Here is a 72,089-nt window from a genome sequence, read left to right as displayed (position 1 = left end):
CAGCACACAGGACCATCGCTGCTACCTGAACAGTGGCTCTGAGGTGCTGGGAGAGCAGGAAGTTGAAAACTGCATGCCTAATAGGGATCACATATTTGTATGATGGCAAAGCTGGTCTTCAGCCACTTCTGGAACAACTAAAACATAAAATGCTTGCATTTGCATCTAAGTAGTTATGAATTCATCTTTAGGATCAGAAAAGGAAAGAGTTTGCTTGTCTGAACAGCTATGAGAACTCTGCAGCCTAGTGAGGAGTTCACATCCCTTCTCCTTCACTGGCTTCTATGCATTGACAGCTGGTCTGTCAGCTCCTTTGACCATCTGGTTTGTTTATTCAGTCCTTTGGGATCCATCGTTCATGTCAGGCTATTCCTACCTCAGGGGCATCAGAAACACCAATCCCTCAGCTATGTCCAAGAGGAGTGAGAACACAGAAAGCTAAAGGAAGCATCGTGGTTTTTGTAGTGTAGTACCAGGCAGGCAAATTAACTTAATGCCTAATGACAAAGCCAGATGCCTCCCTGTTTTCAAAATTTCCCCAATATAAGACGGATTAAGCAATGATAAGTAGCAAATAAAGATCTGCCATGGGCCAGGGAGGACCTAAAGACTGAACGTAGAGGGAATGTCAGAGACAGGAGATGTGTACTGTCTGTAAGCCTCCATCGAAGGGCTGTCATGAGTCAGAGAAGTGAACAACCTCAAATCTAGGAGCTAAAACTGCAATATACAATCCAGTTCTTTTGATGGGTTGTGCTTTATGTGCTGCACAAAACTTGCTTCCATTTACCTGTGCTTTGTTTCCAAAGCTTTTACTGAAATGAAACGCTTCAGAATAATGCTTCAGACAGACATACTTTGCAAACAATCTTTCAGTATTCAGTTCTGTACCTGAAAGACAATTCAATCTTCTCGTGTTCTCCTACAATGTGAAAATTATTGGCTCATCATCTTCTTGGTGTTTGCCTTTAATTAAAAAAAAAGAAAACCACCACCATCACCACCACCATGACCGAAACACACAGACAAAAACCCCTACAAGAAGAATACAGCATAAAAGACAGATCATATGTTCTGCCTCAGGTGGCCACTCCTTGAATTCCTCTTGCAGGATGACGTAGTCCATATCCTAAATGAGCTTTCCTTGGAAAAAAGGGGCTGCTTCCCTCGAGAGCCTGCCTCCACATGCCGGGAGCTTTCACTGAAACCTTTCTCAGCAGGACTGCCACCTGCTTCCAGGGCAGGCCCCTCAGGCAAACATTCGTCCTCTTAGAGGACAGCAGGGACCTAATCGCAATTCCTGCAGCAACAAACAGGGAGAGGCTGGTGGTTGGGCTCTTCAGCCTGGAAAAGGAGAGGCTCAGAGGGGGTCTTCTCAGTGTGCGTAACCCTGTGATGGTGGGGAGGAAATAAAACAGAGCCAGACTTCTCAGTAGTGCCCAGTGGAAGGACAAAACACAATGGGCACATGTTGAAATACAGGAAATTCCATTTAAACATCAGAAAAAAAAAATATATATATATATTTAATTTTAAGTGCGAAACACAGGAACAGGTTGCTGATGCGGGCCGTGGAGTCTCTGCCCTTAGAGATAATTCAAAACCCAGCTAGACATGAGCCTGAGCAACCTGCTTCAGCTCTGAGCAGGTAGGGCTGGACTAGACAGTCAGTTCCTTCCAATCTCAGCCCTTCTGTGTGCTTTTCTGTGAACATCCGCAGCTTTGAAAATGCTAACCTCACCGTTCTGCTTTCTTGCAGATTTGCCACAGGACACAAGGGTTTGAATGCAACTCTCGAGCGGGCATGTTTGGGATAGGATGGGTTTACACAGAGACAAGTCAGGAGAAGAAGAGTAATAAACTTGAAAGACACGATTATAATTTATGTTTGGACATCTGGCTCTGTCACGTGCTGTAGGGCTGACTCTCCATCAGGAAGTGAAAGGCAAAATCCACCTGAACCAGAACTATTAAAGAATATGACTCAGAAAAGAATTAGCATCTGTATATGCATACAGATTTTGGTGGAACTTGCTTTAGAACTTTGCTGAATCAGGACTGAAATCCAGTGATACTAACAGGGACTTCATCTTTGTAGGGTGACCTACTTAATTACACTAATACCTTATAAGAGATTTATTCCTCTCCTGAGGTATGCATTTTTTCTCTGGTGTTTTAGGAAAACCTACAACAGCCACTATGATGTGTTAAGTGAACTGCTAAAGATTCAAAATATTCCCAGACAACAAAGAACACTTTTCCTTTAATGTGCCTTAAAGGAGTAAAGTAAATATATCTGGAAATTTAAGAGCACCAGCTGAAGTGTTTATGAAGTTGTACATGAGCTATTCGGTTGTAACAGCATTTAATTGTAATTCAGTGATCTTATTCACAACCTTTTTTTTTTTTTTTTTTTTTTTATGACTTGTTTCTTATGGGACTAAGCAATTTACAGTGCTGTGCCACTACAGGTTAGAGTGCCATGCTACAAAACAAGATTTACCTTTTGCTGTTTCATATGAAGGACCATTTTCTCAGATAGTTTCAGGAATTGTTTTCCACAAGTAGTGACAAATATCAGCTTCATTCACCCATCTTGAAGGAACAAAAAGATTTTAGGCTGAAGGAAGTTCCTCTGAAGAGACTGCAATTGTGAACTATAGCTGTCAGCTACTCACAACCAGAAGAAGGTACAACTATTGCTAATAAACATGCCAGAGCTTCCTCATCCCATCAGATAGCGTTGAAAACAGCTGCCCTTCTAGCATGCCCAAGGTTAGATGTGTTCAGCACCTGTTGCAGCAAAATGTGGTAACTGTTGAGCGTGTTTTTCTAAAGCAGGTGCTGAACAACCCTGACCCTATCTGCATGAGCTGGACAAATGGACAATTGTTTTTCCTCAACAGAAAGTGCTTGTGTGATCTTGACATACAGTCATCTCTGTGATTTTAAGAAAGCCTAAGAGCAATATCTGTTGTTTGCAGCTTAAAGTTTGAGAGGCATTTCAATGAAGTGGGAACCAGCCCTGAACTGAACACCTTCTCCAACTTAAACTTGAACTTTAACAGGGTTGTGATTAATTTAGACGATGCCTCTTGCTAGCTCTTGTGCTCTCTACTGCAGCTCTTTTTTTTTCAGCCATCTGGAAACCTATAGCTGACCTCTCCCTTAAACATCTCCAGATGCACTTGTTTTTCAGCCTCAGCTACTTCTGAAATCTTTGGCACCCTAACCCCTGTAACGCCATTCAGCACAGAGATGTTGCTTTCTCTAAGTTCTTTCCTGGACATTTATATTGGACAGGCTTTCCTTACTTCATACCAGGTCCATCAGGAAGTGCAAGTGAATTTGTCCCATTTTATAATGTGTTGGTAGTGTGATAGATAAAAACATACTGGGTAAGAAGATGTATCAGGGTAGATATTTTTCTTCTGATTTAGGCCTTGGTTCCTCCCAAATTTTAATCATATTGCCCTTTTCCACAGGGAAAATATACCATTCTATATAAAGTCTTTCAACTGAAGTTAATAACAGTGTTGTTCACAAGGCCTGGCCCTTTTATTTTTGTGATTTTCAGCTTCTTGGCTTCAATTGACTGAACAATTTCCACTTCCATTTACAGAGAATCAAATTGTACTGGTGAAAAAAAAACACCTTCCAAAGCCCACAGTTGTACGTAACCATGGAATATTAATACTGTAACACATTTTCAAATCAAGAAAAGACATTAGAATTTATATGCAAGTATGAAATTAGAAGAGCTGCAAAGTGTACAGCAGTGTATAGTAATGTTCATGTACAGATGTAATAGAAATACAGCTAAAGAGAAATGATTCTAAGATATTAAAAGAATAGAAATTCTCTTGCCAAAGCAAACAGTATTTTATGGAGTAAAACTAATTAATGCTCTCTTATTCTTATTCTTGTGTTCTCCATGCCCATAAGTAGCCACTTGAGATACACAAATAAAGTAATTTTAATTTCTTTTATTAATTTCATGCATGTCCTCTGTGAGCCATATCTAAAAATTAGTTCCTTCAGAAAATTGGTTATCACGAGCAGGAAATTACTGTTGGATTTTTCAGTAAGATGGGGTTTGAAGTTTGTTCAATATATGGGTTCTCTGTTCCTAGGATTTATCAAGCTGAACGTCACATGAAAAACTGAAATTATTTCCTACTTTCCTTCTGTTCAGAAGCAAAGAGAGGAAAACAGCCTTATGCTTTGTATACTAACTTGGAATTAGGAATATCTATTTTCAGTTCCAAGTTTTGGGATTGGAAGACTCTTTTCTGACACTGACTGATTTCACTCAAGTATCTCAGTTCTTTTTTCTAAATATAAAATATACATGGATCAGGAAAATAAATAAATACAAGCCTGCATCGACTGTAATGTGTTGAACACAGTCTTTGCAGGCAGTTTCTTCCGTGCTGACTCTAACACTTGTACATCCAATGCTGAATGTCTGCATACTGGTATGTTGTCTGACTTTACCTCAGTGTTAAGCAGCAGAGGTAAAACAAAACAACATTTTCATTTTCTTAGCTCTATGAATGTAATAAAATATTTCAACCTCGTTTTTCCCTTATTGAGCTTTTTTCAGTATTGCTACACTGTTATAACAAGCCAAGGTGCTACGACTGGGTTGACATCACTGATAACTGATTGCACGTTGTGCTAAGAAAAAGATGAAAACTTCTCAAGCAGCCTGCTCTGCTGGGCTGCTCCCACAAAGTGGAGGCTGCTGGTTACATTTACAGCCATGCAGCCCCTGAATGGAGGTTTTTATTTACCGGACAATTCCCCTTGGTCTCTCCCTTTGTACCAGCTGGCACACACAGCTGGCAGACACAGCAACTTGTCTGCCCCAGCCAGTGCTCCCACTTCTGCAAGGGGTGAATTCAATATAGTGTGTGCAAAATAAATACCTGCTTGCTTTCACTCTTAACACTTGTGGACTGGAAAATGTTACTATGCTGCCCCAAGAAAAATATATGTATTGCTCCTGCTTTTGCCTTTTTTTTTTTTTCTTTTTTTTTTGGCATCAAAACTGACTGTTTTGGAAGGCAGCTAATTTCTCTTTCATGACGTAGAACTAATTAAGAGGAACAACATTTCAAGTAGACTTGGAGTAACCTACAAAAGAAAAGCACTGTATCTGTTAGTGTGGTGGATGCTGCTAATTTGAGGCTCTCAGAGCAAGAGGCTGTACTGACCTTTCTTGCTCTGCTACCAATGAATTCACTTATGTGTTAGTGAGGTTCTCTACCAGATATCAGTCCTAGTCCTTCAAGGAACTGAACCTGTTCCTAACTCCCCAATAGGTCAGCACTGAGCTCCCTCCTTCATCGCAGTGAAAATGGCCTTTTTTTTCTGACTAAGGCATACTTAGGCGTCCTCCTGGGCATCTCTCTGAGAGGAGGTCCTAGCAGAAAAAATAATCTATGATTTTTTTCTGCCTAAACTATTCTTGCGTGTTTTTAAAAAATCTTGACAGGATGAAATACACAGGGTTTTTCTCCTGTTTTTTGAAATTTGTAGCTCATAAAGGGTCAGTCACCTCCACACAGATGGTCTTAGTGGTCACAGATGATGTTATAACCTGTTAAGCCCCTGTACGGCAGGGCAGGACAGTACGATCTGAGCCTCCCTCACAGCTCAGATGGTACTAGTGACCTCCCCTGTAGGAGGTTTTCATCTCTGCAATTGCAGAGCTGCCATCTGGACTTCATTCACCCTTTTTAATTGCACTACACAAATATGGATACTTTCAGGCATGAGACTGCTCTGTCCTGAGAAAAAGAGTCCTTCTGTTTTGAAGGATTTAAGGGACAGCAGGGCACTTCTCCAGTTGTGCCGTGGTATGTTGGAGGTACTGTGTGCAGTCACATACTTTGTAAACACGTGCCCAGATAAGCACTCAAAGAAAAAAAAAAGAAGACATTACTGGTACCCGGAATTCTTTCAAGCTCTGTTATCTGTGGGTGTGCTTGCAACTTTCTCCTCAACATCTCTGTCCTGGGTCCCTGAAAACATGCAGGATTTATGAAGGCAGGAGGAGCTTGGGGCCATAGCACTGCTAACAAGCATAGCCTTGCTTCTCGGGAGGGCAGGTGAGGGGGTGGAGGCGCTGAACGCTGCTGCAGGTGCTGTTAGAACAGAAAAATACACATAGCTGTGCCAAGCTGCAGGTACACGGGGTATCCTGATGCACTGCAGCCACTGGTGAGCAGCTCCCTTGTTCTGGAAAAAGAGCCCAGGGCCAGGAAGGTGATGCTGTGGACACCCCAGAAATGCTCCTCGAGGTGCTGCCAGAAGTGCTCCTGGAGTGACTGCAAGCTGTGATGGGGCTCTCTCCAACAGGAGCATTCACTCCACTCCTTGCCAGCCTCTTTACAACTCTGTGGTCTGAAATTACTCTGGTCTAGGTGAAGCTTTGCGTAACCGTCATTTTGCAATATAACATTTTGTTCCATTACAGCATTATTATCGAGCCACAGGTTTTGTGTTTAGCTTGCATGAAGAATTTTGTACAGCAGTACACTTAATGAACATCAGCTACCTTTGAACTGAAGATTTATGTAAATAGCAGGCATAAGAGCTGCTTTGAAAATACAAAGAAAATAATTACCTAGAGGGAGACACGTAGAATTCTGCTCAAAAACAAACTAACCAAGAAATTGAAGTGTTGAAACTAAGGTCTCTCACAAGCATACAGCATCAAGTATTTGCTTTATTACTATTACATAAAGGACTTATAAAGGAAGCCTCAGTCAGAGCCTCAGCCAGTCCAAACTGGACCAGGATCACAAATTTAGGGAAGGCAGCAAGCGTTCTCCATCTACTAACCTACACAATTCCTGCCACCCTAACAATTTAAACTAATATAGCACCTGGCCCCTTCTGAGTCTCCATCTTATTAGAAACACATTGACTCTGACGGCTGCCTGGGAAGCCAAGAACCACATTCATCACTGGGGTATCTCATCTGACATCAGTGAGATCAGACTTTGGCTTTTATCCTCCAAACAGCGCACAATTTTTACACAGGACCTATATGAAAATTAACCTTCAGTGCTGCACGAATTCTGTGGTATTTGGAGAAAGGCACAGAATATCACTCTTTATTCAAAAGTTCTCTTAAAAGAATCCTTGATCAGCTATCTTCATGTGAAAAGCTTTTTGTCCATTGGTACAGAAGGGAAAAGCAGCCTTGGGATGAAGGCAGCGCTCGTGGCACTGAGAGCCCGCAACAGGCACAGAATCGCCAGACCAGGCAGGCAGCAAGCTAGTTAAGAACAAAGATGCAGGAGACATGTGTAAGCCCCTTTTCCCCGAAAATACCTGTGCAGAGGTATGGAAACAGCCAGTATTCCTCAGCGATGGCTGAGCTGTTAGTTTGCAGCAGCTGGTAGGGCCAGACCGTGCTGTCAGGAACGCCGTAGCCTGGAGAACAGAAGCATGGAAACTCACTATATATTACTCGGGTTGTATGCTCTGATTTTGTTTTGGTTTCAGCTGCTGAAAAGAAATAAGAAGACGGGAAGAAGTTCTGTTTAATGGACAGCAAGTGCATGAATCAAGAGGAGGCAATGGAAAAAATAATTGTATGGGTACTGACTGGGTAAAACCACTATCTCCTCTTTTATTTTTTATTTATTTTTTTAATCTAAAGATCTTTCAGAGAACCTTAATTATTATTAAGAACCACTTTAAAATGAGGCAAAGGATTACTTTAGCACTTTTTACAGCTACATTTTCATTTTAGCTGGATTTCAGATGAGAAATTATTTTTGTATTTGTAACATTTTAATGGTATTTTGCTAATTCTCTGTGGCGTCAAAGTACCTACAGTGCGTTATTTGTCTCCTATGTTATGCTAAAATTCCAGAGATTTCAGTTACTGATCCTATTTTTAATACCTGATGCAGATGGATTTTAGGTGTTTGCACTTTGAAAAGGTGCCTGTAACGAAAAAAGAGCTTAATTTTCAAAATGAACTTCCCTCTAAAAATCTTCTTAAGTGCCTTGAATTTGGCTAATCAGCCTCTTTCAAAAATTTAGGCCAGTACTCCCAATAAATTAAATCAGAGATTTGTATCTCAAACACAGGATAAAACCACAAATGCTGGACATCCTTTTCCTTGTGCTTGCATTTGTGGATGTGTGTGCATACGTATATATATTGTACAGACAAAAGTTACTGAGTTTTTCATAGCAAAGTCTCTTTAGTTACTTAATCATTTCTGTTGTTCTGCAGACTGGGGGAGATATTTTCAGGGAGCTCTGTGCAAGTTGACTTTTACATAATTATCACAAATCAGTCTTCTGGAATATTTCTTGTGCGATAAGCGTTGTTTAGAAAGTAGTTTTATGTCCATAAATAATTGGATTTTATTTAACCTTCCTTTTCATTGGATTTTTTTTTTTTTAAAGAAAAAATAAAGAAAACAAGGACACATTGGTAGAACTGATGGTATTTATGACAGATCTTTAAAAAATATTTTCAGAAATGATTGACTAACGATACAAAGATTTAGATCCTCCACTCTAATTTGAGCTTACTGTACTGATCTTATCTATAAATGATTAGCAGGTTTATGGGATAGGAAAAAAATGGATTTTGGGGGGGTTTCAGTACAAATCATGCCCAGAACATGTTCTTTGGCATCTTGAAAACCAAAACAGAGCAGGAATGTGTTTCTTAATATGAAATATTAATCTAAATTGGAGCATGTTCACCCTCTGGGGGTTCTATTCTGATTTTTAGTGATTGCCAAGTATCTTTATAGATGACTGATTTGGTGAGTGCTCTATCCAGCATTCAGCAGTGTAAGCACTAGAAATATGTAGTTGCATAACATCACAGAGATGGGCTTTTGCCAATAAGACATGAGCACAAATTGCAAATAAGAAAACGATGTTTTTGCCTTGTTCTGTGAAGAATGTAACTTATTACGAACCTTTTCCCCCACCACCATGTGCCATCCTAAACACAGGTAAACAGCCTGAAATAAAACGAGAAGCTGTCTTATCTTGTCTAAACGGTGTAAATTTGGAGCAACAACCATTGTTGCCTTCTCTTCTTTCTTTATCATTTTGGAAATGGAAAACTGAGAGACTTACATAGTTGAACAACTGCCTGCAAAGCCTGAGGCACACAACTCATTACTGCACTGATACTCTGGCCACTTCTCACAAGGCAGTCACTTGAGAAAGCCATCCATAGTTATGGAGCTAAATTGGTTTTTAAAAGAAGCAGAACCAAAGTTTCTGTTTGGCTTAAAAAATCAGTACTGTTAAAGAAAAAAGTGCTACTTTACACTCAGATACTAAGAGCTTGACTGGTAGTAATATCAACAGTCTTAGGTCACAAAAAACAGTAATTAAAATTTATGTTAACCTTAGAGGTCTACTCTGTAGAATAGATACAAAATATGTTAGCTCTTTATTCGTGGATTTGGGGTCATGCTCCTCCTATCCCTTTTGTTTCAGGGAGCTATTAGCGGAAGTCCCTCTTAGGACTTTTAAAGCAATTAGGAGAGGTTCTGTGTTACGGCAGAGAGAAAGGGAGCAGTTTACATACCTGTATTCAAATACTATGACAAGACATTGCTTTGCATATTATTATATTTTAAAAACGGAGCCTGTTTCTTATGTGAGACAAGGTACATGATATCTGACAGGAATGCACATAACAATTGTTGCAACTATACACGGAGCGTAAGGAGTCGAAATCGCTGACAGAAGCCTTAGTAGGTGCTAAGCCTTTTAGGCTTAGTGAAATTATGAGATATATAAAGGTTAAGAAGCTAATGTAAAACAAAAAATAGCATTTTGTTATGCCTCAATTTGGAAAAAACATGTCGGTGTCTGTCAGTTTATATCTACATTTTCAGTTGCTTTAAGGTCTGAAAGAAGACTTTTTAAAAACTAGTCCAAAAAAACAGGATTCCTTGTTAGAAATAATGAAAAAAATTCTGTATGTATATATGCAGACGAGAACACAGATGCCTTTATCTTTCCTAAATTGAGTGAAGGAAAGCTCAAATGGTGAATGAAGTAATTTTGGCAATTCCATGAAAGCTTGCAGTACAGGCAGATCTGTCAGAGACAGTGCCCTCAGCAATAATACTGGAGGGATAATTGATAAGTGGTTATCCAAAAAACACTGGAAAAGACCACCAAAGCAAAAAAGTTGAAATCCTGCCATCACTCTATCACTTGCTTTTATACGGATTGAATCCATTTAACACCAAAGTAGTTGGGCCTCCAAGTTGCAGAGGAGCTGTGACCGCTGTATTTGCATGTTATCCGTAAAATCCTGTTTTAATTTACTAAGAACACACATCAGGATACCACTTCAACGTGCACAAAATAAGGTACAAACTGCAGGCCTTTATGGTTGGGAGTCCTGTGGTTTATGGGCTCCATTAATTTCTTTGTGGGTTGACAAATGACTGTGGTGTGGAGCAACTTCTAATAACACGAAACCTCCTCAGACTCCATTCCTTCTGTCCCTCTCTTACCAACTCCTCGGTGTCTTTCATTCCTGTTAGCAATTTAAAGCCAGCTACGATGCTGATGTTAAACAAAGCACAAATTACTTCACAGAGCCAGTTCTTGTTGACGCAGAAGGAACATTTCTCTGTTTCTGCTGGCAAGACCTGCAGTGGCATTTTGTGGTTTTGGCGTGTTTCTCATCAGTAAAGGAAAATTTGCTTTATTTTGAAGCCATATATAGTACTGGTGGCACATGATGACACCTGCTTGTAAATAGCTATGCGAGAAGCAGACAAAAGTTAAGCTGCACCGACAGCTGTAAAATTCCCCTTCTTGCTTCAGGGCACGATAATTCTCAGTTCCTTAGGGAAAGGTCATGCTGTTGGCATGCCTTCTTAGGGCACTTACACCCCATTCCTGGAAGGTTTTGGTTGCATAAGGCACACACCAGGCTGTCTGCAGCGACAGATACCTCTGGGAGGTGTCCATCAGAAACCTCCACATGCGAGTGCAGCCCTGGGCACTAACCTTACAGAAAATGGTATTGATCTGGCAGTAGAACAACCAGGCTGTCACCGCTCACAGCTCCGTCAGTAACGGTGTGACTCTTTCTGGACCAAGGCTTTTCAATGCATTTTCCTGCAGTTGCTGCGTATAAAATGCTGGGAATAAGATTTTCTGACCAGGGGAAAAAGTCTGTCTGAACTAAAAAAATGCTGGAAAGGAATTTGCTCCCACTTTCTCCCCTCCTAGTATATATACAGAGTATTAATCTTCAGACAGGCAGAGGATGATAACTGGTGTGAGCAGGCATGCACTACAATCAACAATGATATAATTTCATTCCAGTTCTAACATTTAAAAACATTATCCCTTCCAACTATCATCAATCAAGCCCCTGCTTAGGAAATACCAAATTAGTTGCTGTTGCTAAAAGGCCATCGATAGGTTTTTGTATTTAGGGGAACTATTCCGCTATCCTTTTTTGCTCAGACTTGATTTCTGGCTATTATCTTTTCAACAGGAATGTTACAAAGGCCTTGCTCAGCACATCTCTATCTTCAGACTCGAGAGGGAAGGGAACCATCTGCAGAGCGTAAAGTATCCTTGGCACGACCGCGATCCTCCAGGCAGCTGCTCTCCCGGCCATGAGAGGGGGAGCTGGTTTCAGTGCCTCTGATTTCCCCGTGAATTATGTGAAGTTCATGTGGTTCAAACCAGTGACTGGGGTATTTTTGCATGTAAATAATCTCATTAAGTCTTGATCACTAACTCGATAACTTTGTGGTTTCCTAAATGGTCCAGTGGGGAAAAAATAAATGGGCTTCATACCAAGATCGAATGAATAACAATAGGAGATGGCTCTTCAGCTAGGAACTGAATTATTTAAATTTACCTTGCTGAGTTACTTCTCTGTGCTCAGCAGAGCTTAGTGAGGGGGGATTTGAGCCTGTTTTCCCTCAGTCCTGATCTACAGTTTATATACTCACACAGCCTACAGTCATTCTCTTTCACTTGTCATTTCACAGTTTACTTTTTTATAGATAATATTACTGCGTTTGCACAGATTGGGTTTCAGGCTGTTTCACTGCACATTCTGTGGCCTCCTACATTGTAGCATCCTGCAGTACGCACCATGTGTCTGCACATTAGAGGAAAGAGTGAATTAAATACAGACAAGGCATCACCATTTGAAAGTGTGCTCCTGTGCATAGGTAGCAGAGAACTCAATGAATATTTGAACAATTTTGTAAGATGAGTGCAGTAGGTATGCATGGCGGCTGGTTAACCACTTCATGAAATGGCTGCTCCATTAAACTGGTCTGAAATCACCACAGTTGTCTCCAAAAACATCTGATACCTGTTGCAAGTTACCTTTTTTTGGCCTTATTGCAATGTTACAATTTTTCTGCATTAATGCTTCAGTCTAGTTTTACACTTACAGTTTCATTCATCGCCTGTTTTCAAAGGAGAGAGCTTGAGGGACCTGAATAGGCAATGAATATACAGAAACCCTAGAAAGTTCTTTACAGCACCACTCAATTTAATCGTCCTCTTATTTCATTTAAGCATTGCAGTTTATTAGCGTGTTGTGGGGTAAAGCCACTAGTTAAGAAAGATTTGCAACATCCTTAAGAAATATATAGAAATTAAAAAATATCCACTAAACTCAAATGCAAAGTAATTTTCCTGGGGCAATGAATCCAATTGAGAGCAAAATCATAATCAGAAGCAGTACAGACATCCGCCTAAATCTCAAGGCTATAATAAAACTCTTTTGTCCCCAAATGCCCTTCTAAGTCAGTTTGTTCATCTCTAACACTGAGGATTGCTTTACAAAGCAAGGATTATATTGTGCCTTGTGTCTCTTCCTGTAACTGTGCCACTTAATACTGGTGTGTGCTCACATGCATTTGGTGAGTGCTTTCCTGAAGGAGTGGTTCAGTGTGAATAGGTTCACACAGAACATAAGTGTCAGTCACTGCAACTCAAGGTATAACCTAACTAGATTAGGAGGATAAATGGAAAACTTCTAATACATTTGGATGCATTTACATTGACACTTCAGTGTATTTGTGCACAACAAAGTCATCTCTGGAGGAATTAACATGGGCATCTAGAAGAGGAGTAGTTTTGCAGCAGGTTAAAAAGAGAAAAAAAAAGTTGCTTTTGCTATTTCTATAATACGGAAGTTGCTTTGCTACTTCTATAATATGCAAAGAGTCTACAGTCCCGTACGACTGTAATAGGATATGGATCACCTCATCACTTTCTCCTAGCTTGACAGCTTAAGACAAGATAGGATTTCATTTTTATTTATTTATTTATTTATTTTTTAATCTACATTTCTCTTCTGCATAGATGACACTTGTCTGTTCTTCTCCCCTTTGTCCCAATGTCTTCACATGCCTCCTTTTTCTTAGCATTCCCAAAATGTTTTCTTCATTCTCTGTTCCTATTTCTTATTGCTTTCATCAACAGTTAATTCAAGTCTCAAGTCAACTCTCCCTTCCTTCCCCATTCCTCATATTTATGGACATTTGCTCAATTTCTAACCTCCTATACCTGTCCCTACTTTCTCCTGTTTTCTATTATACCAGTTCTAACCTCACTTTAATAGCCCTCCCCCTTTCCCTTTTTGTCCTGGTTCTACTGTCTTTGAAATCTCCCTTCCTCCTCTGAAATAGTGAATAGTTTCTGTCTCTTGTTTTCAGTTTCCTTTTCCTTATCCGACATTGTTTCCATGGTTCTCCTTTCTTTTAAGCTGTCTTTAGGCTGTCATGTCTGTTCTGCCCTGCTCTTCCTTGCTCTCACTTCTGGTCCTCCCTTCCATCCTTTCAAAAAGCTCTGTATCTTACACTCTCTCTGCGTGGCTGTCATCTCCTGTCAGTTCTGGTTACATATTGTGTGCTCTCACAGCTGGCACATGTGGAAACTGAGACGTTCTGTAGAGACTGCCGCAACTTGATGCAGAGAACAGGGATTGGAAAGAGAGCACAGCTCCTCCAGTGGATAAGAGACCTGGGCTGGACGTGGCAGCTTGATTTAATAACTGAGAAGCACAGGAACACATCCCATGAACGCACTGGTATGTTAGTGCTTTATTTCCCTGTTCTGAACGGTTTTGTCAATGCATCGGCATTAAAGAATTTCCTAAGCCACCATCCTTACTCCAATCCTGCAAAATTTCAGAACAGAATCTAAGCCAGGTGCACACTGAAACACTGCAGTAGGTGTCCTCATGCTTCCTATCCATGAATTATGCTTCTGAATGACTGCTTGTTTCTATAGGGCTACAGGTTTCTGAACTTTAAGTTGACAGATTTCTCTAGTGAGACCAACTATTACAGTCATTGTTCAGACAAGCAATTTTTTTCAAACCTTCTGGCAGTCCTTAACTCAAGCGATTCAAGAAATATCAACCTCTTGGCAAAGCATCTAAGGTACATCCTTGAAAACAAAGACAATCTGAAGGCAGGGTATCATTGCCTTTTATTTTAAGGACTATGTTGTACCAACTCACACATCAGATTCTGCACATTGACAAGCCAGGCTTAGCCTGTGCAGTTTCCTGTCTTTTGGCAGGAGCTTTTGCTTGCAGAAGACTTACTTAAATACAAATTACCTAATTTTGAATTACCATCTTTAAATAATAATTCTGTTTCTCTTCTTTGAGAAACAAAGTATTTCCCTGGTGACAGGTCTGTGAGCTTTCTATAAAGAGAAATGCCGAAGTGTGCATAGTCACAGCTAAAGATTTCCTGTTATCAGTTAATGAGGACAACATATTCTGCCCATCTTAGACACGTCTAGCAGAAAGCTGGAATTGCCACACAGTGGCTTGGAAACACTGATATTAGTGGGTAGAAGTGGTCATGTTCTGCAGTAGGTGAAACTGTTGCTTGTTTTTTTTGTGTCCTCAAAATACATTTAACATCACCTGCCAAATTTAAAAGGGCATTCCAGTTGTCCTAGCAAGGGAGACTTTTCTCAGCTGATGGGGCCTTCAAAAGTGAAGCACTTCCCTGCTGTACAGGACTGCCAGAACTGTTCTTCCCTGCAGCTGCTTCCTGGCTGAAGTTCTCCTTCTAACAGATCTGTGGAGCATATTATGAGAAGAAAGGTCAGATAAGCACTGATATATTTTCCTAGTGTGCTTGAATGTATCAGTAATAACTATGAGATTGTGAACTGGTGAGCCAGACTTCGGGTAGCTGCCAGATCCAGGGCAGTTTGTTCTGTTCAACTTCTGTTTCATCTAATTCTTCTCTCTAGTTTTTAATGTAATCAACAGTGCTTTCTTTAACATAATCTTGTTCCACATATTGTTGGTGAAGCTGGCTGCTCCAAAGAGATGTAAAATGAACTTCTGGCCTCTGGGGGTGAAAGAGGAAGGTGAAAGAAGGGAGTAAAAGGTACCTGGCCTGTAGCACTCAGCAGAAGATCGGAAGCCAGAAAGTTGCCAAGATGCTAGTTAGTTGGTACGTAAACAAGTCAAAAAAGTAAGGGACGTGTCAGCCACAGGACCAGACACTGGCAGGTGTCAAGAGGAATTCTCTTTTACAGTGTCAATAGTTTTGTTTTGCTTTGTAAAAACATCTGTATCTTTGCTGTACTGCAAACAGCATTCTTAAAAACCCATTTCCAAGCGATATAAAGAAGCACAGCTGGAGGTGGTTATTTCAATAAAATGTATTTCACTTAATTTGGACACACAGCTGGGACAGAAGCTTTATTGAAAAAGCTTTTAGAGAATTAATTCACGATAGTACATAGAAATGTCTGGGACTTAATTAGGACAGTAGTCACAAGTTTTCCTTAATGAGGTGTACTTGGCCACTGCTATGGACTCACATGGTGTTTAACCAGGTGTTAAATATATGTGAAACACTAAACTTCAGTCCTTTCATAGAAACCTTGCCAAGCGAAGATTTAAAAAAGACCAATAAATGAAATTCAAGATTATTATTCTTATTTCTTTTAGCACTTCACTTCATTCTGAGTCTGATGCTCCCTTTTGTGGGGGTTTTAGTGCCAGGGCCAGGAAACAGAACAGATTTCCATTCGTGTATGTGAACGTCAACATTATAAAAAAGATAATTTCCTGAATAAGCAAGGAACCGGGAGGGCAGCAGGCTTCCAGATCCTGAAAGGTCACGTGTACCATTTCATTTATGTTTTTCTAACTGCAATGTCCCTTCAAAATGTGCTGGAGCCCAGGTACAGGGACTGAATTATTCAAAATTACTGAAACAGCATTGAAATAGCTTTTTTCTAGCAGTAGACGTTTTGGAGAGAGTGCAGCTTTATATGAAGGAAAGTAAACCCATAATTTCTTCCCTGGTACCCAGAGGCCAGGGACACTTTTGTTTGAGAGAGCTAGAAATAATCTTTTAAAACACAAAGTAGTACTGAAGAATGTGAGAAATGGGGCCTTTCCCTTCTTACTTATCTTGAGGAAAACATAAAACTTCAAAGGTCAACTTATTTTTTTTCTCCTCACCTTGATACTCTCAGCTCCACAGAAACTTGCTCTACTGATTCAGAAGAGCGTTGGCATGAGAAGCTCCAGTTCCTTGCAGAGCAACAACCCTGAGAACAAACGTTTTCTTAATTCAGCTGCGACCAGAGCTCAGGTAACTGGAGGAGAGAGCCATCAGTCACAGGATGCTTTGATATTTATCCTGCTTTGCAGTCTGGAGAACTTTCCTCTTGCAATAGGGGAAGAGAGAAAAAGGGAGCAAGCTTGTATGAGCTGTCTTCGCATGCACCCAGCTTTTCCAGGGACTGGAGGAAACAGCACCATTATTCCGGCCTGCTCTGTTGCCATATGAGGCTGAACTGTGTTTCTTGGGGGGTATAACTAGGACAATGCCCTGGGGCACTGGGCTATAAACAGAGGAAAAGCAGGAAGCAGCTGGAGACACCAGCAGAAGACAGACCTGATCTCTACCCCTCTTCCAGGTGAAGCCAGCTCTCCCCCCATAGCCATCATGGCATAACCATAGAAGAGCTTTCCATACTGGGGGCCAGACTCTGCCATCTTTTTTAATTTTTCTAAGTTAGATCTGCAGCCTTCATCTCGGTCCAGTATAGAAAACATGACCCTCATAATGCCTTTCAAGCTAATACACAAAGCAGTTATATTTGGACAGCAGCACAACTGGAGAAATGTCCAACAAAGCATGTCAGTAGAAGAACTCTAGCACATTTCCTATTTTAACAGTGTGTAATTTGAGTGTTTGTTCTCTCGAGTGCCTTCAAATTATGCCAATTTCTGGAGATTAGAGTCTAGGCTAAGCACTCTCCTTGAACAGATACACAGCAGATCTCTGTTTTAGTTGGAAGAAGGTTTATGCATGAACTGATTGCTTATTGCTTGAAAGAGCTATTCAGCTGGCTATAAAAATTGTGGTTTTGACATGGGAATGTTCTTGTGGCGTTGTTTTCCATAGCAGTGGCTCTATCTGAAACGTTAGATTCTCTTTGGACGCTTCAGCTGTGATGTGGTTTGAACTGGAGCACCCAAGACTTCTTTGATTCCCTACCAAGGGAGAAGCGAAACACTATTGCATGTTTTTGATGTCCAGAGACGTCTACGTTACTTTCTCTGCAGGATCATCTTGTCATGTTGCAGGTATATTACCTTCCTGACAAGTAACGCAGATTAATGCATTTTCTGGTGCGGGAAACCTAATTAAAAGAGTCAAATTTACAAACTTGGACTCAGCTGAAATCACTCACTGGAAAACATTTCTCTTTTCAGACAGAGCGGTGACTAAAGCTTAGTAAAAAAGTCTTTCATTAATCCCGTTTCATACACTGACTCAAAATGTAATCATGGGCATATCCCAAGCCCTCATCTGCTTCGGGCAATCCGGCTAGAAACGAGGTTAAGAAATGAAGCATTGTGGAGTGCTACGTACCACATCCAGCCTGAGTGTTCTTTGAACAACTTCAAAATTCTTCAAAAACGCAGATAAAATGAGGATGCGTAACTAAAAAAAAAAAAAAGTTGATGTGCACGGGTGGATTACTGCACTCCTTACAAAGCAAAGCTGTCTCCTGAGAGAAGAAAGGCAGCCCCTCATTTGCATGAGCATCGACAACTGCAAAAAGACTACTGAAAAAGATGTAACAAAGGACTCTGCATTTTATAGCCTGGAACAGATGGACAAATCATAAAAACCAAGTCATGATTTAATTCTTCTGACAAATAGATGTGTTGCTGATTCAGGGAGACTAACAGGGTGCAACTGCTGCTGCAGATTAAGTTCAAAGGCAGCGAGCATTTCTCAGACTTTCCCACCATTCCTTGTTGACAGAAATTAGCTTGATTTCAGCTAATCAGGAATTTGCTGTTTACGAGGCTTCACCTCACATCTAATTAGAACTTTGTATGGAAGGAAATTCTGATGTCTATTTTTAGCTGAGTTTTTACATTTGCATTACATTTTAATGAGACATTTTTGAGCCATGCATGAGCAGCAGTTGCAAAAAAAGGATGATCTGGGATTTAAAGTTACGGTGTGAAAAACACAGAGCTGCTAAACTCCATTTCTGACTGTTCTTACATGTATTTTGGGAAAGTTTCTTTCACAGTTTTGTGCAAATCCTACAGAATTTGGCCTAGTAATGTCTGTCTTCAGTAAGAACAACGTAACCACGGTCTGGTCCTAGCCTGTCACAACACAACCCACCTCTACAAACAAAGACCTACAATGTCAACTGCTGTACCCTGCATGAGTATTGACTTTAACTTTGCTTAGTCAAGAACATTATAAAAACAAAACTGGAAAAAAAAAATGCAGAGACTTCAGAATGAAAGGGCTCAGTTGTTTAAAATGACTTGGGTCCTATGTGACCATTTAAAAAAAAAAAGCTCTTACAGTCATATTTTTAAAAATAAAATAGCTCTACTGTGCAACTTTTGCTTTCGTCCAACAGAATGGTGTTGTGTTGAATTTCAAGGCTGACCCTGGAAAGCATCCTAGGTGGCAAAGCAAAGATCAAGGCCAATGTCAAATTTTTCTAATTTACATTTCTCCAATGCTTTCAGAGTCTGGAGGCAAGACAAAGTCTGACTGGATTGTGGGTATTATATTCCCACATATGTCTCGTGAAGAAATTTCTTGGGACCAAGAAAATCATAGAAGGAAAAATCCCTTATTCTTTCTGGCTTAGTGTAAGATACACATATGTGAAGTGTAACTCAGGCAAGGCTTTTCAACATCTCTTGTTTCAAACTGCTATTTGTGACTGTGGCAGGTATATAATAATGAAATTGCTATCAGCAAATGACCCTCTTCTCCAGGATCACACAAATGTCACCATACAGTGCTGAAAGAAGAAAATCAGGTCGTATTTCACATAAAGAGAGAATGAAAGCTGGAAATGGTTTTGTATTTTCTCCCATATTTCCTTTTCCACTCCCAGTCATATCTGCATGGCTGATGGTTAACAGGGTGCTTTGCTTCTTTCTGTGGAAGCATTTGTTATTGCTTGCTCACCGCTTTCCATAGCAACACAATGTCTCTGTTTAAGATCCAGTGGAGATGAGCAAACAGAAAAGCCTTTAAGAAGCAGTTTGTGAAAGAAGATAAATTAAACTTAACTCTTTAACTGTGCAGTCAGTATTTATTATGGTACTGTGAAATGTCTTGCTGAGGCCAGAATGCCCTCCGTCTTGAAGCACAAGAATGGCCATATTGGGCCAGATCCACTGTCCCCTTAGCACAGAAAGCTGTCTCTGCCAGGACTGGGTAGTGGATTCCTACAGAAGACCACAAAAGGAGGACAGGAGTGACATGAGGAATCCTCTGCTATAGTCTTTCTGCCCTCCCTCAGTTCCTTCAAGCTGCAGCTGAGGAACTTCCTTGACTTAAGGAGGTGCCTATGCCTTTTTGTTTTTTGTTTTTTAAAAAGCAGATGTTTATGAAGTGGTTAGACTGCAAAGAGTTCGATCCTTTATTCTCTTCACTAACAGCTAGAAATAAATCATAGTCTCTCTAGTTGCACACTGCACTCAAGGGACATCTGTGAACAAAAGGGCACAAATCAGAGGTGGGAATCAGACACTACTTGAAAGGTCCAAATAATTTACTGAACTTTTTAAAAACACAAAGTCAGTATAAAAGTATATAGCTTTAAAATATCTACCCCGAAGACCACATTTTGTTTCAAAAGAATTAGAAGAGCAAGTGAATAGTAAATTAAGACTCAGGTTGTGAAAGACGAATATACTAGAAACACACTCAGCACATGGAAAAGGCTAAAAAACCTTGTTAAGAATAAACACCAAGGATTTGTGCCCCAGCCTGGAAACTGAAATATGTCCAGGACTTCATGCATATGTATTGTTCCTATAGCAGTATTTGTAGAAGCAGCAGCTATTTACAAGCAGAAATTATTTAGAATTCTTTTCTATACTACATCACCCACCTGGTGACAGCAACCATAGCTATGACCAACAGATAGGTAAGAAGTGTTAACTGGGCAGACTTTCCTGTCATCGCAGCACATTTTTAATTAACAGACTGTTCACCAGCACTGCCAACTCTCATAATTTTACCTGTAAGCCCTTCTGTATACAAGGAGTGCTTTAAGCCCCTTAAGTCCTGGAGTCATTTGATATATCATAATATCACTTTTACTTCCCTTTCCCTTATATTTATATCCCCAGGATTACACAGAAAACCTTGGAAACATATACTCTGAAGGTTAAGAACATAACTGAACAAATAAAAAGAACCACCAATTTTTAACTCCCATGTCAATTCTAGTTGACGTGATTCTTGGTCAGGGGCACTTGACAACATCTACTAAGGTTGTTTGCTGCAACAGCCCCCGCTCGGCATTAACCTTTTCTTTCTTTTCCGTATCTGTCCAGCCAAGGATGCTGTCATTACTTATACAATAGAAAACATCCTTAAGTTATTATGTGAGATATCACTTACTCTTCAATTCAGTTAAAAAAGAAAAAAAAAAAAAGCCAATACTTTGAAAATGACATTTAAAATAAATGTTAGTAAGTCTCCGACTGCTCACCAGTAGCTCTTGGGTTTATAATGCTCATTTTTTATTCAATAGAGATAAATTTGGATTTAAAGCAACATGCTCCAGTATTTCTATTTTTAAAAATTGTTGGAAACCATATGGAGCTGGTTTGCAAATACTACTGCAACACGCACTGTGAGAGCAGCAGCAGTCTGGTGAAAAGGCCACTAAGTACATCAGGAAATAAGGAAGGGTAAAGACTGAATTTTACAAGCAAAAGCATATCTTTTTGTCAACCTTATCTGAATTGGCATAAGAATACCATTTTCTCTCTTTTCTGGTTTTAGTCAACATTATTTTCATGTTTTATTTCACCACCAGACACTCACAACAGAGTAGCAGCCATTTTACAAGTGACTTAGAGCTACTGTACTATATCGAAGTATTTACGAAATATATTATAATTAGGACTTTTCCTCTGCTACAGCAAAATCACGGTTATGGACACTTTTAAATGTGATTACTCAATCTTAATATGCCTAATGACAGAATTACATATATATATCAAGTAACTCTGATTTTTTATTTATTTTTTTTACCTCAAAAACATTAAGTGAATGGTAGCAACAGACTGATACAGAGTAAGTAACAGCACCAAATACAGCGTGGAGAAAATAAAAATGCCTGAGAATGCAGATCTTCAACTAAACACACAGCAGCAGCAGAACAAAATCAATAGACACGCTGACAAAGCACACTAAAATTTGTGTAAATACTTTCTGTTTTTCTCAATCTAATTTGATGGTTCGGCATATACACAGTTATTACAGACAGTTATTATGCCCAAGAGGTGTCTGTGCTGTGCAGGGCCACGCAGGCCACCCAGCCACTAGAGCTTAGTGACATGGTTTAGTGGAGGACTTGTTAGTGTCAGAGGTTGGACTCCGTGATGTTGGAGGTCTCTTCCAACCTAGATGACAACCTTCTGTGACTACCCTTCACTGCCTCCATAGCTGGTGAATAGTCACTGCGTTTAAAAGCAGGTGAAGGAAAGGGGAACATAGTGTGTATTTAAAACAGCTCTCACCAAAAGTATATCCCTGCGTGGGCTCCTGCTTCTCCTCCAGAGGTTGCTAGGACTTCCAGTTTCATTCTTCTCCCTCAGCCATGGCTTGCTGTAGGCAACCCCTAGATCTGGGCAGGCCCAGCCCAAAGCTCCCAGAGCCTCAGCTACCTCTCTTAGCCAGGCTGCTTCACAGCTGTCCCTGCTTGACCTCAGTATTTAGGGTGAGGCAAGTGATAAATACAGGCCCTCACTGAAACAAAACCATGAAAGCAGGAGGTCTGAAAGGAAGCCTTCTGCTCTCAATATCTCTTAGCTGCAGGCAGGTCTCCAGCAGCCTGAGCTCCTGCCACCATGCTGCCTCCTGGATCACTGACAGACTTTTGTACCTTTGTCTAAAGGTATCGCAAATATTTATGATACTCTGGTTAGAACTTAAGTGTATGGTTTCAAAATGCTCAGCTGGCTGATCTAAAGCTTCTTGCTGCCAAATGGAGTGTGCGCATCCACCTGCCTCAGCTTCTCTCCTTACCCTCAGGATGGTGTTGGCCCTGCCAGAGCCCTTCCTTTGTGCCAATTCTATTAGCAAAAACCAGAAAAACATAACAAAAAAACCCCAAACCTGCAAAGAAAAATTTGAATATCTCCTTGCCGTATTAATGAGTGAAATTAGATCACAGAAGGCTCCAAAGTGTGCCAGAGCTGGTGCGAGAAAGGAGGTCAGCAGCTGAGAACAGGAGGGATGGTTTGAGGAAGGAGGGGAGATGGAGCCTCTTTTTGTCCATATTTGATCTGTTTATTGAATTTCAATCTTTGTTTTATTTTAAATTCAAACTCAAGAGTATGAGAAAGGCAGAAGCTCTCTGGCATTGTTAGCTCTTTCCCCTCAGTTACTGGTAGCTACCAGTGAAGTGCTGCCGCCATTTTGGGGCCTGCTCAAGCAGCCAGCACTGTGACCCTCCCTGCTCGTGTGGGCTATCAGCAATGAGTTTCCTTCTTTCTATGACAAAAAAAATAAATAATAATATTCCTCTAAGAAAATAATATTCCTCTATGCAGGCTAATGTGCTTGTACAAATGCGTGCGGCTTTTCTGAAGTGGAATGTGAATATTTTTCCAAAAAATCACACGTGAGTAAAAGGCTGTGCAAAAGAAAGCATTATAATTTGCGTATGGATTGATCTGATAACATGTTCCTATTGGCGTAATCTTGGCAAGTGCTCTTGGGTATGATTAAAATTTAGAAAGTAATGAAACATACCTTTTTATTCTTCTCTTGGAAAACCAGAGAGCCGATCTATTGCTTTCTGGCCTGAATTCTATCCCCCTTCTCATCCCCTAGAGAGAATATTTTTTGTCAATGCTGAAGGTAGATTGAACAGTTTCTACTATGAAGACACAGGCATAACAAAATGCAGTGGTTGAAGTTTAAGTCAGCAAATTTTAAATAGGAAAAATAAAACACTTTAAACACTGATAGAAATAACTACAGGAGCAGTTTACCACAGGTATGGAAAACTCAGCATATTTTGCACTCCTTAAATTTGAATTAGCTGTCTTTATAAAAAAATGCTTTCTAATGAAGTTTTTGGGGGTAACCATGGAAATTTCTGCATAGCGTAGGCAGTAGGTCAGGTCTGGCCAGGCCATTGTGATTGTTCCCATTTTATTACAAAGCACGATTATCATCCTCAGATTGTATCAGGCCTTAGGCTGATAGCCTTCCAGACGAGGAGTACATTTTCTAACAAAGCTGACTTGAAAGCTGAGTCTAGAGTGTGCCTTCCCTCATTACACTGAGGATCAGATGCCCCAAGAGCCTGCAGAGGGCTGCGAGTTTGGAGTTTACTCTACAATTTACTTAATGGCAAATACAGCTAACTCACCTTACATGACTACTGATTTTAGAGAAATCAGTAAACAGATAGAGAAAACAGGGAAAAATAGAGAAACAGGGTAAGACAAGTGGTGTACAGTCATGCATCTTTGCTTTCCTGTTTTATTTAGAATCGGTCACTTATAAAGGGCGTTTGGAAAATCTATTTTTTGTCAATATTGGCAATTTCCCCAATGTACAATGAAACAGATGTCATTGATTTTAATTTCACTAAGCAAGTTCGCTATAATTATCCACTAGCAGAGTCTATATTGGAAAAAAAAAAAAAGAAATGTAACTTCAAAATAACCTGACAACTGTCTAATCCTATTAACACTTGACTCTAATAGTTACATTGGTATGGGATATTTCTTTTGTTTAATGTCCAGCTAACAATAAATATTGAGGAGGATAATTTGATCCTAAAGAAATAGGAAAAAATAATTAGCTACAAATGCCAATACATAATATGAAACTATGTAAGATTGCTTAGCAACAGTAATGCAGTTAAATCAATACTATGGCATCAGTGCTATGCATTTTGAGATGACAAGCTTTGCTATTTTCCAGACTCTTCCACCTTATAGCTGCTCATTAATTACCTTCATTTGTCAGCTGGCAGTACAAACAGGGTACAAATGTTTAGTCTGCTGCTTGTGTTAATATCTACGAGTTGCAGTAGACAGAAGTTTTCCAGAACTCTGCCATATAACCACCCTATGAAATTTCTTAGCTCTGATGTTTGCTAGCACTACTAGCTTGTTTTCTTTTTCTTACAAATGAAATCACGGAAGAAAATGTCTCAAGCTAACACTATTTGTTTGTATTCTTAACAAAATGATTTCATAGCAAAGCAGAAACTTCACTTCAATATCAGTTTTAGATGGGCTTGCTTACAAGTTACATTGAAGTGTTCAGTTTTAGGGCGTGACTGATTTACACAGCGGCATATTTGCATAAGCCACCTTGTGTTCCCACCTCATGAATAATGGTGTAGGAAGAAGTGGAGGTAAAATCGTGTCCACAAAGCTTGCATGTTCCGTAGTCTTCCCAGGCAGAGAAGCACACTGAGTGTTACTGCTGTGCTTCCACCAAGTGAAACAAACTCAATCTTAGGCATTGGCTCACTCAGTCACTTGTTGGGGCAGAAAGGGAGCCAGAGTATAAACATGTATATGCAGAAGAGTTTTGCATTAAGCCTGGCATTGGACCAGGCTTACTCACTGCTATGTAAGCCAGCCAGTACCATGCATCTTCAACACTCTGTCTAGAGATAGCATATCATTCCTTTTCTGAAGTACATTTCTGAAGTACCACATTGGGGGAAGTAGTAGCTCAAGGCAACAGCTAGGACCCCATGTCTCAACCTCTACCACTGCTTCGTTAGGAGATACCCGAAGCCAGTTTGTTGACCTGGCCAGGACTCTAACCTTATCCATACTCCTCAGACTGGAGCTGTTCCATGAGTAGTGGCATCACCAGCTCTTAATGCTGCTTCGAGTGGAGCTTTTTTTTTTTTTTTTTTTTTTTTTTTTTTTTTTTTTTTAAGCAGCTAGTAAGTTACTGAATAGATACAGGTGGGATTCAGCCCTGTTCCTTAAAAGGTTTTCCTAGAGCATGACAGCATGAATTTTTTGATTTATACTTGCTTTCTCAAGCTGTTTGTGCACTGCAGCTGCACAAAAGCTGTAATTCAATGACCTACTAACATTTTCCACATAAAAAGCCAGCAACATGTTAGTGTTAGAGTAGTTCCTCGTATTGCAGTAGGCTGACATGGATGTAACAGACAGATCTCAGATAACCTGGGCTTACAATGTTTTATGAATGTGTTTATTTTTACCTAGCATCAATAGAGTTCTCACATGGTTGAAATGAAACACAACATTTTCAGGACTGTTGTTGAAGCCAGGTCCCATAAAGCTATGTGGTCTGCAGCGAAGAGGGAATGTAAGCAGCCTCTGCTATCTATCCATGTGGAAAAACCTACTTCACTTTGTTTGCAAGAACTACTGAAGACATCAATAATGCCAGGTTACTTGCCTCTGTACGTTAATGGAATATACTGAAGATCTCTATCTTCAGTGTTGTTGCTTCCAGCTCTTGCTGAGGCAGCCTGCAGGTTTATACAGCTGATCTTTCCTCTTTTATTTTATACAGATTCTTTTTGTCAATATAAACACAGATCAAAGCTAAAATGTTTTAAAAATGAAGCTAGAGACAAAAGACAGCAGCTGGTCCCCAGAGGGAGGGCTCCAGGTTGAAGAGACTGGGGAATTTCCTCCTTGTCTTTCAAAGGCTGTTGCTAAGGAGACCACTTTTGCCTCAGGAAGCCTGTGGGATGGTCCAGTTGACATATATGCAACACTTCTGCTCCTAAGGCGAAAGAGAAGAACAAGCTGTGGAGTCTTTGTCAGGACAGAGCACAGAACTCCATTTGCAATGTCCTTTTCAACAACTATACTTGCTATTAAAAAGAGTCAGCAACCTTACCATTTTTTCCCTTTCCTTCACAGTCATCTTCATTGAAGATGAGAAGGAAAATGGCAAAGGAGATGGATCCTAGCAGCAGAAATCCAAGCACAAGCTTTTCATCAGAATGGCTCTCCAGGCAGGCATAACCCTACCATTGCTATTTCAGCTGATAATCATTCTAAAATTGACACCAGCTGTATATTCTCTAACAGTATTCTCTAGCAATAACAGCAGTAGGTAGTACAGATGAACCTGAGCTTGCTTTACCCCAGATAGTGCTACTGCATTACTAAATAGTTTCAGTGGTGATTCTAAGTAACACAAATAATTGGCTCACTTAAGAGCTTAAAATGACTATTTTTACATTTAACCTTCCAGCATTCCCAGCTTTGATAATTTTGGGTTCCTTCACATTGACTTTTGTACCAACAAATTTGACATTCACATCAGTTGCGCAACATCAGCAGGAAAACTGAGGTCAGAAGACCTCAATTGTCCCATCTATTGTTTCCCTGCGACGATCTTTCTGCCAGATAAATTAATCTTGAAGGACATTTCCTAAAATGGAAGAAAAAGAAGTTTCCACTGGATTATGAAGAATTAAAAGGTCATTCAAATCTGATATCTATACTTTAAACAGGTTTACTATTATAACTCTTTTGATTAGTGTACTGTTTTACCAAAATAGTTGTATACAGGAAAGGCTGTTGGGTGGATACCCATATGTAAATGTGTTACACCGAAATAGCTACTGCAGCTTCTAGAACAAGCTGCTTTTGGATAAACATGTTCATCTGCAGTAAGGAACTTCTGTAAAACTTCATGGCAGTAAAACTAACGTGGGTAGACCCTTCTAGTGACTTGTGGCTTATCTAGTAATAACAGTGATTCCCTTTCCCTTCTCCCTGAACCTGACTTTATAAAACTGTTGTATAATACAGAGGGTAGGCATGCAATTTTCATCAATGATCTTCATTGTCTTACAAGGTGAAGTCAAAGTTATAATTTTCACTTGGCAGCTGCTGCTTTAAATCAAAGATATAAAGTGGCTTGCAATAGGTATTTGAATGTCACAGATCTTTGACATTTAAGGGAAGTTTAAGCTTTTTAATTGGATGAATGGTAAGAGAGGATCCAGGAAGTCTTATTTCTTTTCAATTAATTTAAGCTTTTATTTCAGTACAATTGGGACATTGATACTCAAATATTCTTTAACACTCGATCTACAGAGAAGTAAAAGTAAGAATGGAATATGGCAAGATAATGTAGAACCGATGTGCTTTGTTTCAACCATCTATTTATAATTCTTTGAAGAGAGATGAAAGTAACTTCTCTAAATAACCATTTTCATTAAAAAAAATACATGTATTTGTTTTATTTATATTTACATTTTACATGAAGTTACATCTCTTTACTAGTTCTATTAGTGCAATGTAGGCATTATTAATCTTGGTCTAAAAAGGAGGCGTAAACTATTTTATACCTTGAGTCCCTTATGGTATTTTGCTTTGCACTCCTTTACTTTGAGAGAAGAAAACCAAAATATTGGAGGTGTAATAGGAAGGGTGTCAAACTTTGAAAAATGTGCCACCTCCTTACCAGCTACTATTCCTACCTCTGAGAAGGAGCAGGTTCCAGAGCTGGCAGGTGAGTGAGAGAGCTGGTGACAGCTGGAGAAAATGTAAGGCATTCTCACTGCGGGGGTGTCTAGTTTCCCAAGCTCCAAAACTGTAGCAAGAAAACCAGGAAAAACTCTTCAAATGACCTAATGTAACAACATTTGCATGTCTTTTGTCTCTTGTAAAGTAAGAGGTAATTTTCCTCTTTATTTTCTGTTGTTACTTTATATTTTTTGGGAGGTATAATCATGTTCTGCAATACATTGTATTTTTATGGAGCATTGTTTCATAAAATCATCACCTCCTCAGTGCTAAGCTAGGAGGAAAGAATGAAATTTTATTGTCATGTCACTTAGATCTATCACCAATCAACTCTGGTTTCTTCTCAGTTAATTACTCATCTCATCCTAAACTATTTATATCTTAGAAATACTTGCTTTATTTTTCACACTCAGAAGGAATGCAACTATAACAAATTGAAAACAAAAGGAAAAACCCAAAGTTGCTTCAAAATGACTGAACATGAAGTTATTCTTCTGAAAACCCTTGAGTTTTCTGATAAATTATGAACACTTAGCAAAGGAAAAAGCCTAAATCATCAGAGATTTAACTGCAGGCTTTCTGTGCTGAAGCTTTTTCCTTTTTAAAGGTTTATAGTGAAAGCACTGTTTTGTTCACGACGCATTAGTTCTTACAACTTGTAGAAATTATTTTGGAAGGTAAAATATTTTAAATAAGAATTTCCAGTAATTTTTCCACATTATTTCTGCACTTGTGGGTCTGTGCTTGCAGCCAGTAATACATAACAATGGCTTCATTTCTTTCAGAGTTGATATGTTTTACATTCTGGGTATGTTACTCAGTTTAGTGTAGTCTGGAGAACTTCTGCAATACATGAAGCTAGGGGCTTCCCACCACTAAATCAAATTGAGTCATTAAGTTGTTTCCCACATGATTAAAGTTCCTAACACCTTAGCTATTCCTGTGTTTTAAATGTGTGGGGAGCTTTCTATGCTAACATAATGTAATTTCAGCTAAGCTGTGACAATTTTCAGCAGCTGAGGACCTCTTACTCAGTTGTCACATATTGCTATAATTCACATTCTCTGCAATAATATTTGCACTACAACTATTAAAATCTGTTAGAAAATAAACCTTGTGCAGATTTTTTGGCTTTGCCAAAAAGAAAAACAAATAGAAGCAGTGATACTATACCTTATGGTTTAACATCCACGCTATCTGGGCCCCAGGAAAGCCAACAAGGGTTTTGCCATTACTGCAGCATCTTATTAATAAAGGGTGAGATGCGAGAAAAACCTTGGAGATTTCATGCCAGCATTCATGCTGTAGTTCAGTTCCATCTTTTTACCTGAGGTTTTCCTGGTGGCAGCAGCTTTGTGCTCCGTAACAGACCAGCAGAGAATCAACTGTGGCTGCAGGAGGGTAGGCAGCATGCAGTGCTAATAGTGGGTGGGTAGGATCCAGGTCTGTGGGGTTTTCCTTTCAAATGCATGCAGCACGACCCTCCAGCTTTCTACCAAAGCCAAATCAGCTGCTGGGTTGAGAACAGCCAGCTGGAAGTGATGGGGGCACAAAGATGACCTTGTAGCAAGAGGAAGGTATTGTGGAAAAAAACATCTAATTCACACAAGTGCTTCATAATAACTCTTACATTCTTTTAAGATTTTCAGTGCTATTAGGTATCCAGATAATGTCTGCTTATGCCTAAGATTGAATTTCCCCATCAGAAGCAGGCCTGACCACAGTGATCTGGAAGTTCAGGAGTTCAGTACTGTGTTACTGTAATATTTAGCTAGGAATAAGAACAGGTAGGGTGATGTAGCCCCTAACAGGTTCACTGCCTTGCAGGCTTTCTGCTTAGGACCAAAAGTAAGCCCTAGCATCTTGCTTCACTGCTTTGCTGTCCGTAGCAGCTTCCCAGCCTGTGCAGGATGCAGGGAATTGGTACTGCTGATCCACTCCCCAGACTCTAGCAGAGCCTTCCAGTACAGACTGGAAAGTCCAGGTTCTGGTGGAATCACTTTTCGGAAACTGCGTGAGCATCCACGTACGGGAAGGATGAACTGAAACTGGAATGTTTGCAGAAAGGAGCTGGGAGGGTCATTAGGGAATGAAAGGCCTTTTAAGAGATTTAAGTAGAGCAGCTTGTTTAGTCTAGCAAAATGAAGATCGAGGGAGAAAATGAATGCTGTCGACAAATACACTGCTGAAGAGGGGTAAACACTAGGAGGAAAAGCTATTTAGGGTGAAAGACAGCACTGGCACGAGGGTACAAACTGACCCGTAATGATTTTTGTCTGGAAAAGCCAGGGAGAGATTGCTCTAAGAGTGAAATGCTGGAGTTATGACAGCAGCAGTGGAAACAAAGAGCTTAAGATGGAGCTTGACATATCTATAAAAGGGACTATATAACGTGACTAGCTGTGATGTGGGAGATGGGGCTTGATAACTGTGATACTTTAATGCAGTTTTATCTTTTTAAGACCTAGTCTCCAAACATGTACTGAAATAACTCCATCCATTGCCTCTCCAGCTGCCAGCAGGACCTTCACACAGCAGCTGCATTCCATGAGAACAATGAAACGAGTCCAGGCTCCCTCACGAGCACGAGAGACAGGGACTTGGCTTTACTGCAGTTGGAAAGTCTCCCTTGTAGAACTAGGGATAATCTTCAGAACTCACTGCATTCGTGACTAAATGTAAAAATAATTTGCTTGATTGCCTACAGTAAGCTTTATAGGCACATAGTCACATTCAGACTTCAATGGCTTTTTACTTATTGCTACGGATATATACAATATATATATAATTGTATATATAATGGGGAAAGAGAGTGAGTGGGGAGAAGGTGTGGTCATGATTGTCATTACTGCTATAAAATGATTGTTTTAAACTATTTTTGAGAAGCGTAGGCAGGTGTCTTAGCTTTAATGAAGGATTCTTCACCATTTCATTAGAGCAGCTTCTTCTAGGATATATGCTCCTAGACATCTTAGGAACTTAGAAAAATACTTTCAGAGCTATTTGAGTTTTGCTATGATCTATTAATAAATAACTTGGTAAAAAGAGGCTTTGCCTTTACATATGAGCGAGCTTATGACTGTTCCTAGAATTTAGTGTTGTACAACATCCAGAGACGGTACATAACAGCCCAGACTCTCTTCATGGCCTTGAGTTCTCATGCTATTGATGACATTTCTTCTAAAAATCTATTCAGAATAGGTCAAAAAAAGTGTCTAAATAAAGTCTGCTTTTTTTCTGCCCTATTGCTGAAGGGAGACTCCGAGTTCCCCATGGGGCTGCAGCATTTCCATGTGCAGCAGAGAGGCCTTCCTTGGATGGCCTTGGTCTGTCTTAAAAGGACTGACTCCTCTTCACAACTCTTAACCAGAGAGTTAGAAGCAAAGCATTCGAGCCAAGTCTCTTTACAATCAGGTTTAGATTTGCTTTTTTAAAATTCCTCACTGCATTTTGTCTGATGAGAAGAAACTGTTCATCTAGTACAGTAAGTGCTTGCAGGCAGCCTATAAAAGTATCAGTTAGTCTCTCTTTCAGCATATTCAGCTAGTGGGTAATCTTACCCAAAGATCTGAACTATTTATTTATAAAACGCAATAAAAAAATGATCTCTGGTGTAAAGCAGTTACTGTAAGGAGGATTTGGGCCAATTGGATCTAGCACTGCAAATAAGAGAAAGGGAAAACAATCCTATAAATGGATGAGATCGAAAAGATTTATGAGATCATCTTGAAATTCCCCCAAGATAAACATCAGGAATAAGTTACCACAGAAAACAAGTGGTGACTATCCACAATTTCAAGAGATACCTGCTTGTTTCTGAGGAATATTGAATTATATTATTCCAGAGTAGGATTCTGTAATGGTTATTTTTCAGATCCATGGTCTAAACTGGGCTGATTGGGAAGCTTCCAAGGCCACCTTTGTATTACTGGAAATGTAATTGGTGATTCTGTGGAGGATTTCCCAACTCAGTATTAATTTCTGCATACATCTGTTAGTCTCTATGGTGGTCAAGGGTTGATGGCCAGAAGAAGGTCTCTGAATACTTTGTTGTGGCCTTGTTGCCTGGGACTGGGAGGAGGAGGAAGGGGCCAAACCCAGAACCACTGGAGTGTTATGAACTCGTATAGCTTCCTGCAGAGAGCTCTATTTTTTGTTTATTTTCTGACAAGCACTCAGACCTATGAGGCAATTTTAAAGTGAAAATTCTTCCTTTATTTCACAGGAACTAAACCCTGCTTCACTATAAAAATGATTTGAAGAATATTCAACAAGAAAACTTCATGGAATATGATGGACTTCACTTATCCTCAGGTCAGATCTACAGCTTTGTTTGTTAAGCAACTTTATAGTAAAGAAATCCTAAATTTATCAAGAATAATTGTATGTTAGGGATTTGGACAGTACCGTGTAAATGGTTACAGCTTTATGGTTGGATTTGAGATCCCTTTGTTTCTTTTCTTCTTTATCTAGCCCAGACATTACTGAGTAATGAACGTACATGAAATCCTATTTAAAGCAACATCTTACATTGTGGAAAGAAGGAAACCCACAAAACTGTCTTTTTTTTTTTCTTAAGGTATTCTTTTGCAGTTGGAGTGATGAACACTTGGTTTATTCAAATAGAGTATCTAAGCAGATTTCCCCATGACACAGTTTTCTGACTAACTGCAAAAAAAAAACTTTTAATATTTTTGAAGTCTCTTACATCATATGCACATTCATAACTAGAAAACCACTTTAACTGGGCAGGAAAATAAGTACAAAAGAAAGGCAGACTGAATCAAGAAATGTGTCTGGATGGAATATTCCATGAGTTTTTAAAAGAAAATGTTAGAGTTCAATATTTCAGATTAATTCATGTCCTTCCTATTCTGACTCCATCCTGTGCAGACTTTTTGCATACACAAATGAAAAGATCTGGTTGATCTGAAAAGCTGGCATGTATTAGGTAATTATTTTAATATAAATTACTGTTGGTAGGAAACACAATGTATATGAACAAGCAGGTATAGAATGCAATCAATAGTATATATCTGCCTCCCTTGAATGAATACTAATGGAAGTTTCTCATCAATAGATTCTCCCCTAAAAGGAAACAGTTTACAGAACCCAAAAAATTGCCATGCACAAGTACAATTGTGCATATCTCTGCCTGACAATGATCAAGTTTTTATGAGATAGTTGAAATGCTATCTTTTAGACATTTCCTAAAAAGGAAGAGATAGAATCGTCCACAGAAGATTAAAAGATGTGTTAAGAAATAATGAACAAACAGTCCAAAATTGGACTGCATAGTGTTTAAACTTATTTGAACTTACCACATATCTGGATCTCAAAACACAACATTGAGTTCAGCATCAATTTCCACTTTACCTGACTTCATAGACTGCAGTGTGGAATACAACATAGTACACTATTAGTTTGGCTTTTTGCCGCAAACACAAGTTTGTTTGCCACAAACATGGTGAAAATAAGCAGCTAGGGAGCAGAGAAAGACCCTTGTGTAGTATGCCTGTATGCATAAAATGCAAAAAAGCCTGTATCAGGAAAGGAGCCTTCTGAGGCTAAGATCTGAGGGAATCCACAAAACAGGATTTCCCCTTTGTCCCAAAGACATAGAAGTTCTTAGAAACAATGATGCATTACAGTTCTGCTTTATTTCTATGATTGTGCATACTTATGTCTTACTATTCCCATAAAGTTATAGATTGAGTTTTATCCTATATCAGAAAAAGATGTGTTACCCAGTGGGTCAGCCACTAATTTATGTTCTTTTCTTAGATTTACCCCCTGCATCTTCTAGCCATGATGCATCTTCTAGCATGCTGAGGGCTAAACAGTTATGATTTGATGTAGTAAGGAAGCTTTCAGATTGCACCTTGGAAATCCAAGTTAACAGTGGAGAGAGTGGTTTTTAAATCCAAATTCAGTTTTCATAACTGCAGGAGGAGAACTACAAATGGAAAAGCGTGTAATTTATATTTTGCTTCCTGTCATGTTATATGATATACAGAAAGCAAGGCACAGTGGAAACACTCATTCGAGTGACAACTTGCAAGGTGCGTGGTCCAGCACACATCCATTTTCCATTCTTATGTTCAGTTTTCAGGAGAAGGAACTGAACATATGGCCTTGAGTTGTGCCAGGAAAGGTTTAGATTGGATACCAGAAAGAGTTTCTTCATGGGGAGGGTGGACAAAATTTGGGAATGGGCTGCCCAGGCAAGTGGTGGAGTCCCTGTGCCCCCAGAGGTATTTAAGAGATGTGTAAACGTGGCACTAAGGGACGTGGTTTGGTGATGAGACTCAGTAGGTCTGGCTCATGGTTGGACGTGATGATCTGGGAGGTCGATTCCAACCTAGGTGGCTCTGTGAGTGTATGATACAAGGTAGGCATGCTCTAGCTACATCTTTGTGTTATTCCACTGAAGGAGCTTAGCCTCAGCGTGCACCTCCATAAGCCCAGTGCCAACACGGTCTGAATGAATGAATTGCTGAGGTAAGTGGAAAAGCCTACGGGGGTCTCGGTACGAAGACATGGAGACTTAGCAAGCAGCAGCACTTGGTAATCCTGCAGACTGAGGCACAGCCACATGTTGGGCTTCAGCCATTACTTGTCACGTGAGGTGCAAAGTGCAAGTGCACTTGCTATGACTCCTTCACTCTGATAAAGTGATCTGGTAAAAGAATGCTACCCCCTATGCAGACTACGTATAGTTTTCCTCCTTTAATTCAATAACAGTAGGGAAGGAAAATATCCTTTGATTACTGACACATCAGGGAGCAATCCGCAATATTGACAGCATAAAATATTTTTCATGATGTGGCAAAGATTAAAGAAAGATGTCTCTTTCTCTTGCTTGCTTGCTCTAGGGAATAATGTCAGATACTCTGTGGCTACAGGGTGGTTTAAGGTTACAAATATCTCTGGGGTTGAGTGTCTCCTGCTATATTTAGGACTTAACCAGGTAGGTGTTTCATGGTGGTCTGGTCACACCTGTTCACACTTAACTGGATCTGCACAGATTTGACCTCTCTGCTGACTATGTCAAGGCACAGTGAACCTCTGCTGCTGGCCATGTGTTACACTATTTCTTGGACTGTGGTGACAGCCGGATTGTACTAAGTGCTTTGCAGGCATGGGAAAAGACACTCCTTGCTCCCCAGCACAGTTCTGAAAAGATAATAATAAGGAAACAAATAAATTAGAAGCCTTGCTGACAATCCCTGAATACTAGATTTCCTGAAGTCATCACTTGCCCTCTTTTCCAAGTCATGTAATCATATTGCCTTATGACTGATCATATTTCAAGCTGAGAGAAAAGCCTAGATTTTTTTCTTCAAATGCTATTAAGGAGCATTTTTTTTTACATGGGCTTTTATATGGGCATTTAAAGCAAATGTGATTTTGAGGCATCTATCACTAAAAAATTATAAAATTTATTGAGCATACATATTTACAATATCATGCTGTCTACAGTGTAAAGCATTCTTAGTTCCATATAACAGTACTTAGGTAAACCACCTCATGCCTTGTAGGCTAAGCACTGTCCTCAGAACAATTTGCCTACTTTTTTTTTTTTTTTTTTTTTTTAATCTGAGCAGACAGAACAGACAAAAGTTGGTAGAAGTACCATGTTATCTATCTTATTCTAGAGATGGAAGACTCAGCAGTATGGAGAGATTAAATGATTTGCCAAAGTCCAGGCCCACAGCTGAAGTCTGTGCTGGAGCCAAGAGAGCCTAGAAGTTCACGTTAGTGCTGTAGTCAAAAAGGAACCTTTCCCTTGCTGTTTTTTTCCTTCTTATTAGGTTGTTTGTCTGCCCTGGACTCTCTTCACTGCACCAGTGCAAACGTGGCTATCAGTGTTGGAAAGCACGTCGCTTCCAGTAGGAGAAGTGGCATTCCTCAGCGTGCACGTCCTCAGTGCAGTTAGGATTTCCCCAATGCTATCACAAGGAGTTAGGGCTCGCTATAGAATCCTGTTTAACATAATTGTGGCTTACATTCAAAACTCATTTCACGAGCCAAACACAGTGAAAGCTGTTCCAATCATGTGGATGTAGAAGGTCACCATTTACAGTCAGCTTATTAAGTTGCTGTATCCATCTGCATTTTTCTAGTGCGAGCTAGAGTTTGGATAAAACAACAAGTGACGTGAAGCTCCTCTGAATTTAGAAAATGCTTGATGATTAAATATAAATATGTAAACCATGAATGGATGATATGTGCAAGTTATCTGCCAGGAGAGGAAATAGAAATATCATGAGTAAGTCCATTCGCACAGTTTTTCCAACCCACCAGATATGGTTCACTACAAATTAAGGTGGAGAAAGAAAATCTGTCCTCAGAAATTTTTCTATCCAGATGTTCCTGTAGCAGACTGCTTTGCCAAAAAGGAATAGGTGGAAGTCCTGGGAGACACAGCTGACATCCTACAGTGTCATTCAGAAACAGAATGTAATGGCTGGAATTCTGTTTCATATAAATAAATATTAGAAAACAAACACCAGCTATAGCACTGTAAAATAGATGGCAATGATAGCTGTTTGGGACTCCAAGCGTATAAATTTCTATCTTTGGAGTCTGATATTGCCACTAGACATGTGCCTAAAGAGCTGGAAGTAAACATTTTCAGTTAATTTGTGTTTTTTCCTTCCAGTTGCCTAAACATATAGAAGTTAGCATGGGTTTCTTGTATATTATTCTTGGTGCAAATTTTAGGTATTCACCACATGTGTAGGCAGCTAATGAGTAACATAAAGCTCATCCTATATATATAAAATTCAGGTAGAGTATTTTGCAATATTCCTGGCCACTGTTTACTAGGCTGACATATATTATTGTTTTGAAGGGAAACAAAAAAAAAATGTTGTCTGCCTCTCTTGACTGCTTTTCATTGCTTGCCTAAGGTCGTCTTCTGCCCTAGCAACTCAGCCCCTTATTTCCACAGAAATGCAAACAATGCTTGTCTGAAGAATGAAAAAAAAAAATGTAAAGGAAAAAAAAACAATGCAAGAAATAGTATGTTTTTACTCATTGAGTTTTCTGGAAGTATCTGAGCGTACTGAAGGCATGTACAGAGAGTGAACTGTAGAAGTGGGCAGGAAGCAGTTGCAGAGGCTGCTGAGTGAGTTGCACCTTACTTCTCATCACCTGCCTAGGCTCAGTCTTCCCTCCTTTTTGAGACCTATGTGCCTTGAATCTTCTCAGTGTCCCTTGGATCTTCTCAGTGTCCCGTGATGCCCGAGAGCCCTTCAAGCTCAGCTCAGCATGCTCTGATTCATGCGGGACTTCACATGGGGGCCCCCAGCCCTGTCCATGGGTTTGGGGGCCCCCTTCCAGCTCAGCCCAGCACCTTCAGTCCCTGCCCCAGCGATGCTTGAGCTCCACGGAGAGGTGGAGCTCCAGTCTCCACCTCTGTCACAGCTCCTGTGGCACCCTGACAGGACGTTCTCCTAGAAGAAAGGTTCCTCAATATATAAATTTCTTAAGAAAAAAAGAAAACATAGCACAGGCTAAATGTTGCCCATCCACGAAGCTGAAGTACTAATTTCATTGTGCACAAGCTAAAAAAGAATGGTCTTAGACAATGATGAAAAGAAATGGCCTGAAGGATGTGTAGGGTCATACTGCAGTATTATTGTGAAAAAGAATATTATTTCGCGTAAATATTCTGGGAAATTTATTTCTCTCTGGTGGAAATCTGAATTCATGACTTTGAATGATGCTAATTTATACCAGGAGAAAATCAGCCCTTTTATAATCATTATAGAGAACATAATAGATAACAATATTAAAAAGTAAGCAACGTATGAGGTGCTTTGTTGATTTCCTAGCACTTGTAAAATGCTAAGTAGAGAGAAGCAGTTAGAGATGGATCCAGCCCTACATTGGGACTCAGGAACCCCCTTCAAAACACACCAAATGAAAGCATTTGTAGGAAACAGCTGTACTTTGTGCTCCTAGGAAAAGCCAATGAATGCCAGCAGAACAGAATTAGGTCGCTGCTAATTTAATTAAATCGCCTATAACAACTGTTAATTTCTTTCCTTAGAATAAAGTCTAGTGTGTATCTTCGCTTCCCCTTGCATCATCTGAACTTTATTTGGCCTCATTTTGCAGGGTCCAACAGCTTTCCTGCTAGGCTTGCATCTGGGTTATTTATGTGTCACATCAAACAGCTGCTGCCGATTCTGGTCACGACTGACATTCTCGCAGAGGCGGCCATCTGAAGCGTCCCTTCTCTCACTGATTCGAGCAGGAATGAAAAAATGTTTAGCTAATATGCCTTCTAGGAGTTAAGTCCTCCTGCGTTTTCCTGAAACTTGGCCTCAAACTATTCTTGTTGAGAATTTCCTGCACAAATTAGAGAACGTCCTTTCAGCCCTACCCCTGATAGCTAGCTTCCTTGTTAACACCAAGAAATGGAAAAAGGCCTAGGAAGGAAGGAAGGGATTCTTAAACGATGTATTGTTTGTCACTCTTGAGACTTTTCTTTATGTTTTCTCCCCTTTTCTGTCGTGTTCACATATTGTGCAGTTATTTATACCCCTTTCCCAGCAAATCCAGATGGCTCTGTTGCATATACACTTTGTAGTGCTATGGGGAAACAGGTGAAGCAAAGTGGGGACCTTCTGTGTGTGTAAGTTTGAGGAGCATGAATGCAAGCAAATGCCAATGACTGGCAAATTTTCCTAATGTAGAGCTTGTCAATGTGGGGAAGAAAGTAAGGTTGCTGTGGAAGTCGTCAGTTTCTTTTACCTATACAATGGACTTTGAAAAAAAAAACAACAAAAAAACCACTGCTTAGACTGCATCAAACCCCTGTCTTGAGTTTTCTGGCACCCTCATCAGGCTGTTTTCCATCCTTTGATTTCTGATTTGGGTTGGAGGTTTATTTTGCTTTTCAGTTTCCTCTAAAGCTTTGGATTTGGTTCTCATTAGGGAAAAAAAAAAAAAAAGGAAAGAAAAGAAAAAGGGATCAATGTGGGCTCAGCATTTGACTTGTTACATGACATTCTCAGCACAATACTGATCACCCCAGTTAGGTTGGCAGCGGAACTGTGACATGGGAGGTTGATTTAGACGATATTGGACTTGCTGGTATGTCTGTGTATGGCATGGTGCATAGCCCAGTTTGTAGGATTGCACAAATGTGGAACTCAGCTAACACTGCTGCAGGAACCAAGCATATCTGGGTGGCTTGCTTTCTTCCTTGGGCACATTTAGATTACATCTTTAGGACTTCACTGGATTTTTTAGGGTAGTGGTCACAAAGAATTGATGTGCTATCCAAGGCAACTCCTGCCAGTCCCTTGTTCCAAGGCCAATTTGCAGCAGTATCTCAGTTTTAAGGAAACCAGAGTAATGCTGCCTTGGATAGTCAGCTTTCCACGTATAATTGTATCAAGGCTTCAGGAAGGCAGAACTTCTCACACACCAGAAATCCAAGGCTTTGATCTGGCATCTGGCAACCTGTATTGTAACAAGGGAGATGCTGGATCAGATTACACAGAGCACTGTTTTACAGAAGACCATGTCAAGACAGAAGGTGGGCACATTTTGACACTGTCTCTCCTCAAGCTTTATGTGGAAGACTGATCAGATGCAAAAAAAATCAGGGATTCAGCTTCTGAAGGCAGTGACAAAAATGCTTTAAGAAAGATGAAGTTGACGTTGCCAGTGTGAAATTCCTGCTCTTACTCGAGCAAAGGCTCCTCCACACCACAGTGGTTCTTTCTGCCTGGAGTGATAATCATTTAACTCAGACCACCCACCGTCATAGTAAGAGCTAAGGATTTACAAATTTAGAAGAGCAATTACATAGAAAGGGTGATAGAAACTGAAAACTCCTGAAATGTCGAGTCATTTTTCAGGAACCAGGAAATCACATGTGAAAAAAGACAAAGCAAAAATAACACAACTGCAATAGCAGCTGTAAGAATCTGTTTCTGCTTTCCTGGAAATACTTGGAGGAGTCCTGCAAGATACTGATCTTAATTCAACAACTACTTTGTTCTGTTCATGATACTGAAGCTAGTCTACATAGAAAATGCCTAATTACCTATTTGTAAATTACCTATTACCCAAATTTCCCCTATGCTAATGACTGACAGGTTTATTCCAATGAGAGTTTTGGCCTAAATTCTCATTAGGTCCTAAACCCCAGATCCTATTAGAAACAAGTGGCCAAGCAGATCCTTGAGCCTCCTTTCTAAAATACAAAACCCACTATAGTCACAGAAGCACCTTTCCTGTACCATGAATGCACTCAAAAATTAATGCAGGCTTATACACAGAATATGATGTCAAAAATTAAAAATTATCTTAAAAATAAGCACAGCTTTTAGGCATTGTACATCACAGTTCCTCATTTATATGTGTAACATGGGAGGCAGATGTCTCATCAATACACACTAATACAACTGCTTGAGCAGAAGCAGGAATAGTTACTGTCATGGGCAAAATTATTCCTAAAACACATGGAAGTACCGGAATTAGTTGACCTTTGACTCCCTAGAAATTTTGATGATGAAGATAATACATACTAAATCCTCCATGACTTATGTGCTCTGATCAGATGATAGAGATGCCATGTGGTTATTGACCCAGGACGGGTTCACAAACTGCATCAGGATTTTTACCTAAAGGCTTCACTGAAAGCTGCGGGAACCATGCCATTAACTTCACTGTGCCAAAGTGATACCCAAGTATTGCTCTTTGCTTTCCTGTTATTTAACAAAAAAAATCAACCTATATCCCAGAAGGTCCTACCTGCACCGAGTTTGCCCTTATAACCCCAGGAAGCATACTGGATTGCAGACGTCAAATTAATTGGGATAGTATTTCAATCTGATCTGCCCCTTGATAGCATATTTTTGCAACTCTACTGCAGAAAACAAAACTTTGTGTTTTGGTGAGACTATGTACTGAATCACAAAGCCATAGCGATTTCATTTTTTTTATTGTATTGCACAAGATATCTATGCAATCCATGTACTGTATTAAAGGATCCACATTTCCCAAAACAGCGGCTGTTGCAGCACACATCACAAGCGTTGTGAATAACCAGTGCCTTCTTGAAGAGTTAAAATAATCGGTTGCAAGTTTAAGCATGTGTGGCAATAAATGAAGAAAAAAAGCAAGGAATATCAATACATATTTCTTTTCAAACACACAAATATACAATTTTCAGAAGAGCACCAATAATGTCAAGCAACTATTTTGATGAGATACTGTATGTGTAGGCTCTGCAGTAAAAAGCCAAGATACACGCAAAAAATATATTTTAACTTTTAAAATAATTTAACCATAATATCTTGCATGTGTCACCTGTTTACAACATATCATTTCATATACAATATCAGGCCCAAAGCCTCAACTTGTGTAAATTTGTGCATACTCATTTAAAACAGCCATGACTCTGGACCAGGTGTTCAAGCTGAAAAAAAGCCTTCAAATTGTTCACATCTGAATATAGAGCGGTAGTATAAGGCTGCAGAAATAGTTACTGTGAAGGTGTAACAGAAATGGAACTAGGGAGAAAAAAAATAACAACAATCAAGACCCCACACAAGGTTCTAGAAAGAGGCCTACATGTAACGTGCTGTTGTAATAGTTTGTAAGAGTGAATAATACCCATCTCCTCTCTGACACTTAGAGTCTCATGTATCCAGAAGCCTGTAGAAGTGAACTAACCAAATGTCACAATCAGTATCATCCTCAAACTCTGTTTCTGAAGTTTCTGATCATTATACTGGTACTTAAAAACATTTTATGTTTGCTGAAAATTGTTATTAAAATTTACCTTCCTGATAGGAGAATTTAGTGTAATAAAAATCATGAAAAACAATAGGTAAAAAAATAGTACTTTATGAATATTTTTAGAAAACCCGTCAAACAACTGCAAATACAGCTGATTTTTAAGTGTCTCTACTCTTGAATGGTGTTTTTTTGTTGGTGGTGGTTTTGTTTAACTGAATCACTTACAAGAAAGCAAGGAGTACCAGCTCTAAGATTTATTCTTGTCCATTACATTGAGGACCTCATCCAAAAGTGAAGGTCCCAAGTCAAGTTGTAAGGAGAGAAGAGAGCCTGCAAGATCTGAAAGGGATTCTTCTGACTTTGTCTTGGTTAGTTCACACGAAAGTTGACTGTCATCAAATAAATCAACTGTTTGCCAATCAGTGCATCGTTCAGAAAAGCTGGATGAGTGACTGTCTCTACCATTAGAAAAATGTGATGAAGAACCATTTTGCTCCCATAAGTCATCTTTGTACGATTCTCCATCCTCCATCTGTTTACTTTTCTCCTGCAACTTTTCTTCAATTACTGGCTCACAGCTAAGCCTAGGATTTCTTGATGACTTGATGGATTCTTGTTTTGAATTAAATGTCACTGGGGACAGTAAGGGCAACGTCAGAGCTTGAGAACCCCCGATGGCAGGCAGGGAAATAGCATTTTTGAGCACTGGTGATGGAGTTTCTGTAAACATGGATTCAGAAGTGCTGTTTGCCCTTAAGAATTCACTGTGGCCATCAGATTGGCTAACTCTGGTTTCTCCTTCATTTCCAGGCAATAGCTCATAGTTGCCCTGCAAAAAGGAGATGTCTCCAAAAACATCATGTTGTCCCTCTTTTCCAATGTGTATGGTGTGTCGAAAATCTCCAAGTGGCGGGCTGATCATATCTGGAGACAAGATATCCCTTAGTTTGAATTTCTTCCCTTTCTTGTTGTTAGCGGCTTTCAAGTAGATGGGTGTCTTGGCTGGCATCTTGCTTGTAGATACTAAAGGGGGAGTTATCAAAAAAAGAAAAAAAAAAGAGGCAGAGGAAGATGAAGGAGAAGCCTCTTACAAGGTCAGTTCTTCTCAGGAGACCTTCAGCGTCACCTATGTTACATTGTCACCTTGTACCACTCTTGCACATCAACTCCTTTTCTTCTGAGGCAGAAAACTACAGGGTCTGTGAAGGTGAACGGCTCCCACTGCAGATCTTTCCAAGGTGGAGCAAAAATTCCAGGTCAGCTAGCAACCAAACGTCCTGCTACTTCCAGAACTTCAGAAAACCTGCATGGGATACAAAATCAGGTTATTATTTTTTTATGGTTCATTCAGCCCTGTTTTTTACAAAAAAATAATAAAATTAGTAATGGTACTGACAGTTCCAGCCTGCAGATTAGCTTTATGATGTTGCTTCCCTTCATTAAGCAGGATGAAAGGGCTTAGATTAACAAAGGCTAGCTAACCTTTCTCTGACTTCATAGCTTGTTTTGAAGTCAGAGTTTCTTAGACATGGTTGCTGAGCACAGTTCATGTGATAAACATCACGATCTGAATCTTTCTCCTTATTCTGGCAATCTGAATGTTTTTCTTCAAGAGCATATGCAGAAATAAAACTATACCGTTCAACAACATTAAGATTTTGGTAGACCCAGGAAGACTAAATCATTCAGGCAACCTTTTTTGAAATGAAGGAGACCACCTTGGATTTGAGAACTTCGTGTATCCTCATTTAGTGCTGGAACACGCTGTCAAAAATAACTTTTCTGATCAATGTGCCCACTAAAAAGGACAATTTTAGGCATCTGAAGAAAGTATCGGGCCAGGTCTCTACTTAGAAATATCCAAATGTAGGTGTTTTAGAAGAGACTAGTTCTTGTGACTACAGTGTTTGAACTACAGGGATTCTTCATAGCAATTAGGAGCTCATGAACTGTGTTAGCCGTGAGGCTGTGGTGACTTGGAGCTGCTCTGTGCACCCAAATGAAACATTTTAAAACTAAGGCTTCCTTGTTGAATGTGGTCTCTGAAAATTTAGATAACCAGCCCACGAAGGCTAACAGGCTAGTGAGTCAACAAGTTATGGAAAAATACTCTCTATTAATGCCTTACTGATGTGTTTCATTCTTAATGTACCAGCTCCTGTTTCCTGAGCAATCTCAGAATAAAAGCATTTTTATCCTGGCCAACTTTGTAACTTCCCCTACTCAATCCATGGAGCAGAGCATCACAGGTCATTCCTGAATTATTCACACCAGAATATTCAGTCCCAAATGCCTCACACTGTCCTCTTCCATGCTCCTTCTGTAACTCAGCTGGCAGTTTTTGCACAGAAAAATGCTGTGTGCAATACACCAAGGAAAGCTGTCTGTACTTTGTCTTCCTTTTATGCATGCCCCTGTAGAGATATTCCTTGATCAAATTAAGCTCAGCAAGAACCATCAGTTTTAAAGCTTTGTACTGGCTATACAGCCAGATTGCCAAGAAGTATTTAAGCATTTTCACAAATCCTTTAACCTGAATAATTAGTTTCTTCAGTGGGGTGCTTAACTGTGTGTCACAAGGGGCGCTGGGAATCTAGCCAGGTTAGCATTTTGGTTTTTGATTCCCACAAGATACCCACTGTACTTCAGATATTACTCAAAATCACTCCCCACAAAAGTACAACAGCTATAGCTGTCACACAAAATAAGCTCAATGTTCTATAAATTAAGAAGACAGTCCATACTTTTAAGCTCAATTTTGAAACTACAGTTGCTTGCATTTCTACACAGCAAACTGGTAACTCATCAGGATCTACAGAATGCTAGGAGATTCCCATTACGTATCAAAAGTTCATTGACTTAACTCCCTTTTGTATCTTACAATACCAAAATGAAGATCTCTGCTTGTGGCACACATCCTCAACTCAACAGTTTTATTCTTGGCAAACAAAGCTGAATGGTGAGGTTGCTTTATGCTTAGCCAGAGAACTCAGCTCTCTCTCACTCTCCAGGAATAACAGAGAATTGCCTCTAGTCCTAATCACCCATTCTTTCAGATTATTTTTTTTTTAATCCGTGGAACGTAGTTTTAATACATGGAATCCAGTGCTCCTGTGGTTGAAAATCAAGCCTAATGGTCCCTAGTTCAAAAATGAAAGACCAATTCCTAGGCCATTCAAAGCTTCCACCAGTTTGGATCTGTATCAAAGGCCATTATCACCAAACTCCGCAAGTTTTCAAACAAACCCTAAGAACACAATGAAACATCAAGAAAAATTAAAATGAACTGTAAAACAACTATTATAAATAATGCATCTTGATACACAGGAGAGTACTACATGTTATTTAACTCATACCTTGGGGAAAAAATGCAACAGAACCCCAAAACAACAACAAAAAAAACACAACCCAAACCCCTGAAATAGAGCAAACTCTTGGGCATCCAGTAGCTTTTAGTTCTTGCACTATGAGAGAGTCCCAGTAAGGGGCAGTGTAAAACCACACTGCTTCAGAGGATGCTGCAAGAGACTCCTGTGCCAGGAATTATAATCCCCCTCCTATACTGCAGCCCCTGCACTTGTGACGGCCTTGCCATCCATTTGGACGGTGCCAAAAAGGTTTTGCATATGAAGAGGAGAACATTCAAAATCTTGTGCTTACTGCAAGCATCATTTGGTCTGCTAAAAGCAAACGCTACCCTTGCTGCAAATTTCACTAGCCACCCTACTGAAAAACCCAAGATTACAATTGGTAAATACAAGGTTAGGGCTCCCTTCCCAACAGAGGGTCCTTCACCATACAGCATAACGTAGGCTTCAGAGCAACTGCACTTCCTTTCTGCATACCTATCCTCTTAGTCAGCTACTGCCCAAAGCAGTACAGATTTTAAGCCTCTGAACAGCTGAAATACATCATCAATCTGGAAACATTCATCTTAAAATACTGCTGTCACTCATATCTCCTTTATAGTTAAATAAGGAAGAACCTATATCAGTATTTAACATGTGTTTAAAAAAAAAAAAAAAGTCGTCTTTGGTTAAAAAAAGAAGTTTAAAATTAGACTTTGGCAAACGAAGAAAGGCTTAAAGAGACCAAGCTTCCAACCCAACTCCTGAAAAATTAAAAAAAGAAAATCAGTCCACAAATTTTCACAAGAACCTCACACACTCCCTGCATTCAACAAGGGTTAATGAAATCACCTGTACACGCCGGTTTGGAGAAGGGCCAGAACATGCTCCAATCCTGATACCAGGCTACACGGTAAAGTTGCACCTTCTTCTGATCTAGCTGTTTTAGAAGAGCCTGTTTTTGACTAAATTAATTTCAGAAACTAAGTGACTGCTTAGCCAAACTTAAAAGCTGAATAAGAAGTTACCAGAAAAACAGATGAATAACCAAAAAGCTACAGTCCCTGACTGACAGCCTGCAGTGGAAGACCTTCACTTACGAGAATAATGTGAGAGGATTTTTCTTCCAGTTTAGGGAAGAAAACAAGATCTGAGATGAGCTAAGACAGCAACTCCAGCCCAGTGAAAATTAGTTTTAGTCTGGCTGCAGCTCACGCTTTTCTTCATTCCTGTCACTTCACACTCTCATGTAAGTGTTTTGCTTGGTAACAAAGGCTGATGTTTTCAGGGGCACTTCTCAGTCTGCCTCATGAACATGTCCACTCTGCAATCATCACCTTCCACACAGCTCGAAGTTTTCAATGGATGCCTCAGTTTATTCCACAGACTATCTGCAAGTATCTCAACAGCTAAGCTTACAAAGCCAGAGATAAATAAAGGTCGAGGTACAAAATTTTCTTTGTGCACAAATCCCAAGATCCTTAAGCAGTGTCCCAGGCAAAGAAATGATAAAAAAAAATCCTGTTTCCACAGAGCAGGACAAGAAGCAAGAGTGTGCTCTTGGAAGACTACAGGCTTTCTACAGGACAATCCCTTGCAAGTATTCTGCCTTATGCATCACTGGTTAAAAACATTTAAACTTTACAGGAACCCATCTCCAGCATATCATACAAAAGTGGCAAATTATCTTGCAGAGCAAGTCACCATGAGAAAAGGCGATCTGTTTATTATTTACATATCCAAATAAGAAGACAGTAACACAGCAAAAGAGAGAGACACTATGCAATAAACTGGTGAAACTTTTCTACCCAACACAGTATCTGCAAGCATAAGCCAATTAGGCTTTAGGGGTTCATTTTGGATTTTAGCTATCAGTAGCCATCACCAGCACAAACTGTTGAGAACCTCCTGGCAATGCTGATACTTCCAATACTCCTGAAATGACATCAGTGCAAACCACATTTTTTTTAAACAGAGGCTTGAATTCATGCAGTCGCAATTCCCGAATGTGAGTGAAACCAACTCCCAGTATAACTAAGGCTTCAGATACAAGAAAAGCAACAGATAGTGCGCAGGAGAACCTTACCTCTCACGTTCCTACAGACTCGGGCGCCTGTGCCAACTGGCAGCCTCTCCAGGTGAGGCCACGAGTCCGTCTGCTTCTACAGCCACCACTTTCTGAGTGGCTTTAACCAAATCAGGTGGTGGTAACACTTCCCCTACAGATTGTTCATCCAAGTCTACCTTGTTTATTAGAGGCCCAGCCTTTGAATTCATCTGTATTATAGCCATCCTCCCTGATTGGATTAAAAGTCATCACCCCTTTGTTTCTCCCTCCTTCAAAGAATTTGCGCCTTTCTGATTAAAGCTACAGATTTAATTACTCTATAAAAACAATGAGGCTAATCGCCCTTCAGTACAACTAATCTTCTCAAACTGTACTCACCCTAGTTTCCCAGATCAAATCTAACCTATTTTATCTCATCTGCACATCCACTTTTTAGAAACTGATGGGAAAAGGACAACAGCAGTTCTGCCCAGACCTGCAGACACACGGGTCAAGAGGGGACCCCCCTGTGCAGTTCCTTCATTTCTCCATCCTCCTGCAAGGGCCAAGATGCCCTTCTGCTACTCCCGGAAGATGTTTGTCCACCATCCCTTAAAAATCCCTACAAGTGCAGACTGCCCACATTAATTTACTCTACACAGGCAAGTCCTCAGGGGAAAATGCACCTCCAGTCTTCCCTGCTCTGATTTGTGCCCTAAATACAGTTCATTCTTTTATGTCCTGCAACTCCTTCAGCCTTGTTTTCTACAGGCTAAACACCACAAATATTTCAGTCTTCCAACACAGGTCATGTTTTCTGCAGCTAGGATAGCTTTCCCTCAACCTCCTTTTAATGCTCTTCTTTCCTTGGAAGGGCAGCACTTTCAACGTGCCCAAAAGTAGACGCAATATTCAAGCTGCAATTTCAAGTTCTCTCTTAACAGAGTGGCTGCGTTTTTCTTTCAGCATCACAACGCTGTTGGCTTATGTTTAGTTTGTGGTCCACTAAAGACCTAGCTCCTTTAGTGAAGAGCTGTTGCCTAGCCAGTTATTCTACATCTCGTTCATGACTACTGCCACTGCAGCACAGCCTTCACACTCACTGCGCTGCATTTTATTAATTGCAAACACTTTAAACCATCAGGATCATTTTGAATTTTAATCTTGGCCTCTTCAGCATGTGGGTTTAGCATCACCTACAGATATAATAAGCATATATTCAAATCATTCATGAAAACACAGTGTTGCAACAGAGATGGAAGATAGTCAAAGATAGTCCTAGAGTTCCACCTGGTACATCTTGGCAGGTTAGTAGTGGTTCAATAATCCAAATTACTACTACTTGAAGTAGTTTGAATTTTTGAAACAAATGTCTCCTCAGGGGTAAGTGAAGAGGGCGGGGTGGGTGAGGAAATAGGAGTATGTTCCATTATACACATCTACTAATGAATGACAAGGAAGGCTTGGAAAACTTCAGCTATAAAAATAAATATTAAAAAAGCAGAGGAATTTATTATCAGCCATAGGTTCCCTCTCACTTCCCCTTTCAAAGGGAAGAAACTCACAGGAGTACACATTTTCATCTCCCTTTCTATAAACACTTCTCCCCATGTAAGAATAAATAACACACTCACAATGAGCAGCCCACCTGAAGAGGTAGGGATTGTCATGTAATGTAAACACCGATGGTGCAGGCTGAATACTATGTCTTTTCCTCCAGGTATCTTCCTTTTCTCCAGTGTCGCCCCCCCACTGCCCATCTTTATGAATGAAAAGAACTCAATATTTTCAGTTGTTGACTGCCTCAAATCTTGCAACTATTCCCTGCATAATATCCTTTCAAATGGATCAAGCCAGAGTAAATCATATTAAGCAGGAGGCACCTTCAACTTTAAACCATAATATCAAAATGGGTGAGGTATTTCATGTTTAAGAGTTTTTATTTCATCTTGTAAGAAAAAGAAATAAACAAAGCCAACCTGCCTTGAAATAACTGAAGGGTACAATGAAGTGTGAAAACAAACAGCTGTACCAGCACAGCTAGAAGGGGCTGCTGAAGTCACCTAGTTTGGGGCTGTTCTCTAATTTAAGCAACTGGCCCCAGTTACTATTTTGTTATGTATCAGTCTGAGATCACAAAGGCCCTTTATCAACCAGAAACCTTCATCCCTGTTAAGGTACTTGAATATTAACCAAGTCATTTCTCAGTAGGTTTTTTTGATCGAAGTGAGCAGGGGGAATTCCTCATGTGGTGATGGTGGGGGAATAATTTTAAGCCTTGAAGTATTGCACTTACTCTCCTTTGAACCCTCTCCAATCTTCCAACATCCTTTTCAGATCAGATCAGAATTAGTGACAACATTCTGATATCGTTCTCCCTAACAGCATACACTAAGATAAAAATCACTTCTTCCTTCCCATCATTGCTCCTTGTTTATAAACAAGATCGTATTTCTGCTTTTATCCTCACCATCTTTAGAATAGTTTTTTCTGTATTTACAGGCTGTTTGATGTAGCGTTTTATCACCAACCCTTTAAGAGCTCATACTAGTATAACAAAAACCAGTTCTCCAAGCAGAATAATCTGTATTAGCAGAACTAGAAATTTGTTATGCATATACTCATCTAATCAACAAATTCTACAGCACAGCCGATGGCAATGCTCATATTACATGATTTGTCCAGTATGGCTCTACGCTTTAGAAAAAAACCCTATGACTTTCCGAGCTATTGTTCTCCAGCAAATAAGCTGGATTTATGTGCTTTAGGATAAAATGCAAGGCCATGGTTCAGAAAGAGAAAACATTTTATTTGAGCGTGCTCAAGCATCTTGCTCATCACTATACTTCCTCTCCCTCCATCACCTGCAAATTTGTACCACACCAATTTTATGCTTATTTGCAGGCTGCTCATGGAAACACTATAAAGCCCAGTGCTGTATAAAAAGATCTTTGCATAATTTCAATAGAAATATATTCCTCTTTGATGCCAATGTCCTTCTGACATTTACTCTGAGATTCTCAATGTGTTTAATGTGTGTTTTGTTGACACTACAGAGGAGTAATGTTCTAAAAATTTGGCTGAGGCAACATGAAATCGAATACCTTATACAGTCTGTTTTTGCAGTTGTGCTTTTGACCACTCATTTGAATGTTTTAAATAATACCAATTCTTTTTTGCTAAGCAATTGTTTTTTACCTTCCAACAAGCTTTAGCCACAGCCTTCTTTTAACTTGGAGACATTTGCATCTTTTTGAGAACAATAAAAGCCTTTTGTGTTTTCTTCACCAGAGACAGGTGTTTAATGAGCTCACTGTATTCTGTTGTTCAGCTCCACGGACTGAAGCAGGTCTCTCTTTATTGTCTCCTTAGCTTTGCTGGCTGGTACAATCATATACACGGATTTAATACCATACAGTTTGATTTCATCATTAGATTTCAAAAACTGGGCATGTGCAAGACCACGCAGATCTAGACACAGGTATGCATCAGTACAAAGCCTAGCACCTTAACTCGCACAGCCTGTGAAGGTGAGGTTGTGCTAAATCAGCCAGATTGCGCACTGAAGCACATTTCATCCTACAAAGCCAGCACACTTGATGAGCAAACAGCTGGGAATGACCAACTCATACACCACAAGATGAGGCAGCTTAAAAACTTGTCCGTCAGTTCACCGAGAACTACAAAACCCCATGGTGAAATGGGATAAAAAACAAACAAAAAACACAGATAAAAAAGCAAAAAAAGCAACCCACCCCTACAACCCAAGTCGAGATGCTGCTTATAAAGATGGGGTTACTGCTCTAGCTAAAACCTCACCTGCAAACGGAGAAGGAAGGATTAGTCTTGAGCCAGATCAGCTCCCTGATGCAGCCTGAGACATGCTCAGGTAAGTGCTGGCATTGCCACGCAGGAGAATTATTAGGGCAGGTGGACTGAGGCCGGCAGAACTGCCCCTTCTGATGTCAGCCAGCGTCGGTATCAGTTTAAGGCTTATGAATCCACACCCTTTCTAATTTTAAGCAGGTTACACGGAGAGCTTTCTCTTTTAACACACAGGGTGTAGTTCCCCAGCCAAGCTGTGCTCTCGGAGCTGGTTTTATAAGTTCCCCCCCCTCGATTCCCCACTCCTCGCTGCTGTTCCCAGTTCTGCGCTGCGGTTCCTCGTACTCTCCGCAGCAGGCAGACCTGCAAGCCACACTGCGAGCTGGTCATGGCTGCAGCTCTCCCCGCTGACTCAGTTTACAGCAAGGGCTTACAAACAGCTGCAGCGTGACCGCTGGTAACACTTCCAGAGAGAGTTCAAGCCCAATATAACTATTGCTGTCAGAAAGGCATTCTCCCCTGCCCCCCTTCTGTGCGCACTCACTTGACCCCCTCCTAAGCCAGTTCAGCACACTGAACTGGGTGAAAACTAACTAGGAAAAGGGTTTAAGGTCACACGGCTAGGAGTGGGACTGCTACTTTCAGCTGCAGCAAATCATCTGAGCAGCTCAGAGCGCAGAGTTCTGGCAGAAGGGATGGGCAATTCTTAACTCTTCTGCAAGACAAAGTTTCTGTGGAATTGCATACAGATTTCATTCACTTCTGATGCAAAAATGGCTTGCTAGCTTCACTAGCTCCTGGCTTAAAGTTCCCATGGTTGGTATCATCTCAAAATGAGTTTTTTTCCATAGATAATCAAGAGTTCATTGTCACTCTTTAAAAAAAAAAAAAAAGTCCCTATTTTACTATTTCCTTAACTAGCAGCTCCTGACAAAAGACAACCTAAAATAAAAGCATCTTGCAAGATCCCACTCAAACTCCAACCCTTAACTCACTCCTCCTCCAATTCTCAAATACCCTTCTTCTCCAAGTCAAATACTCTTTATCATCTCCTTGAAACACATGAGTGACGTAGGCATATTATAATCACCAGTTCTGCTGTTATTCAATTCTCAAAGTGTTTCATGTGAAATAAGTATTTACCATCTTGAAATGGCTGATAAACTAGTTTCAGCTGAACTTGAAGGCCAGAGAACCCTCTATATGCAAAGGCTAATGATGAGGTAGAGGCACAGAGCTACAGAAAAATATCAACTTCACAGGCCTTGTTTGTTTTATCGCCTAGAGAAGGATGAATCCTCTGCTCTGCTGCACTTCTTAGGCCTCCTCCAGAGAGCTGCATGGTCATCAAGATGAGATCAAAGAGCTTGGGGCTGGAGTAGATGGAAGGAAGGAAATTTGTCAGTGAATTAATTACAAAAGTCTTCATTGAATTTCCTTTTTTTTGGTCCACCTCATGCCCTCTTTAAGGGATGGGGGAGAAATCATGGAGTAAATAGGACTTTTAAAAATTGATTATCCATATGCAGTTTGAAGGAGATTGTTAACACAACTGAAGTGAGTGCTTTTGTTTTACCATTCTTATACGAAACAGAAGGAAAACGTGAAAATGACATCTTCACTATGAGTTTAAGCTACACTCCTAACAATACAGCTCCTCTACTTGGAGGCAGCATTTCAGCAGAGGTAGGGGTCTGGCAGAGTAAGTTACAGCCAAAAGACGTGTCATATTCCAGCTCTGCAGCTTGTCAGTGACACCTGCGGCTTGCCCCAGCTGACAGGGCTGCATCACACCGTGGGGCAGTTCGGTGCTCCCCACTTCCTCCTGCCATCTCTTTTTGACAGGCGCTCAGTTCTGTCAGCTTGGGTTGCTTATAATGCATTGATCAGGCTTTTTTTCCCCCCCCCCCCCCTGGAATATATCAAATACTATTGGAGTGCGTTCGCTCTCTGTGCCAACAGCTGTGCTTCACATACTGCTCTTCAAACCTGGCAGGGCTGAACAGTCTCAAACAGATTTGAGAGGAACAAATATACTCAGCACTTGCTTTTTTCACGTTTGGAAGCACTGCAGAGGTATACTGACAATATTCAGAGTGGCACAGTGGCAGTTCAGTACTGAAACTAGTTTACTGATTAACAGCTGATATTTCTTTCAATCACTAACCCCCAGGCATTTAATTACGCTAAAATACTGCAGTCTCAGGTCCCAGTCAAAATGCCTTCTCGACACTCAGGGTTTTACCTCAGCCACTACTCAGCACCTATCTTCCCATTACTGCAGCCGTATTTCAAGAGATAAGCACAGATGTATGGCACAGCTTAAGCCAAATGGTGTATGGGATGACAGCATCTGTACAGAGAGAAGCCTGGACCTCAAGCTTGCGCGTGCAGGCAGCGTGACGGAATAATTAAACGGGTCAGGGAAAGATGCCGTATCCACTGAACCCGAGCAGACCTAATGTACTGCAAGTCAAGTCCTGTCCTCTGCAGCTTTCTGGAAAAGCATTTTGAACATGTTCCTGTTCTCTCTGCACTCTGCAGGGGCTCCTGCCCAGAGTTCTGCCTTGAGACTGTACGAGAACATAAATCTCTGTGTTTAAAGGTCAGTATTTCAAAGTGCTCCAAAATGCACATGTTGTTTTTAGAAGTAACGTCAAGGGAAGGAGTATTGGCGGCAAAAAGCAAACTTCTAGTAGGCAGTCGCATTAGGGTAATGTAATCATGACTCATGCTCCTCACCCATTTCCTGACTAGGGTTGTGCATGATCAAAAGAAAGCCAGCCACAGCAATGCAGCCTCTCGTTAATGTTAGCTAGCCTGAAAGGATTACAGACTACCAGCAAACAAACTCGTTGCAGAGGATCCTATTTAAAGCCTGGCGTAAATTGACACTGACAAATGCAGTGGCGTAACTCCGTGCTCAACCAAAACAACAACTTGCCTTTGTTGCAAGAAACAAGTTACAACTTTTTATGATGAGCTTTATCTATACCAAGCTTCTCACACACCTTAAAAGACTGCAAATCCTTTGGGTGCACAGGGAGAGGGAGGGGAACACCCAGTTGTTTGCTAGCCTGCAAGGAAATACACGATGCGCAGCCCTTTTGATGAGGATCACAACAAACTCAAGACTGCTATAAAACAGCTACCACCTCCCCAGAAAGGCTGTGCACGAACACACACACATATGAAGCCAAAGCACGAGCTGGGCACGAGCAGCTCTCACCTTTTAAGAGAGGCCCTGCAAGAAGCGATCCCTGTCTCAAGGCCCAGTCCTGTTGAGCAGCATGAATGAAGCGTGCCCTTAATTATGTAAATTGGGCTTCGTTTATATAAAGAGCCCTTCAGTTGAAAACAAATTTCAGATCCTCGTTGGGACCTTGGTCACATTTAATTTGTTCAAAACCCACATTAATGAAAAACCCCAAATTAATCATCTGTTTCCATAGAAACGAGGCTAGACTTCAGGTAGCACCAATGACACCACCCAGCAGTCCTCCTAGGCCAAGCGGGGCCGAGTTCCCTCTTCTCCCTCCCTCCCACCTCAGAGGCAGAGCCCAGCATTTGCAGGTAAATCGCTCCCCTTTACAAATGCCAACTCTAAATGCCAACTCTGCTAAATATTCTCCTAAGCGCCAGCCCCCATGTTCCTTACGCAGCTTCAAGCAAAGGATGTCAAAGGGGACAGAGTCTGAAGCTGACCATTAATTGTACCATCCACTGCCAAAACCACTGTCTGTAGAATCAAGCCTGAGCAGCAGGGGCACCCGAGCTTCCAGCATGTCGAAAAGGCTTGTACCAGGTTTCTGACAGCCAAATTCCACCTGAATTAAACAGTGCCCTGCTTTTCTTAATGCCTCGGCTTGCCTCTCGCAAGTACCCATCAGCTTGCTCCTGGCAGGATGCAGAGCTCTGTGCTGACAGGTCGCAGAAAATCGGTCAGTTGCACAAGGCAGAAGTTACATTTAGGTCTGGCGAAGCAAACACCAGCTATATATACTAACCTATGCTTTATCTAGGTTGCGCTAATTAGTTCAGAGTTGAGAGGAGCTCGTTCTGAAGCAGAGCACACATACACCAAGGCCTCACACGGCGTTGCGACACTTGCTGGGAGACTGTTATAACTCTGCTTGGTCATCAGGCGTCTCGTTTAGACAGCTGTAACAGCACCCAAGTGAGGAGAGGAGCAGCGATCCCCGTGGGCATGGATGCACCTCTCTCTTCAACCAAGCCTGAGATATTGCCACACGCTGCAAGCAGTCCATGTACCAATTCACACGCCTGGCATGGAAGGCAGCGGGGTGTAGACAGACAAATAAAAGAATATTATTCCGAGACCTGCTTTACCATGTAAAGGGCACTTTTATTTGCTTAATCCTTTAATAAGTAGGTAAGGTGAACTTCTGCTTTTACTGACAGCTATTTAAAAGAAATTTCTAATGGCTCTTGCAAGCTCCAGGGAGTCAGAAGTCAGGTCGTGGGGGGAGGACTGATAGGTTGCTTAGTTGCATGGTTTACCATTCATCTGAAGAAAACGTGACACGCTGTAGAGCCTAGGACAGACACCCAGACAAAAACCGCTGCTCAAACACTGGAGGAAAAAAAAAAACAACAAACCTCAGCAAATAAAAGCAATGTAAAGGTGGTGACAATCCAAGCCACAGAAGGAAATGCTCAGGTATTCCTGATCTCCTTTAGTGTATGCAAGCAGAGCAGAAATTGAGGTTAATTTCTTTGACCTGAGAGCAAGCAGAAACCATATCCAGGCAAGATATCCTTCATTGAATACTGCAATAATGCAACAGGATTGCCTTAATTGAAGGCACAGCGTGCCTCTCTTCTCTTGCGAAAGTCCATACAGCTTCTTTTAACAGACAGAGCCTCTGCAGAAGCACAGGGAACTGACACACTTCAGCTCCCTGAATTACAAAAGAGCACACAGCCAACAGAGACAGAATACTGAAGAAATTCAAGAGAAAACTTCCCTCTGAGGACAGCATCAACATCTCAGTGTTGCTGCTTCAGTACCGGACAGGAAGAAATCCACGGATAATGTAGAGACAGGTCCACAGAGCCATTGGATATAGCTCACGTGGGAAGGAACAGAAATACCATAACCAAAATTCTGTGAAACACATTGCCAGTAAAAGACAAGTACAGTAACTTCAGCAAGAAAGTTGTTATAACAAAGCTGCCATTCCTTCTTTTCGGCTGCACATGGGTACTACCTGGATTTACCAGGCTCTGATTTATACTGGAGGAAATCATTAAATTGTTTGCCAGCAGCTACCAAGACCCATGTTAGATGTTAGGGATGTTCATCAACATCCCTACTGCTATATTCCTACGCTTCTTAAATTAAACTACATCCATAACCATTACTGCTTTATTGGGCTAATGAATAGCATATTGCCCTCAAATAAGAAAGAAAACATGCATACCTGTCTGCTCATCCTCCAACATTAAATGTAATGTAAGGGATGTTCTGAATCCAAAAGAGAAAGACAGCAGATCACCAAGATCCCTTTGCTATTGATGTTCTGTATGTCTTTTTCCCAATGCCTCCTTTACCATCAGCATATTTTCTACTCTACACAGGAAAATGGGATTTTCTTTTGGTTTTTAAATTCTCTCAGAACACAAAACACCCTAAATACAGGTTGTCCTGTAGTAACTCAAATTAAGCATAGCTATTTCTTGAAAGGGAAATCCTGCCACAGATTCCCTGGGTGTTTCAAACTGCATGCCCAGGGCAGGCAATATCGCCCAGCACGCCAACACAGGTTGGAAGAGCATTACTTGTTAAAACTAAATCTCAATTCTAACAGCAAGAATATTGTGGATACCTGTATCCAGACAGACTTTTAATCTACCTGAATTTTGTCTGTTGTGCTCTAGTGACTAATTATGCAACAATATGAGCTAAAGTGCTGTTTTAGAACTTGACTAAGCCAAATGAATCATGCAACTCCCTTTACACCTCTTGCTATTTACCTTTCTCATGTCGGAGAAGATACAGCAAGTTTTCCTGTGTGTTTTTCCAGACACCAACATACTCTTCTTGGACTTTCCATCAAAAGGCTGACATTTATGGTCATTTGGGAACAGCCACGTGCTCCTTGTTCAGACCTAGCGTTCATATCCTCAGCAGAGCGCAGGGAAGAGCTTACCAACACGAGAAACATCTTAGTTCACATGCTGCATTTGGAAAGCAACAGCTCCCCACCCCAGGAATGACAACGAGCTCCTATTTCTGTTGTTTTTGCAAATGCAAGAAGCAACAAGGAAACCAAATTAGCATTTTGAAACACTGTACCAGATGGCAGCTACTGGTGACACTTTTCAGATAGCTTGAAAGACAACCAGATTGACTTTTTGAGCCTCTTAGTCCACATCTTCTCTCTCTGTTAGCAGTAATTAAATGCATGCAATCGTTGGAGGCTATAACCACAGTAAATCACAACAGAATTGGGCTTTTTGTTTCACTAAATAGATGACAAGATAACAAAACCAATGCAACTGCAATGGGAAAAGGATAGGTCTGTGTAACAGCCAACATAACAAGGCTGCTCTTCTGTCCAGCACACCTACTCAAAGTACAAAATATTTTACTCCCCCTGTCATGGTATCTCAGAGCAGACCAATTACGACTTCTTACATACCAGCTTTATATGTCGGATCTCACAGGAATTTCTGCCCGTTACAGTAAAGAGTAATGTCGCTGGCAGTCAGACTAAAGATGTTACAAATAGGAGTCAGGGCATTTCCATTTCCCAGGGCACTATGGATGTCTTGACTTGCGTGGGCATTCTGCTCAGCGGGAGGACTTCCAAGCTGCCTTCCCAGTGGCTGCTCTTTAACTCTTTTCCCTTTAAATTATCCATTTCACATGAAAATGACCTGTACTGGGGGATGGGAGAGCAGGGAAAGGTGAGAAAAATCAACTGGGAGGTAGTAAGAGTGAGAGGAAGAGGGATCTTGATTCTCTGATACATGAACATCAGCAGGATGCTCGAATTTTAACAGTAGCCAAAGTCACAAATTCAAGACTAAAATTTAAGACCAAATCACCCAGGCCACACTTTCAGGATAGAAGAATGTGCTCAAAAACAGTAATAAGAGTTCTGCAGGCCAAAACAGATAAGCAGCTCAAGCAGATCTTCTTGTGCTGAGGTCAAAAGGGGCTAGTGCAATGCCCTGCTGCATAAGAGCACTGACGAGGGACAGGAAAGTTCCCCCATTTGGCCATCATCCGACCTGCTCCGGTAGCCACAAATCCAGGAGGATGTCACTAAACAAAGGAGGGGTTTCAGAAGGGCCATGAGACTGATTAATGGACTAGGTAATTTAGAGAAACAGACACATGGAGAATTGAATCTCTTCAGCTACTTAGAGAACGAAGCAATGAGTTGGTCATGGGCTGTAACATTGCATATGGAAAAAAAATATAATCATAGAGGGCATCCTGCTCCCAGCCACTGAATCATGATTTTATTTTTCCATGCTATTGCTTAAAGTTGCTAGCATAAAGCTAGAGAAAGCAAGGGAAGAAGGAAAATATATCTTCTCTGAACAGTAAGGGCAATCAAAGGCTTGTGGTGGATTCTCTGTTAATTTGGCCTTTTTTAAACATTTTTTTCCCCCCAAAAAAACTGTCCACGGTCTAATTCAAACAATTCAGGCAGATCCAGGAACCATACTGAGCCAGAACTGGGTAGCAATTCAAGAAAGGCCTAAAACCTGTGATAGACAGGCTCCTGATTGGTCTGGCTTTTATCATTTAGGGTATGAACAGTATTTTCCCTTGACTGAACACATTAACTTTCTCTTCAGAATTAAATATTTTGGAAAGAATTTTCATCTAAGGAAAGCCACACTAAATTTTTAGAGCCCTTTTGTCCACAAATTATGTTTTCTTGGCCATAAAGATAATTACGAAGACTGAAAGGGTGAATTTCCTGAAAGTTATCAAAACAGAGTTCTCATTCAAACTGTTGTGCTTGGAAAGTTCTAGTCTTTCAGCACAAAGCAGAAAAGAAAAATAGCTATCTACATTTGACACTACTTCAAATCCTGCACAGAAAATTAAATAAATTCTTTGCTGTCAAATTGTCATGAACAGTTTGAGATCTGCAGGCTTTAAAAGCTGGTTCTCCTCCGATGCCGTTCAAGCAGAAGGGCACACGTTTCACAACAGCTTAGCCCATTCAAAGTGAATAAGGGAAATGAAACATCTTGAAGTACAACTTCCAAAAAAGAGATCTCTCAAATCCGTGACCAAACAGAATTCAGCATCCAATTTTAGATACTCAGTTCTGGAGAAAATAACAATGAAAAATGAGCTGTGACTTGAATTTTGACAACACACCAGAAATACCATTTATTTTCATGCCACATCCCCTATATATAGTCACTGCTGTAAAATTTGACTTCAGGAGTACATTTATCATTTAAGGATATTAACCCAAGAACTACAAACTTGGCAACTCTGACAGCCCAGTAACTTCTGACGACTCCCTCATCAGACGGACTGAAAGATCACACTGAACTGAAGGACCACAAAAATCACCTGGTGCCACTTCAGCCCAGAATCCTTGTTGTATACCCTCCCTGCACAAGCTGTCCTTGCTTCAGCAGGTAACAGGTTCATTACCCAGAACACGCACCCCATTTCTCAGATAACTACTTTTTAACTTGTCTGCCTTCAGATGTCTTAGGAACTTCCATCTTAAGGCTCATTTCTGAGTTGCTGATAAATATCAGACTTTGCCATTCAAGGCAATGTTTTCTCTCTTCTGTCTGCAGTAATCTGTATATGTTTATTTATTGGGAGGATTAAAAGAGGTAGGAGAATTTTAACATAAGTTGGTAATCTGCTTCTCTAATGAGACAAAACCAAAATGAGGTATTTCCCCTCCCCTGCTGCAACCTAATGCCCCTTGTTCTCATCCATACACCTCCCATCACAATCCACAGCCTTGCTAAAAAGTTCTGGCACGTCTTTTAAAGCTAGTTTTGACATTCAAAATTGTGTCTTTTCCTGTCTGTGAATTTTCAGGACGGTCAATTTTAAAGTGGTTAAAAATCATAATTTCTGCAAGATTCAGTAGCCTGGTGTTTGCCAGCTATAGGGTTCTGAGATTACCTCTCTACGAAAAATACCACCCTACACTTCACCTTGCATCCCCACAAACAACTCAAAGGAAGAGCCATCAGCCCAGACCCAGGAAGGACTGAACCTGTGCTGAAGAACTAAGGAGGTGGAACCAAGAGACAGAGGATGGTCAAAGTGGGGAAGGGATCAACCCTTATGCACAGATACAATGGAGAAAGACCTGCAGGCAGGCTTGATACAGGAGAATCAGCTAGTACTTAGCAATAGGAACTATTTCCGTGTTTAGATTGCTCATTTGGGCATTGAAACATGTTTCTTACGTTACAACTCTTCAGTTTTATGCAGACTATGTCTTCTCATTGACAGAGACTACTTGAATACAATTAAAGATTTACATTTCAGTGGATATACTTCTTCCCAACAGCAGTGCCAAAAAACTCCCAAATCCTCTGCTGTTGCTTCATTAGATGCCACTCCTGTTTCTTCCCTCTATAAGGTCATCATAGCACATCCCAACAATCCAGCTGCTATACTGTAACACAAAAACTTAGACATGATGCACATTCTTCTGCCAAAATAGGCACGTTTGTAGTGCGAAGGTAAAATAACCACTTAAACTAAAACTGAAGTTAATTCTCAGCCAAACGATGGAAGCTGTCTGCACTATAAGCTACTTGATTATCACTTTCATTTGGGGAGCCATGGTTTCTTTTGGTCCTTCTCAACTATAGGAACTCCTACAGATTCCTAACCTACTTGGGTTCTTGCTATTGTAACATTTCTTCTTTGGGACCAGAATTTTCTATTTTGAAGAGAACTGTAGAGCCCTCTGCTATAAAACAGATGCCTTTGTTGTCTTTGCTATTGACCTTACTGGATCTTATCTAACAGATTCTGGAGACTGAGATGGGTATTCATCATGCCTGAGGGGACATGTAGACAAAACCAGCTGCAGAGAAAAACAAAAGGAAACGCAGCCTCCCTCCCCAGCTCAAGTCATATTGTGCAAGTGAGAAGGGACATACAGAAAGAGAGTAACTGCCACACAAATTGCTGGTCTGCTTTGTCAGCTATCTTGTTCCTAACAATATATCATCTGTACCACTAATTACTCTGCATATCATTAAGAAGAAACAAGGAAGAGCAGATCTGGTAACATTAACAATCCAACTTGTTCAATTAAGGTTTTTTTTTTCAAACTGACTAGACATCTGAACCCTCTTTCTTTCAACATTTTACTTCTACGCAAGATGACTAATCTGTATTATTGTAGCATCAGGAGCCCTAATTACAAGCCAGGTAACTACTACATTAAGAACTAATATCTAGTATATTAAGAACCATGCAGATGTAAACCAACAACATCAGCATCTCACAAAAAACAGTTCTTCAGTTGTGGCCTCTTTTGGGGCAGGGAACACTGTTAGCTTCAAACTTGTGAGCATCACCTTCCCCTCCCCTTTCCATCTTTCTACTCCAAGCGTTTGCACTGAAGTAAAATACAATTCCATACGTCCACACAGCCTGTGTGGACACACCGCACCATTCTTTACCTCCACATTCCCATCTGGTTTCTAAATATCCAAGCAGAAAAATGTTGCCCACAGAATATGCACACACCACCCCCAGACACACTGCCTCTTACCCTCTTATGAACTGTGGTTATTCTTCCAAGGTCATTATACTACAGAGAAATGAGCAGGCAAAAGACCAGCTTCCACTTGATGAAGAGCAATAATCCCTTGCATCTGAGGCAGGAACATGTGAGCTGCATCTGACATGCGGGACAATCAATAGCACTATTCTTCCTTTCCCCATTTCACTCTCCTACTGTTTATGTCTCCCTGCATTGAGCCAACCCCTAATGTTCTTCTTAGGAACCACACATCCTCAAAACAAGGGAGACAACAAAATCTACACAGCCCCATACCATCCTCCAAATGAATACAGACAAGTCATGCAAACCCTGAACGGACGTCTCTTTGCAAGGACCGCAGCACTGGGGAGAAATGGTCTGGCTGGCTGTCGCACCAAAGTACAAAACAGAACCTGCATTTTCTTTTTCCTTCACTCTGTGATGCATTCTGCTTTGGTGTCAGGGAAGCTTGTGGTTTTATTGGTTATGATTGCAAAAACAGGTACTCGCAAATAACCAATGAGTCCTATCAAAGCTTTAAATGTCACGGAGCTTGTAAAATCAAAAATCGATTAAGCTGTAATTTGAAACTTAAACTTTGAGACTGACCTAACCATTGTCTGGGGGCACCTTTTAAACAAACTGAATCTATATTTTAGTTCCCAAAAGGCAATTTAATCAAATAATCAAAAAATAAAGACCAAAAAGTGATACATATGGCTGTTCTGGAACAGAATTCATCATGAAAAACAGTGGCAAGAATGTCTGAACAAGGTGCTTCCTTAGTGGTGGCCTGCCACATTGAAGACAGGGTATTTACAGTGTACATCTCAAGCACAGGAAAGGGAAGAAAAAGCAAAACAGGACATTCACCTCAAGCCTCACTGCATCTTGGTTTAATCCTGGCCTGAGTTTCAGAGCTTAATTATCTGATCTCGTGAATAAATAGAAGTAAAGTTAAACTAAATCAAAGCATACAACAAATCATATTAAATGAGACAAAAAGGTAAAGTTTGATTTTTTTTTCACGAAGATCTTAAGTATTTTCTAAAAGATGTAGATGCATCTATACACATGCAATTTAGGCTTTACATAACTAGAGCTACAGATATGCATACAAGGAAGAAAGAATGGAAGCATTTCCTGATCACAATAAACTCGTGAATACAATTTAAAAGGTTAGATTAGTAAGCATTAAGAGGAACATTTAAAAAAATGTTCTAGTTTCACAAGGATTTTTTTAAGGTCCTAAATTACTTTACAAATTGATTTTTGTAAAATTTAAAAGCTTTCCTAATGAGAAGCATCAATTAGTGCTGTCATGTGCTTCATGAAAATAAATGAAAAGGGAAAAAAGATGAACAAGAGGGCAAGAATGGAAAGATGTGTGTGTCAAAAACAGCAACGCTGGCATTACGTTCTTGTACATCACTTGGTATTAGAGCACCACTCAAGGATGAAAAAAAAAAAAAACAAAATCAAAAGAAAAAAAAGAAAAAGAAAACGTCTACTACATAGGAGTCAACACAACCATTCTACTTGAGAAAACCATGCTCTTAAAACTCTGAGATGCTCTACTAGAACTGGATCAAGTGTTTGTCAAGCAACAAGATTCATCAGCCACTGTTTGACTAAAAAGCTTAAGCCTCCAGTTTTGTCTGCCATCTCCTTCCTGCCTTTCCTTTCCCCCAGCTCTGCTTCCTCCTGAAGATCTGCAGCAAGATTACTCATATCCTCACAGGTGTCAGAGTTTGTTCTCCTCAGGTTCATGACAGAGATCTCTGCTGGCTAGGAAGCGAGTTTCACAACTTCTTTGGAGGAATACTTCACAGATGCTGACAGTGGTGGCACAAAGCACCTTTGATCTTCCTTGCAGAGTATCACTGAGAATTCTGAACCCCGTAATTAGAAATATCCTATGTGGGACACTCAGCTTGCAAAGTCAAAGAATGCAAAGTTAGGAAATCCCAAGATTATGTTATTGTGCAACCATTATTTGGTTCCTTCACCATCTGCATTAAAACATTGCCCAGCACAACCCATAAGCGCTATGCCAGAGCAGGACCTTCAGCCTCAGCCCAGCATGTCAGGCAGATCCTTTCTTTTGTCACTTCTCACCCCATTTGTTTCACATATTGTCTGAGGCAAGAGGGCTACAAGTAGTAACACATCAGTATAATGCCCTTATATACATTATCGCCACTTTCCACAAGCATTTTCCAACTTCTGGATACTTGCTTTTACCATCATTAACTTTTCACATAGGTTTTTGGGTTTGCTTGACTTCACTGTTATAACATAAAGACTTTTTTAAAAGTTAACTGAAAAAAAAATAAATCGGACTAACCATTTGCTTTTATTTACTATTTTTATCCAATATTTTAGGCAAGAAAGAAAACATTTAGAATAAAGACTTTAAACCTGTTTCCTTTGTTTAAGGCACAACACAAATATCCAGATACACAAAGACATCTACAACAGAACAGCGAGAAACAGACTCAACACATCTGGTATTTCAAAGGGACAGAATAAATAGTAATCAAAATACATCAAGCCCTAAATTTTAGACCTTCCTGGTAAAGATATAAAGAAGTATTTATTTTTAGGAAGTTCCCTACGCATTGCTTAAAAATAAATAAATAAAAATTGCCATGTAAATACATCTAGACAGCTTTGCAGAGCCCTGACTAAGCAAGCCATCCCTAGTTTCACTGCCCACAGCCTGTCAGCAGCACTTGCATCTATCTCTACAGAAGGTCAGCTGCTGTTTGCACATAACCACAGAAAAGTTCACTTGGATCATTCAGAATGAGCCCCAGCACAACACCTCGCTACATCATCCCATTTAATTTCTTATCTGACTTGTTCCGTGTTTATGATAGAAATCAAAGCAGTGTATCAAACTTTCTTCTACTATTCAGTGCAAGTACACAACATTACCATGGCATTTACATAGTTGAGCTACATGTTGCTGAACCACACATGGTGAAGTTGAAACCCTTCATGTGGCTCCTTGGCATTTATCAGATACTAGTCATCGTGTTTTAAAAGTATTGCGCAACTTGCATAATTTCAAAAGATAAGTATAACAATATTTCAAATTACTTTTGCTAAACACATCTTCATGATCAGAGTAGCTTTTAATGTGAGGCCAATTTTTTTTTGAAAGTATAATTTAGTCTAGAGTATTTAACTATCATTTTCACATTTTCAGAGCTTTAAGTATTAAAATGTGCTACTCTAACATAGGCTTAGCCTGTAAACGGCTTATCTCCCCACTTTAAACCACACACACACACACACAGAAAAAGAATAAAACACACTCAACAATTCACTACCCTCTCAGAAGAAAAATCTCACACTAGCTTACAAAAATTATTAATTAACTGTGCTTCTGTGGACTTAACTAGTGGCTGAATCGTAAGACAAACATTTCTTCCTACACCTGACTATTCCATAAGTGTCAATGAAACCCAAGTGAGGGTGTAAATATACCTTGTCACTCTGGCCAGCTCAGTCTGCTTGTAATCATCTCGCTTCATCTTGGCAGAGCGATTTCTGCAGCTTTTCTGTGTCTTGATTTAACCCTTAAACTATGGAGAATCTTGTTCCAGCCACTCCTATTACATTCTTTCCCCCTGCAGTCACCATGCTGGATCAATATCTTTGTTCAAAAAACACAGAATACCGTAAGATACTCTGTAAGTAATGATTATCCTCGTGAGCATCATCCAGAAGTACCTCTTATTTAGCACAGCACTAGAATCAGATCTCTTCTGCATGAACATCACCTAACTTGTACTCAGTAGCTGCACCCAGTTCTGCCCTCCTGTTTCACAGGAAAGCCTCCCCTGTGCAGGTGGTGCTTTGCATCCGCTCCTGCTGCTCTGCCCAGCCTCGTCCACCAGCAGCAGCCAGGTGTGTTCGCTGGCCAGTAACTGGCCTGCTTTGCAGCGAGAAGAAATCACTTCGAAACAGCCCCCATCCAACACCCACATACGATTCTCCCCACATCTGCATCGAAATTCAGAGCTGAGTTTATCTGAGAAAGGCGCCTTTCCATCACACACACCTCCCAGGGAAGCCAGCAGAGGATACACCTTCAGCCAAGCGCTACCCTTGCAAGAGCTGCAGCAACGGGGATGCAGCAGCACCCCTGAGGCACAGACCACCCAGTCAGTCCGCCTGTACCAGTGGGGAGGGAGAGCCAGCCAGTTCCTGCTGAGATGGTTTGAATCTTGAAGAAACATATTTATTTTGCCTTGATCATGATAAGAGAGAAGTAGAGAAGTGATGCTTTTTCTTTGTTTTTTTCCTTTTTTCTTTTATCCCCCCTCAAGCTATGTTTGCATGCAGTAAGGTGAAAGCCTGTGGGTTTTTATAGGATTACAGAAAGCCAAAAAACGGACACTGTGTGACTTAGATCTACCGCAATTCTGTCATCGAGGGTGAGCAACGGGAAGACCTGGCCAGAGAGGACCAGTGAGCCTCTTGAACACAGCATCAACGAAGCAAAAGAGAGCTTGAAGGCAAGAAGGATGCGTGGTAGAAGGAAATTTGTTTTAAAATGCCAGCACAGTTCCCTCCCCTACCCCAAAACTATTTCTCAAGACTTGGGCAGAGGACCAGAATTTCTTCTGTAAGGAGTCACCCAGCTTAGAAGATGATAAACCAAAGCAGCGTATGTCATTACGAAAAGCTGAGCAGAAAACACATTCAGCCACGAAACGTGGCTTTCTTTGGTTACGGCATAGCCGATATCCGTGGTTTGGAGTAGTTTTAACCATTTCTTTGAAGTCGACCTGACATTTAGCCCCAGCAGCCCGACAGCGAGGTGCAGAGGCGTGCCGCCCCAGGGGACGGACGTGTGGCTGCGGGCTGCCTGGCGGGCAAGAGCCATCGCCTGGGCTCCCACAAGGCACCCAGGCCACCTCCTGGTGATCCTGGCCGGCTCTGAGGACTGCTGAAGAAGGCAGAGGCACGGAGGCAGCCTCTGCAGCCTGATCCTCGCTCCTGTGCGTGAAACAAGGTGCTCTGGGTGACCAGTAATTGTGATTATGGTTAATGTGGGCAGGAGACAGGCCCCATTGTTCCTTCCCTCTACAGATAGCGCCGGCAAACGCCGAGGCCAGGAAAAATCCCCCCTCTCCGTGCTAGTCCAGCGGCCGAGCAACCTGCTCGGCTCCTCTCCTCCGCGCGCCGTAACACGAAACAAATGTGCAGAGCGAGGAGTGCCTCCGACGTGGGGATTTTCTGATACTTTGCGGATCGCTCCTGATGAAAAACTGTTTTTAACATGCCGCAGAGCTGGAGCAAAGCCTCCTGCTACCGCTATCCCTGCCTGGACCCTTTGGGCACAAACCTCTTAACAATACATCACGGAACAGCAAACACCTGCTGATGCGCGCTGCCCGGTGGGATGATGCCACATCTGCCCCTGCGCTTTCCTTTTCGGTAGGGGAAAGGGAAAAAAACCCGTGCCCAGCATCCCGCTGCCTTTTTTGGTAGCCCTGCGAGCATCCCGCCCGCGGGCCCCTGCTTGTGAGCGGACAACAATGGTGGGCACACACACACACACACACACACACACACACAGACACACACACAGCTGCTCCTTGCCCGCCCCAGGCGCTCCACAGAGGACAACAAAGGATAATGGGGGGGGGGGGGGGGGGAGCCCGTCCCTTCCCAACCAGCCCCCTGCCCCTTTTGGGAGCGCAGCAGCCGCCGCCGCAAGCCCTCCACCAGTCTCTCCCTCCTCCTCCTCCGCCCCCCGGCAGCCCCCCGCGGCCCCGCTCCCCGACTCACGGCCGCTGCCCGGCTCCTCGCTCTCCGCTCCTCTCCTCTCCTGTCCGTGTCCCTGCGGCCGCCCCTCCGCCCCCGGCGGCACCTGCGAGCGAGCGGCCGGCGGCCGGGCGGGGCGGCGGCGGGGCGCCGAGTGCCGGGGGCGCGGCGCGGGGCCGCGGGCGGCGAGCGGCGGCCGCGGGGAGGCGGCGCTGGCGGCGGGCTGCAGGGAAATCCCGGCGCCGCGGAGCCGCCCGCAGGAAGGGAAAGGGAGCGGAGCGGAGCGGAGCGGCAAGGAGCGAGGCGGGGCGGGCCCCGGCACGGCGCTGAGGGGCCACGGCGGAGGGAGGCACGCGTGGGGCAGCCGGCGTGTGGCTGAGAAGCACGGGTGGAAGAACGGGGTCACGGGGGCCCTAAGGGGCTCCAGGATCATCTGGTCCAACCACCAATGGCACCCACTGAACCGTGTCCCCAAGCACCACGTCCAACCTCTCCTTGAACGCCCCCAGGGACGGGGACGCCACCACCTCCCTGGGCAACCCGTCCCAGTGCCTGGCTGCTCTTTCTGAGCAGAAATGGCTCCTCATTGCCAACCTGAACCTCCCCTGGTGCGACTTGAGGCCATTCCCTCTAGTCCTATCACCAGTTATCTGCGAGAAGTGGCCAACCCCCAGCTCCCCACACCTTCCTTTCAGGTAGCTCCAAAGAGCAATGAGGTCTCCCCTGAGCCTCCTCTTCTCCAGACCAAACACTCCCAGCTCCCTCAGCCGCTCCTCACAGCACTTGTGCTCCAGGCCCTCCACCAGCTTTGTAGCCCTTCTCTGGACACATTCACATTTACACATATGTGTGGGAGAGAGGATATTTCCCTTCACTCTCCTTGCATTCTTGGTGTGGGAGCGTTTTGATGCCAAAGCACCTTGCCACCAGAGAGTCATGTTCCCTCTGACACGAATGCCGTGCCAGAACATGGTGGACATCTCAGTGGGCCACGTGCCTGCAGACTGGCACACACAGGGGGTGGCTCTGGGCACCCCAATCCCAATCCCCAGAATACACCCTCTGCAGAAAGTACTGCCCCTAAACACGAAATGCCTCCTTGTGGCACTATCTCCAACTCTGCCAAAATGCTTTTAGCCACCTGACTCGTGTAACACAATTTTTACTCTGTAACAGCCCCAGCCCTCCCCAGGCGGGTTCGATGTCTGAGGGGAGGCACTGGCCCAGTCCATGCGAGGCCTCAATGCTGGACCCATCTGGGGTCGGGCACCCAGCGAGCAGGTGGCTGGAGGCAGCGGGAGCCGATGGGGCCGAGGGCTTGGCCGGAGAGCTCCTGCTTCCAGTAACTCTCAGTCACTGCTGCAAAAGCCAAAGTAAATTTGAGAGCGGCCCAGAGGCTGCTCCCGCTTTCTGCAGCAGGACACTCAGAGAAAACAGCTATTGTAAAGTTTGTGTAAGCAAAAGCAAAGAAAAGAATTCTGTAATAAATGCTGGCTTCTTTGGATACATGTCCAAGTTAGCAATTATTCAATTATTTATTCTGCGCCAATGCACTCCACGCTACCTTTAATCTACCGACGCTATTCTTGAGACTGCTTTTTCATGTCGGAGCCTAATTTAAGTGGTTTAGGACGTTTGAAACGGGACACTTGAGGGATGACATTGCTCACGCTTCTTTTTAGTGCAGAAAGGAAATGTGTGTGGGCATGCATGTGCGTGGCTTCTTGTGCTGAAGCTGACGAAAATCCACAGAGCTATGTCTGAGGACGAAGGAGGCAGGCGCATGGGTTCACCTGCTGAAATGCCAGGCTGCCAGTGCTGCACAGCAGCACGCTGAAAAGCTTGTCCCAGTCGTGTTGCACATCCCTGCCTCTTCCCCATCCTTTTTTCTTGGTTCTTTTTCAGAGCTGGGTTCCACACCTCTGCACGTCACTGTACCGTGCCACAGTTGGTTTAACTCTCGTTTCCCTCTCATGCTCTTTCATGTAGCGACCTCCTGTGCCTCTGACCTGCGGCACCTGTTCCAGCTTTTCCCCCTTCATTTTACTGTTGTCTTTCCCATTCTGACATTCATGCTTGTGCTTCGTGTTGCTGTGGTGAGAAGACAAGCAGCTTCTCTTTGGTCCTAAAAGCCCGTTCTGCCAGCAGCTGCAGCAACACCACTTCAGTTGTACTCGTATCGCTGGTCTTACCTTTTTGTTTCCTGTGTTAGGCACTGTAGGATTACAGAAAGCAGGCTGTGCCACCCCAGTACAGGGAATGTCTTCTTTAACCTGCACTGCGCCCAAGTGTACCACCATGGGTCACATTTCACAGAACAACCTGAGCTGCAAGGGACCCACAAGGATCATAGAACCACAGAACCATTGAATATCCTGAGCTGGAAGGGACCCACAAGGATCACGGAGTCCAACTCCTGGCTCCACACAGGACCACCCAAAAATCAGATCATGTGTCTGCGAGAGTTGTCCAAATGCTTCTTGGACTCCAGCGCACTTGGTGCAGTGATCACACCCTGGGGAGCCTGTTCCAGTGCCCAACCACCCTCTCGGTGAAGAACCTTTTCCTCAAATCCATTCTGAATTTCATTTGATCATGAAGAACCAAAGGAATACATTAAATGGAAAGCATTCTAACACAAGTAAATGCAGTTATTGTTTTGAGGCGCTAACATTTCAGAGAAAAGTTTCAGTTTCTCTGCAGAAAAATTGCCAATCCGTTTCCCAGCTTTGTGTGCTACAGGAAACCCTGGAGGACAGAACTGTATTTGTCGGAGGGGGAATGATGGTTCCTACAAGATCCTGAATTCCTCCAAATTCTTAGCAGTTAAAGCCTCAGCGTTGTTAATAACATGCAGATTTTGAACTGATTGCAAGGAATGATGGAATCTTCCACTGCTTGGTCCCTTTCCACCACAGATTAAGGCTGTCTCTCCTGTCGTTTCAAACCTCTGACATTAGGAACTAAAACTGGAGTTTAAAGCACAGTCTTAAGATTCCTAAATGACAGGCATGCTTGAATACTTGAATACTTTAGTCCCCATGATATCTAGAGAATGTAAGTATTAAAGTATCTGTTTAAGTGCCTTCCTGAATCAGGATGACTTCTACTTGTCATAGTATTGGTTTTATTTATGTGTGTCCAACTCAAGTCCGTGGCATTTTTGCACTTCTTTCAGCTGCAGCTAGATTATGAATTTAGTGAGGATCATTAAGCAGAGTCTTATGCTTTGAAATCGACTGCTCAAAAGCTGTACTTTGGGAAAGGTTTTATGATCCTTAAAACACACACCGTTAACATAAACTCTGGAAGCTAAGAAGTTAAACTATTTAACATAACCACTCTTCATTTTACGATGACAAACAACATATTACTAAAACCTTTTTCAAAATCTGTCTAATGCTATTTTCCAGTGCTCCTTAAGGTTGGATTCTGAAATGCCATTCCTAAATAGTATTTAGTAATCATATATAGGAATAGTCTGAATTTTGGTCTCTTTTAATAATCTGTGTGGAGTGCCAATTTTATCACGAAGAACCAAAGGACATACCCAAACACACATCATTTCTGATAACCTGATTTATAGAGTTATAGAACTGTAGGGTCTGAAGGGACTTCAGGGTCATCCCCTCCTTGTTCTGCCCTGATGCAGGATCAAGCAAGCTTTCCTTTTAAAACCTTTCAGGAACCTCTGGACCTCTGCATTCTCTTTTCCAGGGGAAACACAGCCCCTTTACAGTTACCTGACACAGGCTGCTGCATCATGGGCACAAACCCACCTCCCTCGCCACCTTTTGCTGTGCCCCACAGATCCCCAAGGCACTGTGGATGGGTTGGGAAACCACAGACGGGGCCAGGCTATTCTCACATGTCTATTTATCCTCTGTTGCTAAACTCATCTGCTGATGGAAACCCCACAGCCCCCTGCGGTAGCTCCACAGATTCATCCCTTCAGTACCATTATTTTTTCTGTTTTCCTGGCAGATAAGCAACTTACTTCTCTCTTTGCTGCAAAGTAACCCACTTTCTTCCCTCTCTGAGCCCAAAGAACACAGAAACCAGCTTCCTTATAACAATCCTATTTGGAAGCTGCTCTGTTCCCCAGCCTTATAGTTTTTCCTCACTGATTGCTCTTACCAAGTCAAAGCAATGATCAGAGCTACACAGTGCAGCTTCTTTTCATGGAAATTATTATGCAGCATTGGAAAGAAATAATGTGATCTGACTGAGGGAAAAATCTTCTGCAACTTGTTTGCCATGGATTATTTCTGTAACTGTCACTTTGGGAATTTCTATAAATACAATCACTATCACTCTTCTGAGAAATGTGCATTTTCTACCATTTTTTAAACAATGAAAAAATACAGATCTGTTTTTCATCTAAATTCTTTATATATTTGAAATCACTCAGAGAAGAAAGTCCAAAGAAATGTGGTTAGCTTTGACGAAAAGAAGCCTCCCGGTGGGATATTTAACAGAATACC

The 72,089-nt window shown here is 41.3% G+C and overlaps 1 protein-coding gene across 3 annotated transcripts; it reads right to left on the bottom strand.

The window, feature by feature from the left end:
• Positions 1–41,031: 41,031 nt before the first annotated feature.
• CDC42EP3 (CDC42 effector protein 3) lies at positions 41,032–67,786 on the bottom strand. Of its 3 annotated transcripts, none has more exons than XM_082758316.1 (2): positions 67,630–67,786; positions 41,032–43,151 (listed from the first exon to the last, which is right to left on the bottom strand). In XM_082758316.1, the coding sequence occupies exon 2, from the start codon at positions 42,855–42,857 to the stop codon at positions 42,096–42,098; it is 762 nt and encodes a 253-aa protein (XP_082614442.1). In that variant the 5' UTR covers positions 42,858–43,151; positions 67,630–67,786; the 3' UTR covers positions 41,032–42,095. The 3 variants fall into 3 exon arrangements, with proteins under 3 accessions (XP_082614442.1, XP_082614443.1, XP_082614444.1); XM_082758317.1 differs by lacking the exon at positions 67,630–67,786 and adding an exon at positions 52,332–52,440; XM_082758318.1 differs by lacking the exon at positions 67,630–67,786 and adding an exon at positions 51,062–51,310.
• Positions 67,787–72,089: the final 4,303 nt, after the last annotated feature.

Source organism: Aythya marila (assembly GCF_965140915.1).
Source record: "Aythya marila genome assembly, chromosome: 3".
Classification (NCBI taxonomy): Eukaryota; Metazoa; Chordata; class Aves; order Anseriformes; family Anatidae; genus Aythya; species Aythya marila.
Note: the sequence above shows the minus strand (reverse complement) of the source record. Positions and strands in the feature narration are given on the sequence as shown.

Coding starts and splice junctions, on each gene's coding strand:
- CDC42EP3 (XM_082758316.1), bottom strand. CDS start 42,857: ATGCCAGCCAAGACACCCATCTACTTGAAAGCCGCTAACAACAAGAAA.